The sequence below is a fragment of the Pteropus medius genome, unplaced genomic scaffold (genome assembly GCF_902729225.1).
Source record: "Pteropus medius unplaced genomic scaffold, Ma_sr-lr_union100, whole genome shotgun sequence".
Taxonomy (NCBI): domain Eukaryota; kingdom Metazoa; phylum Chordata; class Mammalia; order Chiroptera; family Pteropodidae; genus Pteropus; species Pteropus medius.
In genome coordinates, this window is record NW_024340701.1 from 15052794 (window position 1) to 15124882 (window position 72089).

At 34.3% G+C, this 72089-nt stretch overlaps 1 protein-coding gene and 1 pseudogene across 1 annotated transcript; both read left to right on the forward strand.

The window, feature by feature from the left end:
* The first annotated feature begins 24289 nt into the window (after positions 1–24289).
* On the forward strand, positions 24290–24408 carry LOC120623047 (uncharacterized; annotated as a pseudogene).
* An 8539-nt stretch (positions 24409–32947) lies between these two features.
* On the forward strand, positions 32948–35441 carry LOC120618791 (ATP synthase subunit g, mitochondrial-like). Its single transcript, XM_039882877.1, is given in 2 exon segments — positions 32948–32957; positions 35095–35441. Coding segments are annotated over 2 exon segments (324 nt in total). The 3' UTR covers positions 35409–35441.
* The last annotated feature ends 36648 nt before the right edge of the window (positions 35442–72089 follow it).

Below are 72089 nucleotides of genomic sequence, written 5' to 3' on the forward strand. Positions count from 1 at the left end.
CAAAACTTGCCAAAAAAATCTGATGATTATCTAGTAAGAAGAGCCAGAAAAGAAGATGTGGTTAATTCATCCTTGAAACTAACGGGTATATTCTCATTTTGACGTTCAGCAATTTATACATGCAACTCCCATTAATGCTAATGGGAATTGTGCACATAAATTCTCACAAACGGAGATGAGAACACATCCCTAAACGTGCAAAGCAAGAATACACGCAGATACTATAATTCCAAAGCCTAAGAAACTAAGCCCATAATTAAAACATGTGAATCTCTTGGTGGCAGCAGATTGAGTTGCTAACACGCTTACAGGCCCAATTCATCACAATACATCTAATGCCTTCCAACCTCTCCCAGTCCTGGAAGGCAACAGATGCTGGTAAACGGCAGACTGCCTTGTCCAGGGGAAAGGTCAGTCTGCTGCAGAAATCTCACAGGGGCAAAGGGAAAAGGCAATGACAAGGTAGAGCACTGTCTGAGGAATGTGAAAACTTCCCAAAGATCCTTTCGTTTCTGGCTCCTACTGCTTTGGTCCTTTCACTTGACAGTGATATCTGGTTAGAAGAGAATTTCTGAATCTAAAACCTTTGAATGAAAGCCAGGTAATCTGCTCTGCAAGAGGCTATTTATAAATCTGGTTTACTCAGAGCATACCATACAATGTTCTGCGTGGGAGAATTGACTGGTATTTCTGAAAATCCAAATCAACTCCAAGAGAAATACAAATACATGATTTCACATAATGTCGGATCATAATCACTAAGTCTTTACAGACTCATTAAAATTTCAACAAGTTATTCTTAATACTGCTGTAATAAATTTACTTTCAAGTTTAATCCCACCAAAAGCAGTAAGAGTCTATACTGAGTAAAGCCCAGTGAAAAGCACATTGAACTTGGAATTCAAAGATATGGATTCAAGTTCCACTTACGAGATCAGAACACAAAATCTCTCTGAGCCACAATTTCTTCTGCTGGAAAATGAGAGGTGACAATCCTTGTCCTACCCATCATTTAGGGTCATTATGAAGCTCAAATTAGAAATGTAAATGAAATAATCTAAAAATACAAACAAGTTCCTGTGCTCAATAATAAACTTTTTTATAATTATATGTATGTGTTATCCCCTAAAAACTGCAGAAATGGCCTCTTCTACTAAAAAACAAGCTAATGCCCAACAGAAAATATTTTTCATAATTCCATTCTCTCTGTCTTTACCCTGCCATCCCCAATCTGGCCCTCACCTCTGACCATCCACCAACCCCAATAATAGGTACTTTTTTCACTACAGTGTCCTAAAAACCACAAAAGTGTGAAACTACAACAGCAAAGGAAGGACAGTAAATCTCAATGGGAGTCATGTGACTTAGTTCTAGTCCCACTTATTTTGGAGGTACCTCATATGTGCCAAATACTGTGCTAGGAGCCAGATACTTCACTGAACAAGATTCAGCTTAAGCTTTGAGGAAGTCAGCCTTGACACATCCTCTTCATTACTGCCCACATTCAAACCACCCCTAAATCCTGTCATATTTATCTTGAATTCATCCACGTGTCTCCATCTCCATTGCCACTACCCTGGTCCAAGATGGCATCATTTCATCGCCTCTTGCACAGACTACTACCATAACCTGCCGTCTTGATTACCCACATTCCACTCTTGGCCCTTGCAGTAACTGTTTTTTTTTTTCAAAACCCAAATCTAGTCTTGTCACTCCTCATGCTTCAAATACTTCAATGACTTTTAACACTTGTAAAGATAAAGACCGAACTCTTTCATATGGACTACAAGAGCCTACATGATCTGGCCCTACCTGCTTCTCAAGCCTCATCGATCCCTTTTCTCTCTGTGCTCAGCCACATCACCTTCTTCTAGCTTTTTGTAAGTGCCATGGTCCCTACTACAACCACAGAGCTTTTACCGTGCTGTTCCTTCTGCCTTTTCGAGTAGTTAATTCCTACTCATCTTGCTCAATCAGCACTTCCTAAGGAAAGTCTTCCTTGTCTTCCTTTATTTGATGAAACCCTCCTTTTTATGATCTCATAGCACCATGAACATCTCCTTAGAACTGGCACTTATTATTTAAATATTGCCTATCTATCTCCTCCAATGACCCATAAGCTCCATAACAGCAAGGTCTGTGCCTGTTTTTGCTCACCACTATTTTTTCTTAGCACCTATCATCACAGTGCCTGGCACATAGTAACTGCTCAATTAATAGTTATTGACTAAATTAGTGCATTAATCAACTAGTAGTGAATAAAGTAATGAATAAAGCAAATTAGCAGCCAATTACATCTTAGTAAACAATAGCATAGTAAACAATAGGGATTTTGAATAGAGAAGGCAGGGATTTTGTCTCCTTTATTCACTGATGTTCTCAGTGCCCAGAATAGTGCTTGGCAAATAATAGGCACTTCATAAATATTTCTTGAATGAATGAAGAGATAAAATATGCATAAGCTCAAGGAATGATAATAACACATAGCAAGGCTTGATGGCTTGCTGCATGCTACATGTTCTTCAATTTCATTTATTTGATATTTACTTTATTAGGAGAATTCACAGAAGTCCTAAACACAACTGTTATTCCTAGCTGAGTGACCTTGGGAAGTTACATAATCTCTTTGACATTCTGTTCCTCATCCCAAAAGTGAAAATAATACCACCTGTTCCGGCTTCCTCACAGGGTTAGTGTAAGATTAAAAAGAGATCATGCAAACTATAAAGGGCCATATAGATGAGTAGACCCAACCTAGTATTTTTTGAACACCTACTGTATGATAGGTACTAGGCCAGGCATTGTGTTTAAGAAATGGTAAAATAGTTAAGTCCCCCTATGCTGGTCACCACAATAAAAACCCCTAAAAACTCATGATTTTTCCTCTTTATTCTTTACCACCTCTCTATTTATGTTCATCAATTACGACATGTTGTGCTGCACTTTAAAATACAGGAATGCTGACTACAAGTCACAGCAAGAAACAGCCAACACTAGGTAAAGTAGGACTTAGAACGTGAACAAGAGATTCAGTAAAAAGTCTAAATGTAGAGTAAGGGCATGTAAAGACACATCTGAGATTATTCGCAGGCTAAAGGACTAAGGGTAAAACTGTTTGAGTAGGGCTTCCGGATATTTGGGGTAAAAATAAGTATTGCAAGTTTCATAAACATTCTTTCCTGAATAAAATTACTCAGGAGACATCAATTATTTGGCAGAAAAAAGCATGGACAAGGGTGATGGATAGCGGCACTACAGTTGCCTTTTTTTTATTCTACAAAATACTTCTGGGTTGTGATAGTGGTGTGCTAGCATGCTGAGAACAATTGAAACATTTTATTTTGTCCACCCCAGAAAAAGAGAAATCCTGTTCTTACTCTTCCCATCACAATCCACATGCAATTATCTACCATCTCTTCTTCTCTATTCGTAATTATACTACTCGTTAAGGGCCAAAGCAAAGTTCTCCAGACAGACTGTTGATACAAGCACTGTATTCACTGTTTTCCATGCAAACATAGGTCTGTTTGCTGGAGTGCACTTACATGATGTAATAAGACAAGCCAAGGGGACAAGGCATGACTAAGGATGCTCTCATTTTCATAATTCTAGTTTTCAGAATTTTACTCACTACTTGAAGAGAAGTACACACATTTAAATACACACTCACACTAAGAGACTCTCACTCACCTAGGTTTATTGATTAATCTTTTAAAGGGAAAACATGAAAATGTCTCCCTTTTAGAAACGTTTTGTGGCATATTACATTGACTCTAATAAGTAGAGCTCAAGTTAACAATTTCAGTAGCCTCCAAAACAATGGCAAACTCATTTTCCCAAAAAACTAGAACTAGAATGAGATTTTCACCAGATCTCTGAACCTAAGGACTTTTAGGAATACTTATGAAAAGAATGATACATAGTTTTCACAAGAAATGGAGGCTTTCTTCTCCTGTATTTGATGTGTATTTTTCCTTACGTACAGCTTCTTTTCTGATATTATGTAATGTTTGCATTCTTATGAAACTGATGTTATTTAAGAAATGATTTTAAAAATTAATGGTGTCAGCGGGGGAAGAAAGGGTTTGCAAAGTTTCAGGCTCCTAGCAACAAAGTGGAATAAAATAATTTAAAATATGTACATATGTTTTAGTTTTGAAAGTAAAAATTGTATTTGTTGACCAAATAATCATTAAGCAAATCCTAAACAACATATTAGAATAGATAGAAGCAAATGAGAATTTAGACCTATTATTCTCAAATGAGAAATAAGACATAATATTTTAATAAGTTGGTATTTTTTAAAGCATAAAATACACAGTGGCACAGTTCATAGCTACCAAAAAGAACCACAAGAATAAATTATTGAATGAACAGCCAGACATTCAAAACAAACATGCGTGTGCTTCTAATGCTGTATGAATAACAACTTTTCTCCTGCAACTGATGTCCCAACAACAGCTGCATGTAATACAAATCATGTTATCTAATTACTCTACCTCCATATATCCTATTTGTACTGTGAAAACTCTTACTGTAAAAGAAATGCCTGTTCATTATACCTGCCAGTCTCTATACAAAATTCAACCAGGAAACTCTATCACATGAAAACTACAGTATCTCTTTGCCCTTCAAGAAACCTTAAATATAATGCATAAGTTTAGTGGTCATTAGAATTGTGGCTTTGTCACTTACTAGCTAAGTGACCTTAAGATATTTATTGAATCTCCCTGAGTCTTGGTTTCTTTCGTGGGGATAATGATACTCCTCCAAGATGCTTATGAGAATTAATTGAGATGTTATTAACCTGTAAGCACAAATGCTAAGAATCCAATGAATGGTAAATATTAGACGAGTGATTTCATGCAACCAAAAAAAAAAAAAAAGCTGGATTATCCAGGAAAACAGTACGGAGTTTCATTCAAGCAATTCCAATGATCCAGCAATTCCACTTCTGGGTATAAGGAACAAAATCACTATCTTGAAGAAATGTTTTCATTCTCACATTCACTGCAGCATTATTCACAATAGCCAAAGTATTAAAACAATCTAAGTGAGCTCTTCACAAATGAATACATAAAGAAAATGTGATATATATATAAACATTATGTTTATATATATATATACATATAATTCATTATGTCTAATATATATAATTTATATATATATATATATATAATTTACATATATAAACATAATGAATATTATTCAGCCTTAAAGCAGAAGAAAATCCTGGCATTTGTGTCAACATGGATAAACCTGGAGGGTATTATGTTAAGTCAAATAAACCAAACAAAGAAAGATAAATACTGCAAGGTATCACATATGTGGAATTTAAAAAAATTTTAACTCATAGAAACAGAGAATAGAATGGTGGTTCCCAAGAGCTAGAGGGTAGAGAAATGGATAGAGGTTGGTAAAAGGATACAAACTTTCAGGTGTAAGATGAATAAGGTCTGAGGATTTAATGTATAACACGATGACTACAGTTGATAATACTGTATTGTATAATTGAAATTTGCTTAGAGAGTAGAACTTAAATGTTCTCACCAAAGGGGGGAGAAAAAGATAAATATGTGAAGTGATGGATATGTTAATTAACTTGATTGTGAGAATCCTTTCACAAAGTATATGTATATCAAATCATGACTCTGTACACTTTAAATATCTTACAACTTTATTTTTCAATTACACTTCAATAGAGATATGGGGGGTAGTGCTGAATTATCTGAAGGAGGTGGAGATAGAAGACACAAATAAACTAAAATAAAAAATGAAAGTGGAAACATTCCTACTGACCTTAAAAAAATAAAAAGGATTATGAGAATATTATAATACAACAAATTAGATAACCTGAATGAAATGAGCAAACTTCTAGAAACACAAATTACCTAAACTCAAGAAGAAATAATTTCAATAGACCAATAACAAATAAAGAGATTGAATTAGTAATCAAAAACTTTTCAATAAGAAAATAGTCTAACATCAGATGGTGTTACTAATAAATTAATACCAATCATCTAAAACTTTAAAAGTAGAAGAGGAACAAACACTTCCTAACTCATTCTCTGAGACTAGCATTATTCTGATACCAAAGCCAGATAAAGATATCAAAAAAAATGAAAGAAAATTATAGACCAATATCCCTCATGAATATACGTTCAAAGCTCCTCAATATACTTGCAAACTGAATCAATCCAACAGCACATTAAAGAGCCATACATTTATTCACTGCAACCAAGCAGAATTTATCCCAGGGTTGAAAGGGTGGTTTAACATAGGAAAATCAAGTAATGTAATACATCACATTAATAGAAAAAAAGAAAGCAAAAACAAATAATCATATCAATTGACACGAAAAAGGGACCTGACAAAATTCAGCACTCTTTCATGGATTTAAGAAAAAAAAAAAACACCATTAAGAAAAGTAGAAAAAGAGAACTTCCTCAAAATAATAAAGGACATTTATAAAAAAAACCCGCAGCGAACATCATACTCAATGGCGAAAGATTGAAAGTTAAGATTAGGAACACAACAAGGATGCCCGCTTTTACTACAGCTATTCAACATTTAACTGGAAGTCCTAGCCAGAGCAATAGACAATAATAGAAATAAGCGAGACATCCAAATTATAAAGAAAGAAGTAAAACTGTCTCTTATTCACAGATGACATAATCTTAGAGAGAAAAAATCTCAAAGATTCCACAAGAAAACTACTAGATCTAATAAATAAATTCAGCAAATTTGCAGGATACAAGATCGATATGCAAAAATCATTTGTGTTTCTATACATCATTAAACAACCCAAAAAAGAGAAGATAAAAGCAATTTCCATAGCATCTAAAAGAACAAAATATCTAGGAATAAATTTAACCAAAGCGTTGAAAGACTTGTATACCAAAAACTACAAAACATTGCTGAAAGAAATTAAAGAAGACCCACATAAACGGAAAGAAGTACTAAGTTCATAGATAGGAAGACTTAATATCGTTAAGGTATCAATACTACCCAAAGTGATCTGTGGATTCGACACAATCCCTATCAAATTCTAATAGCCTTTTTAAAGAAATGGACACACTAATCCTCCAATTCACATGAAATTACAATGGATCCTGGATAGCCAAAACAATCTTGAAAAAGTACAAGGTTAAAGGACTCACACTTGTCAATTTCAAAACTTATTACAAAGTTAGTAATTAAAACAGTATAGTACTGGCATAAGGATAGACATGTACGCCAATGGAATAGAATTATATTCTTCATGACCTTGAATTTGGCAATGGATGCTTAGATAAGACACCAAAAACACAAGCAAGCAACAAGTGAAAAATAGATGTTAAATTTCATCAAAATTTAAAACTTTTGCACATCAAAGGATGTTAACAAAGAAGTGAAAACACAACCCATAAAATAGGAAAAAATATTTGTAAATCACATATCTGAAGAGTTTAATACCCAGAATATATAAAGAACTTCTACAACTCAACAACAACAACAAAAAAGAAACGACCCAATAAAAAAGTGGGCAAAGAATTTAAATAGACATTTCTTCAAAGAAGATAAACAAATTGCTGATAGGCACATGAAAAGATGCTCAACATCAAGGACAAAGACTTCATGATTGATTCCATTTATATGAAGTATCTAAAGAAGTTAAACTCAAAAGTTTTATCACACACAAAAAATGTATAACTATGTATGGGATGGATGTTAACTAGACTTATTGTGGTGACCATTTCACAATAGCTACAAATATCAAACCATCATATTGTACCCCTGTTATGTGTCAATTATACCTAAATAAAAAATAAAAATAAAGCAGTCAAACTCATAAAAAGATAAAGTAGAAAGATGGATGCCAGGGGCTGCAGAGAAGAGGAAATGAGTTGCTGTTCAATGAGTATAGAATGTCAGTCACACAAGATGAAACATTCTGGAGATCTGCCACACAACATTATGCTTGTGGTTAACAATACTATACTGTACACTAAAAAATTTGTTAAGAGGGTATAACTAATGTTATATATGCACTTTTTATCATGTTTTTAAAAAGATGTTCAACATCCTTAATCATTAGAAAAATGTAAATCAAAACTACAATGAGATATCACTTCGCTAGCACTAAAGTGGGTATAACCAAAGAAAGGAAAATAAAATATTAATGAGGATGTAGAGAAATTCATATCTTGGTACATTGCTGTACATAAAATAGTATGGCCACAGTGGAAAACAGTTCCTCAAAAACCTAAACATAGAATTACCATCTGACCCAGTCATAGCATTTGTAGCTATACACTCCAAAAAATTTAATATGGGGCTCAGATATTGTGTACCAATGTTCATTGCAACATTATTCACAATAGCCAAAAAATGGAAACAACCCAGGTGACCATCAACAGATGAATGAATAAACAAAATACGATACATATACACAATAGGATATTATGTAGCCATAAAAAGAAATGAAGTTATGGTAGCTACAGACACATGGATAAACCTTGAAAACATTGTGATAAGTGAAATAAGCCAGACATAAAAGATCAACTATTGTATGATTCTACTTACATGAAATACCTAGAATAGATAAATTAAGAGAGACAGAAAGTAGATTAGCAGTTACCAAGGACTGGAAGAAGTGGAGAATGGGGGGTTATTTTTTAATATTTACAGTTTTTGTTTGAGGTGATGAGAAAAATTTAGAAATATATAGTGGTAATGGTTGCATAACATTGTATATGCAATTAATGCCACCAACTGTATACTTACAATGGATAAAATGGCAAACTTCATGTTATAACTACAATAAAAATTTTTTTAATGAAATTCATTTTCTTTCTCCTCCCTCCACCCTAAAAAAGCTGAGCCATCTACAGTTTAAGGTTGTCATACAATTACTTGTTTTCTCCTTGACATTTATCTGAGCTCATACAGGCTAAAGTAGAATTTAAAAGAGATATGGGCAATGATGGAAGAGAAATTAACTTTATAGCGTGGCACCAGAAAGTTCATCTATGATAGCTTCAGAATATCTATACTGGGAGAAGTTTAAGGTTGGCAGTCTAGTTGGAAGAAGAGGCAGCTCTAGGAAATTTGCTTTGAAGTTGCATTTGTAGAGCAAGTACATTGTTTTCATTAGAATGCACTTATTTGGAGAAGGTTCTGGGGGTTGATTAATAGAAATTAAGAAGAAAGGGTTTTAATGCCACTGCAAGCAACCCTTTTGGTGATGCCACTGAAATCCATCAAATTATTATTGTCAAATGGCTTCTTTTACAGCCCTTCCATTCTCACAGAAATTATGGCACTTTCACCGCCAGTGCCCTGTAAAATGATGTGTTTTATATTGAAACTTTTAACTCAATTTAGTATTTATTATGTACCAACTATGTGCCAGATACTGAGAGAGACTCTTGCAACAGGAATTTCAAAGTCCAATAATTCATTAAGATGTCAATGTTGCATCAGTGACTGTTATCTAGATTCTGGATTCTGTCATGAAGGGCTATAATAGAAACTGATTTTCTAGGTCAAAATGACAAATAATCTTTCATTCACCAAAGGAAAATTTAGACAGGAATTTCACTAAAACTTAAGTAGTCATTTTAATAATAATAAAAAAATTATTTCTTTCAAGAAAGCTAGGCATTGTCTTAGCACCAACTTTCTGATTTGAGTTTATAATATAAGTAGTATATTAGCAATCTGTTGCTGCATAAAATATTACCCCAAAACTAGGTGACTTAAAACAACAATAATCACATATCACCTCTAACAACTTCAATGGGTCCGAAATGTAGATAGGGTGTAGTAGAGGCAGCATCTGCTCCGTGATTTCTGTGACTTCAGCTAGAAGGCTTGAAATTTGGAATCAGCTGAAGGCTTACTTACTCTCAGCTGATGCTGGCTGTTGGCTGGGCATCCATCTGAGACTATCAGCCAGAACACCCATCGATGGTGTCATCTTGTGGTCTGGGCTTCCTCACAACATGATGGCTGGGCTCCAAGATCAAGCATCCCAATAGAGAGAGCTCAGTGGAAACTGTCTCTTGTGACCAGTCTCAGAAGTCATGCAATCATTTGTGCTGCATTTTATTGGTCAAAGCAATTACAAATTTCTGTGCAGGTTCAACACACAGATCTCACCTCCTAATGAAAAAAAAGTCATCATTACATGGTAAGAACATGTGGTATGGGGAATGTATTGCTGCAACTATCCATCTATATAAAATATGCTACAAGAAAGGAGATACAGAGTGTTTCCTGTTGTCAAAAACTTTATGGCATGACTCTCTCTTCTAAACTTGCTGTTAATTGGGGCTGACATTTATTTGCAGTCTTGTGTAAAGCACCTTTTTTTAAAGAATTTTATTCAACTATTTTTAAATAAAAGAGAAAAAATGATTTAGAAAGAAAGTCTATATAACATGACAAGATTTACTTAGAGCCAGCTTGATGAAAATTACAACTGAGATTGATTGATAGGGGGGTAGGTGGTGAATTGGTTGGTTGGTTGGTTCGTTGATTCATACCTCACTTCCCTTCCACCATGGATCTGAGGTGACTTATTTCTACAATTTTAACTTTCATTGCCACTATGGTTATGGTTTCTCATTATGGTTTCTCATTATGGCTTCTCCTCGGTTAAAATGGATTTTAATTCTCAGCTCTATGGTTTTATTATGCTAGTCTCTTCACCTAAGATAATACAACCATATTTGTCAAACTCTTTTATTTCAAAGGAATAGATATTTACTAAATCTAGTTCAATTAATGAATGCTTTCTTACAAGGTTTGAAAAGGGAAATTTTTCTGACCCAGATATTGATAGAGCCAGACTTCATGAAAACAAGAGCTGGAAAGAAAGCTTATAAAAATCAAAATGTTCTTCTCTCTCTTATAGCCCGTATTGTCTTTCTCACTTCTGTTTCTTTCTGATTTCCTTCTCTTCCCTTCCCTTCCTTTCCCCTCTCCTCCTTTCTCCTCTTCCCTCCCCTCTACTCTCCAACCATATCTTTTCTCAACAAGCTTCCTCTGGGTGCACAAAGCCCTGCATGGCTGCCAGCCTTAAGTCTATATCTTAAAGGTCCACCACCTACCAACAGACAATCTCTATCTCCTAGGACAAATTCTTGAGAGAAAAAAATCTAAGTGATCACCCCACCCCCACTAATCATCTGTGGCCAGGAAAAGTAGGGTTACATGATATAAACAGGGCTGCTAAATCCTGGACTATGAGCAGGGCAGGCACCCCCAAACATTATTCTGCACCAATTTCTTTCACAAAGGTTGCAGAGTACTATTGGAGAAAATCTCTTAACCATGAATATTCGTGCTATTATTTCCTTTTCTAGCTAGTATACTTTCTTCCTTGTTCTCTTCCTCTCTCACACTCTCCTTTCCTTCACAATAAATTTACATGAAGGAATTATCTGTACTCAATGTTTCTAATTCTTCCCGACTTATTCATTTTAAAACAAATGAGTGAAGCTTCTGACCTTACCATTCTGCTGAGACTGCCCTTGCCATTCCATACTTCTTGTTCATTCAAAAAGACACCTGACAGTCCTTATCTTACTAGACATCTCTGAACTGATTGACTCAATAAGCCATTCTCTTCTTTGTCATTCCTGTTATCCTTTTTCTCTTATTAAATTTCTCATTGCTCCTTTCAAAGGACCATCTTTCACTTTGTGGATTTCCTCTATTTTTATTATTTAATTAAGTTTCTTTGTATCATTATCATTTTTTCCTTCTCCTTTTTGGAAGTTTATTCAGTTAGAAGTTATTCTAACTTCTTGAAATGAATCTTTAGTTCACTAAATTTTTTAGAAAATGTTTTATTGTGGTAAAATATATATAACACGAAATTTACCGTTTTAATCACTTTAAGTGTACAGTTCAGGAGCATTGAGTACATTCACATTGTTGTATAACCATCATCATCATCCATCTCCAGAACTTACTGCATCTTCCCAAACTAAAATTCTATACCCATTAAACAATAACTCTCCATTCTCTTTGGCCCTGGCAACCATATTTTACTGTCTCTAATTCACTGATTTTTAATATTTCTTATTTGCTAATATATTCACTTAAGCTATAAACTTTCCTCTAAGTATGTTTTTATTGCTGTATATTTTGATATATAGTGCTTTTATTGCTATCTAAATTTTCCATAGTTTCTATCACAAGTTATTCTTAGATCTATGAATTTAGAAGTATGTTTTTAAGATTCCAAAATGTAAGGATTTTTAAACTAGCGTATGATATCAATTTTGACAATATAATATAACCTACATATTAATTATATTATATTATATTTATTATATTATGTTATATTTATTATATTATATATTATATTATATTATATTATATTATATTATATTATATTATATTATATTATATTACATTACATTATATTATATTATATTATATTTCTAGAAAGTGTGTTCTGCATGGCATTAGTTCTTCAGAATATGTTAAATTCCTTTTGGCCCAGTATGGGCACATTTTTAAAAATATTACATGTATGCTTGGAAACAATATGAAGTATCAGGAAGTCCCATTAATGGTGACTTAAGCAGTAAAGTCCTTTAATTATACTACATTACTAGAAGTCTAAATGAAAGTCGGACACTGCAGAGTTGAAAGCTGAGAGCAGTAGCTCAATGGTGTCATCAAGGACACAGGCTCTATTTTTCTGTTTCTCACTGTCTTTGGTCCTCATACTTGGTCACAAGATAGAGATGTGACAGTTCCAAACATAACATCCTCACATCATTGTTCCAAGTAGGAAAAAAGGGAATAAAAGGATTTCTCCTCATCAAGCTCTTTTATTTTACCTCAGAAGAAAAACTTTCCCAGAAGCTCTACATCAGGCATTCCCTTACGTCTCATTGTTCAAAACAAGTCTCATGGCCATCCCAAGCAGCAAGGTAATCAGGAAACGAGAATATGGAAAGAGAACACAAGGTAGGTATAATGTATCTCCTTACGTGACGAAACTTCACTACCTCAAATAAGTGGCTTCCTTGGTCAACAAACGGAAAACAAGAACTGGCATTTCTTATATCTTCAGTTAAATACTTTGAACCTAAAAGTGGCTTCCCCTCAGAACTGATTGGCCAGAACTAGTTACATGGTGCTGCCCAATTGCAAGGGGGCTGAGAAGTACAGCTTTCCATATGCCCAGAAAACAATGTTGGTGAATATGGTAATGGCTACCACACCATTCATGCAGCTTTTTATTTCTATAAATTCTATAATATTCTTTTATAGAATACTTTTTTTAATATACTATTTTTTAGAGCACTTTTAGGTTCACAGCAAACTTGACAACCTCTTTCAAATTATTTCACTATTTCTGGTTCTTAGGGTGATAATTCTGTTGATTGTACCTGCTGGTTTTCCCTCACGGAGGTTTTATCTTTATGTGGTTTGTAATTTTGTTCTATTCCATTTTCAAAATTTATTCATTCTATAGCAGTCATAGATGCCCTGGGTTGTGAAAGTATGGAAGATACACAGTATTTTCAAGCTCATTTCTGCAAATATGTTTCTCCCAGTGGTATCCATGGTCCTGGACAATTTCTTGGATTATGACTCCTACATTACACAAGTAGAATAAATCTGAGCATCACACTTACACATACACATAGCACAAGCTTGGGATTTTAATTTCACGGACAGATGGCAAGCTTCTTTACCACATATCTGGGCCAGAGAGAGAGTTTTTCCAGCCTGTGACTATAAGAACTTTTAAGTTCTAGGCTCCGTCCAGGATCATCAGATCCAGCTTTCTTACCTCAAGTAGGCATCTTAGCCAAATCTCTTATCTCCGTTTGGGTATTAAGAACCCAAAACCCTGCTCTTAGGTCCAATAAGCCTCCTCAAGTCAACTTCCTCCATACAAGCAATGGTGTCCAAGCAGAGCAGCTGATGCGCTAATCATTGCCCTTTCAGAGCAGCTGAAACCTAATCATTGCCCTTTCATCTACACAGAGTCACCTGTGTGGTCTGATTTGAAGTCTTCAGAGTAGCAGCTCAGCCCAAAGCATTTTCCCCAATCAGGGGCCTAAAATTCCTGTGGGATTAATTCCTATGGGATAAGCATTGCCCTCTTCTCTTTACATAGACAATATTCTAAATAGACTTGTCTTGGCAACAGCACCTCTGGGAACATTTTTTATAATAGCAGTGGCACACATCTACTCAAATATATTGTCCCCATCTGTACTCATTTGTTTGGTAAGATCAATAAATTCACATATCAGTATAAATGACAAGAGAGGAAATGAGCAGGAAGAAGAAAGAAAAAGAGGCATTTTACACGTTATAAAAACATGAGCACAAAAAAAAAATTAAACAAAATTAAAATAAGCATTATTCCTAAGAGGGAGCTAGTATACATTTCTTGGTTTTGCCTATGCAGCAACCCTTCATCCTATAATTTTTGGTTACAGAACACTTTTTAACTGGTGCATCTCACTCGTGTAGTTTGGGTAGAAATGATACTGGAGGGGCAAATGACTCAGGCCTGGCTAACTAGTCTGATCCATTTCACTACCTTCAGTTGGCTCATGGATGGGGTCTTTCGCTGTAGCTTTTAAAAAAAAAAAAAGGAAAATTTTAGCCTGCAGCCATTTTTGCTCCCACATGGAGAGATGAAAGAACCAACAAATAGAAAGAAAGTGCAATAGAGACTGCCATGCGCTTACAAAAACCTGTTCTTCCCTCTGGTCACACAGTGAGATTATATTTCTGTCTTCCTTGCAGAAAATTGTAGCTAAATGACTGAACTCTGACCAGTGGCAGTGATCCTCCAGGTTCTCCCCTGCTCCCATTTCTATCTGTTGGCTAGATGGAGAGAGTCTGGCAGAGGACTCTGAAGCCCTAGAAATAGAAAGCCAGAAGTGAAACGGGTTTGAAGCCTTGTATCACATGAAAGGCCACCTACTGAACATTCGCATTAAACTATAATGTGTACAGAAATAAACTTCTATTGTGCCGAGCTACTGAGATTTGGGATTATTTATAACAGCATTTAGCCTACCCCAATAAATAGGGAAATGCAGAGTCCTAATGACCACTTTTGAGTCCATAGAGCCATCTAGGCTTGAAGCTAGCAACTCCCCTAGGAATTCCTTTTGCTTACGTTAATTTGAACTGGGTTTCAATTTCTTGTAATGAGAAGAGTTCTAACACAAGAGGAAATATGTAAAAAAGTTTCTTAAAAAATCAATAATACCATAGTGTAAACTGTTACAAAATCATTTTGTTTTCTAAGAAGAACTAGAACAATATTAAAGTACTGAGCACCTGAGAGGCACTATCAATGTGAGTATTTCTTAAATTCTATAGGCCAGAAAAATTTTTAATCCAACTCAAATAATTTTAAATAACACATTGTTAATTGTTGAAATAATATGTAAGTCTTTTTCACCTCCATCATTAATATATAATATTCCTATAATAATTTATCACTAAGACAGGTAGATCAATATGTGAGAATACATAGAGAAGCCCCAGCCTCATGAATTTATACCTTCAGATCAAAAAGTAAGAGACAAAAAGGAGTTGAGATATCATCTAGTCCAAATCTTTTTACGGCCCAGAGAAGTGAAAGTATTTGCCCAAGTTCACACAGTAAGCGGGTGGCAAAACCAAAGTTAGAACTCAGATATTTTAGGAACAGAAAAGAATGAAAGTTCAGGAGAGAGAGGACATCACTGTTAAAGCAAGGAACGTGTGGTAGGAGGAATTAATGAGATCTAGATCACAAATAGAGGAATCAGCTTTAGATTTAAGGATGGATACCCCTTACATTTACACTAGAAGAGTGGATGTGAATACATATTAGTTTTTAGAGGTGTAAGGAAGTTGCATTCATCATAAATATTATAGTTTATTGATTTATCATACTATCTCCCTGATCTCCATTATGACAGGGAATGTATAAATATGGTATATCGTCTCTTAAAAGGGAGAGAGTATCAGGGAATCAAAGAATTAGGGCACACAGAAAGAGTTCCAGAGTTGTGGACAATTAACTCTGCTAACTTTACAGCTTAGCTGAAGCCCAGTCCCAATAATAGAAAGTCCAGAAATTAAAACTAAGCCAAGAAAACTTTGGAACTATTCAAGTGGACAGACTGACCCAGCACATGAATATAGGGTTTGTGGAGTAAATGTTTAAGACACACATTTACAGATGAAATGGGGAAGGTACTATAAACAGAGACAAGTCCTACCAACAGCCAAGCCACTGGTAACAAGGACCAGGTCTTTCTGGCTGCCTTTTTACAAAAGAGCAAGAAAACCATACATCTCTGTTGGGTGTGAGAGTGATGTGGCTGCAATATCTGTCATTCCATTGATTACCAGGTTGGCTTCATTAGTTCTGGATGGCTAGGCTATGGCCTCCTTTCTTCTTTACTTCTCCACATGCATCCCTTCTCAAGCTGCGCGCTCTGTCAAAGAAAGCACGCTTCTCTAATAGGGTACACCATCTTTGGAGAAAAGTATATTTATTGTCAGGGAATAACCCAATTTGATTCAAGAGCTCCTAAATAATCTCTTAGTTCTGACATAATTTTTCCACCGTAAAGGATTATCTTTAATGCCAACAGCACCCAGAGAGGCTGAGGCCTCACAGGGAAAGAGGTTAAAGCTCTGGAATTAAAGATTTAACAAGAAGCGTCCAAAGATTGTCACACTTACATCTAGAATAGAAAGCCTCCAAACTTAAGAGGAACGGTGCTATGAGGACAGAGTAAGATGTCCTGACCTTTGTGCTTCCTTTGCATATATGTTGGGGTGGCAACATGGCTTTAAAATCATTACAGTGCACCCCAAGTCCTCTTGTCCTCATATTTCCCTGCCTTCAGTCACATCTGTGCGGTAATAATTTCCTGTCTAGATCTCATTTTAGAACTCCTGACTCTCATACCCACCTACCTACAATACTATTCTACTTTTGTGCCCCATAGACTCGAAAATATTTATTTAGCATGTACTATGTGCCAAGTAATGTCTCAATCTTAACTTATTATTTTCACTCTCCTTAAAGAAAAACTGGATAAAACCTGGGGCCTACACCAGAGTTTCAGATTGAACTAAGGTTGGAAGCATCCATAGTATCAGGTACTATCCCAAGCATTTCCACCAATGTATTTCATTTAATCTTCACACTAATCCAATGAAATAAGAATCATTATCTCCATTTAACAGGTGAGAAAACAGGTATATAAAAATAGATGCTTCCAAGATTTTTAGACTTCAAAGACATTTCAAAAATATTTGAGGGAGTCACATAGGATTACTATTTATTTCGACAAATAGGAACATTAGAAAAATCAATGGTAATTTCAGAAAAAATAGGCTGTATTACATGGAGGAAACTTATATTACTAAGTGAAAGGAGCCAGTCTGAAAAAGCTAAATACCCTATATGCACATTCTGGAAACAGCAAAACTATGGAGACAGTAAAAAGATTAGTGGTTGCCGGGGAAGGGTGAGAAGGAAGGATGAATAGGCGGATGAATAAGAGGATTTTTAGGGCAGTGAAACTACTATATATGATACTATCAGGGTGGATATATGTCACCCTTATAGTATATACTATATAGTAGAATATACAAGACCAAGAGTGAACCCTAATGTAAACTATAAACTTTGGATGATAATGACATGTCAACGTAAGTTTATCAATTATAACAAATATATCACTCTGGTGGCGATGTTAATAATGAGGGAAGCTATGCGTGCTGGGGGCAGAGAACATATGGGAAATCTGTTGTACCTTCTTAATTTTGCTGTGAACCGAAAGCTGCTCTAAATAAGTTTTCTTTAAAAAGAAAAGATAAGCTATATTTAAATATATATGTACGTGTATATGTATACATGTTCATATATGTACGTGTATATGTATACACGTACATATATGAACATAAGCAGTTCTTTCAATGTAATAAATATAGCTTTCTGGAAAATTTATACTGTCCTTATTTTTCTCATTTTGCTGCCAATGAAAGCTTTTTCACAGGCCTCGGATTTGGGGACCACTCATTTGAGTTACCTGCTCAGGGCTCCTATATTAACTAAGTAGCTACAAGGGCTTCATGGTATTTGCATAAAAAGCCAGGTTATATCTCTCTTTTCCAGATGCCCTATGTTAGGCAAATTAAATTATGTTCCTTTCCTTAAAAGATGTGAACTACAGAGCAGCTTGGGATTTACCTTAGGGGAGCTTTAGCTCATTCAGTGGGGTTGCTTTATATTTAAAAAAGAAAAAAAATGATCATCTGTGGCCTTTTCAGAAAAAGATAACTTTTAGAATATAACAGTTTCTTCAGAGATAAAATATAATTTCTGGAGAAAACTTTATTTTGTCATGACTATATTTTGTGAAGATTATAAGTTTATTCACAGTATTATCTGAATAAGTCAGAAATTACTGGACCAGGGCTTAAAATTTTAGTTTTCAGAGTAAACACAGTAATAGTTTTCAAATTATAGACTAATGAAACTTTCCAATTTGTCAGAAACAGTAAAAATTAGTTTTATATGTATTTTCTAACATTGAAAGAAACTGGTATTTTAAAAATTATAACTAAATTTGCAAATTAAATATACCCACTATCCCCTGATACCTAAAAGTCCTTAAAGAAGTCAAATAATACTGTTTGCTAGACCTAGTCTATTGGACTCTAGGCTCATTAACATTAAAAAATATATAATTTAATATTTGGAGTGACAGGTATATTATGTAATTAATTTTTGTAATAAAATATCATTCAGTGAAGAAAGCAAGGCCAAAATCAGCAATCAAGGTGAACTATATAGAAAGATAGAAAGAAAACTATAAGCAGTGATATAATTAACATATTTAAACTTGTAATTATTTTGATAATTATATTTTTGTTCAAGTTAAGAAAAAATATTAAGTTGAATCAGATGAAATTTTAATTTTTGTAGGTCAAAAATGATCATATATCACAATTCCATATAATTCAATAACATCTCATAATCCTCAGTATATTTTAATCAGGTTTTGGAAAGCATAGTGTTCATTTTTATATAGGAAAATTAAGGGGTCCTGTGACTTGGTTTTATGCCAGATTATAGAGAGGAATCAACAATAGAACTAGGAGTATGACTTAATAAAATAACAAATATTAATTATACTAATTCAGTAGCAACCAATTGAGCACCTACCATGTACCAAGCAAAATTATGGAAGTGTGTGTATGCGGGGCAGGATGGGGGTTTTGGGGGGTGCAACGTTACACACTGTACAGAGATTTAGACATTTGAAGCTTGCCAAGCAGAATTTAACCTTGCAAAGACACAGAGAAAGATGTAAGACTGCCTCTTTTTCGTTTTTACTTCTATTATTAAAGTATTTGCTTCTGTTATCTGCCCAGCAAAGCCAGGCTTAGGCAGTAGTTTCATATGCTAATATCAACAACCAATGCACTTTTGTCAGAGACTTCAGCTGAGTGAAATGCCTCATGAACTAACATTCTGGCAAAATATTAGCTTTAATAATGAATCTGCTAATTCTTCTTCACTGCCTGTCTTCTTCAACGTTACATTCCTATTCAGGCAAATAATAAGCCCTCAATAAATAGTTGTTGAATAAATAAATTAGCTTGTGTTTGCTCCTCGATTAAAGCATAATTCCTGCCAATAAAATAAGTTCACCAAGCTTATTTATTATATATAAACTTTTAAACAAATAATGCAAGTCACCATAAAATCATCATTTCTAACATCTTCCCTATCAGATAACACCATTATCTCTGAGTTTTTCAAAAAAATTTCAATCTATGTTAACAAAATATTAGCAAATTATTGAAACCTCCTAATTTGTGTGTTAAACTTGGCATATATATCTTTTATATGATATATACTAGAAATGTAATCAGAGCTACATGCATACAAAAATTCTGTTTCCTTTTATTGCCTACAACGCAGTATTATATGGCTACTTCATAAAACTGCTGTAAGAATTAATGAATTATACAAGAAGGAAATTTTAATTATAAAAAAAGCCTATTATAAGTGAACATATGATTATAATAATTTTACATCCTTATCCAGTTATAATACACAAGGATCATTTTACTTATATCAACTTCCAAATAGTCTAATTAAAAAAATGTTTTACCCTATATTTTAGGCAAAAGAGAAAATCTAATTTTAACATATTATTAAATGATTGAAAATAAAAGCACTGTCAATTTAAGCATTTCAACTTCCACAGTTCTATAGACTGGATAATAATTTTAAATAATAGTTACATTGTTAATTGTTGAAATAATATGTAATAGTCTTTTTTTCTCCTCATTCATTAAAATCTTATATAATATTCCAATAATAATTTATCACTAAGACAGGTATTTTTCTAAGTAATGTATCACCAAACCACATTTTGTTTCTGGTGTCATCTGCTAAAATCGATCCATGTTATAAAATGACACATTGGCTAAAAACTTGATAAACTTTGGAATGAAGTTCACTGACGTGCTACTAAAAATAGACCCTTTTTAATTTTTTCAACAAACTTAATAAGAACATGGTGATAGAAATACATTAGGATAATAGAAATTCACCCTACATTAGTTTTTAATGAATCTTAGAAATTACAATTTTTTCATATTCCAAATTTTAATTAGTCTTCAAAAATAATAACTACTCTCTCTTTAGCAGTTACAACATGCACAAAACTGTACTATGTGCTTTACATGCTTTATTTCACAAAATCCTCACAACAAAGTTACGCAGTACTATACATATTAAATAGTATTCCCATTACATAGAAATGGAAACAGACTCAGAAGATTAAGAAACTTGTTGTAAATAGAAGAACCAAAATTTGAATGCCTCAGGTTATCTGAGTTCAAAGCCTATAGTCATTAACGACCATCCAATTTTAAGAAAACACAATCCTAAACACAGAGAAGTGGAGAGTCGACAAAGTTGAAATACAAAGAAAGTTTAGATATGAAAAAATAAATATTGCTAATTTTTAAAGAGAGAAAGAACTATAAACTATAGTGAGTCTCAAAGATATATTTACAAAATAAATGAGATAAATAAATTTTCATTTTAAGAAATTGATTTTTCTTGGCAATATTTTAAATATGATTAAAGAGAATAATTCTTTTCAGAGTTCTTTGATGAACATGTTTTTTATTCTAGACTAAAAATTCAAGGTCTTTTAATAATCAAGTTTTTCACACTTGTATAGTGGTTTCACTAAATAATGTACATACTTTTTTAAGTATTTGATAACAAGTTATTAAACATTCATGTGGAAATGAATTATATGTATTTGAGCTTTACACTGTCATTTCCCCTCCATGTAAAATTATTTTCAAATGATCAAAAAATTCATGACACAATTAAAAAACAACAAACAAGAGTCACATTTTATAAGGCAGCAATTATGTTCATGTGGCACCAGTATAATTGAAAGACAGAAGACATTTCATTCATTAGTAACACAGAATTTCTTCTAGTGAGTTTCCTAGAGCTCATTAGATATTCCCTGGCTGATTCTCCTAAGTAATTAGATTTTAACAGGATTTTCAACAGATCAGAGCAATCTCTGTGGGTGCCAATAGAAGAGTCTCCCTCTGGCCTTACCAGCAGAACAGAGCAGATAACATCCAGACTGGGAGTTAATAGGACAATTACTGGCCTCTTTTAAATGAGTTACATTAATGCACTTAAGCTAAATGGCTCTGCATATGATTAAATATTAACATCTGCGAAATATGAAATCATGATATGCAATCAAGTTTTGTTGTTTTAATTTCCCCAAAGAAAGATTTCAATTGTTTATATAAATGCCTTTAAATACTGTCTATTAAACATTTTTAGGGTGTACTAATAGAAAGTTGGAAACCATTCTCACTTAAGAGTCCTAAAATATACTGACTTTTAGGGTGCCATTTCTGGCTGTAATGGAGTAACTAAAAACACAGGCAAATATAAGAAATAATAGTTTTCAGACACTGGATAATAGGCAGTGCAGGACAATGATCCCTGAGAGAAATTAAATAATTGAGGTGGTCTCCCTGATTTGAGAGTACGAAGTTGAGAATATGGGGAAGCCGAAGTGGCTAGAATTCACCGGACAGAGTACCAGGGAGGAAAGGGTACCGGAGTACCAAGGAGGAAAGAGTACCAGAGTACCAGGGAGGAAAGAGCACCAGAGTACCAAAGAAAAGAGCTCTGAAGATCTTTAGAGGTCATGCTGAGTGTTGATCAGCATATGCATGTAAGGAAACTACCAAAGGGTAGAAAAAGAACCACTGGAAAGGAGCAAGTGGAACAATTTTCAGAGCTCACACAGTGCTGGGAATAGTTCATATTCCCAACAGCCAGAGTTAAAAATAAATAAACAAACAAACAAACAAACAAATAAATAAATAAAATGAAAAAGCTAATAATAAATAAGGCAACAAGTAGAGAACTCAGGAGATATTGTGTCAGTAATAGGGGTAAATTAGCCCTAGACTAAAAGTTGCTCTGGTCCTACCTAACAAGACTTAAAAGCGAATCTCAAAAAAAAATCAACCTATTTCCAAGTTACTTGAATGTCCCAGAACACAGCTCAAAAATATTGATAGGAATTAAAAAGAATCCAACACTGGGCAACATAAAATTCACAATTTCTAGCACCCAAATACACTAAGTCATGAAAGAAGTGGGAAAATATGACCCATGATGAGGTGGAAAATATCAATGAACAGAAACAGACTCAAAAATTAAACATCAGAAATTAAGAGAAAAGAACATTAAAACAGCTATTATAAATTTACTGCACAAGTTCCAGAAGACAGAGGAAAGCATGAACATGGTAAGAAGAGACATGGAAGATATAAAAATGACCTAAATCAGACTTGGATGATGAAAAAGACACTACGATGAAAAATACACTGGGTAGAATTAACAGTAGTTTGACTCTACAGACTGAAAAAAAAAAAAATAGAGCATCAGCGAGCTGTGGGACAACTTCAAGTAACCTAATATATGAATAATTGGAGTCTTAAAAGGAACAGAGAAGAAGGAAAAGATTTTTTGAAGAAATAATGGCCAAAACTTTTCCAATTTTGATGAAAATGATATACCCAAGAAACATGAAGCTGCAGCAAGGCACATCATAAATCAAATAGCCTAAAATATGCTAACTTTTAAATGAATTTTAGATACATTTTGAATGTCTCCAGCAAAAAACAAAATATATTTGATACAGACCTGATTCAAAGTCAGTCTTGTACCTGATTCCTATGATATTAGCCCATAACATTTCTAAGAATAATTTGCAACCTTATGCATAGTCGATTTTGCCTTTAAGTATGAGAGACATTTCAGAAGTTTTATAATAAATCCTATGCTTTATTTATGGATTTTATAAAGAGATGTTTCCTATTCTTATTATCATTTTAAGGTTATGTAGCCTTATACTCCAAAACATTATTATAAAATATCAAATCAGGTCCCAGCAAGTACAGAGGCAGGGGCCTGAACCAGATGAATAAAGTGCTAACAAGCACTACCTCTATCCCTTAATTGGCTTTTATTCACTTTGATAAAATAGGGTATAAGATCAGTAAGAGAATCCTCCCACTTACAGGTCCTCACAAAATCATCATGAACTTAGTGGCAAGTCAACTCTTCACAGTCCAAAGACGTGAACCCTGTGTGCATGGTGGGTCCTTACGAAGAGATGCTGACCAGCTGTAACTTTTTCTTCCATGAGAAACAAGCTAAAGGTTTAGGGTTAGATCGTAAGGAAAACTTCCTGATGTTGGAATGGATTAAAAAACAAAAACAGTAGTATTTTCTTAAAGTTTTAAATTCAGGTTCTATTCTGACTAGATGATATAGATATAATCCTAGTAAGATCTGCCATACACTTGACCTGTCTTTTCTATAAGTCTGTGAACATTTGATTGGTTGAAATAATACTTAAACTTTTTAGTCTGAGCCAGAAGTTCCACCACCTCTCAAAACAGCGAAGCTTAGAGCATGTCTATAGCCCCTCAAAGGTGATATTCAGATAACCTTTTTGTGTTGAATTTCTCCTTCCTACTTTTATTTGTTCGCCTACTAGTTTAGTCCTGTGATTCTACTATCTCGCATGGAATTTTCGAATGTCCGAACCTCAATTTATGTACTTTAATTTATTGCAGAGATCTTGGGTTGAAAGAACTTTTTAATCTAATTACTTTTTAAGGGCATTTGGGGAACTAGTTATTAAAAATAATTCTTTGAGTCTATGGCCATGCTACCCTGAACAAGCCTGATCCCATATGATTTCGGAAGCTAACCAGGGTCGGGCCTGTTTAGTACTTGGATGGGAGACCACCTAGGAAGACCAGGTGCTGTAAGCATAAAAAAAAATTTAGAAATAAGGGATTGTAAACTGACAAGGTCCTTGCAATCTGTAAGGTCAACCAAGGGGTGCCTTGCCTAAAAAATTTGTAAATAAATAAATAATAATAATAATAATAATTCTTTGAATGAATAATTTTATGAAATTTTTGGTCTAAATCTGATTTTTATATATCAAATTTGCTTAAAATAAAGTACACAAAACTAAATTGTTAATAAAATATATTTGCAGACCTCAGTGGAAGGGAATACCTTGCATTATTTACTGAATACTATTTGTGGCTACTGGAAAATGTTAGTATCACAAAGATACATAGAGATAACAAGTCAGAGTTTAGAAAATGAGTTAAATTGACCTGGCCAAATAGATTATATTGGTCATACTGAGACTCACATGAAAACTAGCATTCACAAAGACCTAGAGGAAATCAAATTGGCCTAAATAATTTATAATGGACTCTAGTTTCCCTTTCCTTACCCCTTTTTGAAATTTTTCAGGCCTATTTTACACAATGAATTTGAAATACTTTGGTAGTAAGCTTATTTATGGATTTGATTGGTCCTACTATGGATTTAAGTATGTCCTACTAAAACACAGTGTTGACACTAAGACAAGGGCAATACACATGAAAGAGGGTAAAAGATAAAACTCCCATGGCTAACTGCATGAGTGTTGAATCGCCAAAAAGCAGAACTAAAACCTATCGGTTGAAGCTGCAGAAGGACAAATTAGGCCCAATATAAGACTAAGTGTTCTAACAATCTGAGCTAAACAAAGATCAAAGATCTAGTGTCCTGTCACTCCAAGTGTGTAAATATCGACTGACAATTTGGCATGGATTTTGTAGATTTGGATTCCAGTGTTTTATAGGAGATTAGATTAGACGGCATTTAAAGATCTAATCTTTAGGTCTTAACATTCAGGAGATGAGATTCTATGATTCTAAATGCTTTGGTGGCAATCCAAGGAACTCCTTTGCTAAATTTCTCCATAGAATGACTATAATACTTGTACTTTTATTGTATTTAGGAAATATTGGGCTGGAAGAAGACCAAGAGTAGTTCTGGTTCTATCACTAATTTGTTGGATGACTTTGAACAAATCATTTAATATTTCTTGGTTTTGGTTTTTCATCTAAAAGTGTGGCCTTGTCTCAAAAGTTCACTCCACAAAGACATGGCTCAAGAGTCCATTTCACTTTACAGGCTTTGATTCTCCAAGAATGTCAGTTCATCACCTTGCTAGAAAAATGTATTCAGAAAAATGTAAGATCCCTGACATCACAACAGAAATGTTATTGATGTGGGAAATCCTACAGTCATAACTGACTTGTACCTGTTTGCCCCACTAATACCCATTCATAGTGGCCAATCACAAAAAAAGGTCCTGGACTCCTCCCTCTAGTTATCAGTGACCTTCACACACCAGCTCAAACAATCAACTTGCAGATCGTGTTACCAAACAGTTTTACATTTCTGATAAGAGTCATATTTGCCCTGCCTGAAAGAGAAAATAGATGAGCTCCATGTTCAATTTTTAAAAATTGCCATTACACTATTTTAAAATATTAATTGTATCATTTACTGCTGCTTCTTAAATAAATATTGAGACAATATTACCAAGAGACATGTTAAATGAATCACTCACTCTCAGAACAGCACAGAAAAATAACTAAAACTAATTCTTACGGCAATACATCAAAATTGACTATCTACTTGTTTTCATACACCTAACTCTAAGTTGCTAAATTCAGAAGCAATCTCTTTAAAATAAGAACACTGCTTAATGTTCTCTGTCTAGTGTCTACATTATAATATTCTTTTGTACTGCAATTAGAGATGGGCTTTTATAGATTTCTTCCCTTAACTTTTCATGCATTTAGTCCAAGAACTCTACTTCAAAAACAGAATCAAAATAAAACTGAAATCTTATTTCTTGCCAGAAGATTGGCTGATTGTGAAATCTAGTTGCTGAATGTTTGAAATCATTATGGAAACTTCAACATTTCTTGTTGTGCAATGCCCACTTCATGCTATTTTTACTTCCAAAAGCTGTTTTCTTAAGGGGATGAGACTACGATCAGACATTACTCAACTTTCCTATCTGCCATTCAAAAATAGTCAGGTAAGAAAAACGATCTAAGGATGGCTAGATGACAAGAAAAGCCTACCCTCAATAATGATTAGATATAGAAATGAATAAAAATAATAATGGCATATGCATGGTACTTTAAACATTCAATATATAAACGTCCATGATTTCATTTGATGTACTGGTACCTTATGAGGTGACATAAGGCATGAACTCCCATTCATAGCTAGGAAAAATGAGATAGCAGTCATTTGCCTGGTCAAACAATGAGCTTGTTTGGACTGAATTGTCTCTCCCTCCCCCTCCTCAATTCCTATGTTGAAGCCCTGACCCCAAATGTGAGTGCTTAGAGAAAGGGTTTATAAGGAGATAATTAAAGTTAAGTGAAGTCACAAGGGTGGGGCCCAGATATAATAGGATTAGTGTCCTTATAAGAGAAAATGCACTCTCTCTGAGTGCACACAAAGAAGAGGTCATGTGAGCACACAGCAAGATGGCAGCTGCCCACATCCAGGAAGAAAGTCCTCAGCAGAACCCAACCATGCTGGCACTCTAATCTTGGACTTCTAGCCTTCAGAACTGTGAGAAAATAAATGTTTGTTGTTTTTAAGCCACTCAGTCAACGGTATTTTCTTATGGCAGCCAAGCTGATTAAGACAGAGCTAATAATCATGAAACTTCTCCTAGAACCAGTCTCTTGATTCTTAGTTTTATGCTATACCAGCATAGTATAGTGGTCAGCATTGAAGTACTGAGTATAATCGCTTAAATTTCAAATTTCAAGCAATTTTTTCTGAACTTATAATTGTAGCTGCCTCAAAAGCTGCTGTCTCTTCATTTTCCACCTAGTAACAAAAGTATTGTTATCATAAAGATACCTCTCAGAAGGGAGAAATAAAAAGCATCATAAATGTGTAACAAATTCTGTGGATCTCTCTCTAGCAATAAATGTTTGAACTGATTCCTTTGTTTAAAATTTCCACATGTTATTGGGCAATGATTTTTATTTCTTATGCTTCATGTTTCTTTCTATGAAGAGAGCTAAGGCATCTCCCTATTCCTTACTCATTGGGACCTAACTGGTAAATTTTGTAAAGAATAACTAGGCAATGCTCCAATAACTAATGCTCCAATTAGCTCAACTCTTCTCTCTCTTGAGATGAGCCTGTCCACAGAAAGCACAGGATTTTTGTTCTTCCATATTACAAATCTTACCTAGGCAGTCCTTGCATATAGAAAGCCCAGGAGCTGGTCTGTAAGTGTACCAAACATCAGAATTTGTTAGAAAGCCCATTTAGCTCCCACACTAAGACAGCTTAGCCTATATCAGTAATAAAGGTGGTATTTTGGCTTCAGTATTTACTTTTTTTTTTTTAATTTCTCAAATTATTCAGAAAAAGGAAAAGCAGGATATTATTTAATGCAGTCCTTTCAGAGGCCACAAGCTTAACAGCAGGATAAACCTTTGTATTCAATTATCACTATTTGAGAGGCCAGGAGAAAGCATGAACCTTAATGGAGGTAGAATTATCCTTGCAATGACTGCAGTAAATGTTTGTTGAAGGGGAAAAAAATGGAAAGAGAAGACATACCGTATATACCCAGTTTTAATGGAAAGCCTATTTCTGCCATATACATTAGAGAAATTGTTCAAGAACAGTTCATCCATGTGAAAATATTAGCACTGTAATTCTGCCAAGGTCAGTAAGACCTAGTGATTTGCTGAGATATCACCTTCATTTCACCAGGTAAATAAAAGCTCCTTTTTCAGTATGTCCTATCCAAGAAGGCACTCCATAGCAACAGTTAAATTATGAATACAGCACATATGTTCCATACCATATCATTTACAGCACAATTTAGCATAGACATAATGCTTTGTAACAAACTACAATACCATTCACAAAATGCATTTAAATAGCATAATTTAGTTCATTAAATTCAGTCATTTACAGTAAATCAAAATCATCATAGGAATTGAAGAGAGTACACAGTTGTTTGTTTGAATAGTTAAGCTAGGTAAGTCAATTTCTTTTTGAAGGTCAAGGACAGAGTTGTTTCCATTTTCTGTTATAAAAAAGATACAGCTTGTGACAAAAGATAATTTAATATCACCCTTAAAATGATCCACCCTCTTTTTTTCCTCCCCTTTCTCTCTCCTGGTTGCATATCATATCACTGCCACTCCTGAAATAGACCCAACTCCCCCAAAACATTTTACATTCTAGTTGACTACCATGTGTCTATGGACTTTATGAAATTTCAAATGTACAATTTCTTCAAATTTTTTTATCAAAATAAAAAAAAATCGGGCCTGAAAAAAGTTCAAACACTAGATCACAGTACATATAATCATCTGTTTATGTCTATTTTTCATCTCCTATTGTAAGCCCCTTGTGGGTAGGAGTCTAATCAAACATATTTAGATTGCTACAACCTACATTAGTGTTCGTTGATTATAAATTCCTTGAAAGCAAGGATTGGTTCCTTTATTTATTTATTTTTATTATTCATAGGCCCTACCATAATGCTTCACACATACTCAGTAAAATATCTGTTGATTTAAAAACCTTGTCAGAGAGGCTTACCTTGGGGTATACTTTATAAACAGGCAAATTCAGTGTATTTCTTATTGTCTTAGTAAACCAATGCCTAGAAAACAAAAATGAAGTAAGAAAAGAAAAGAGAGATTTCAGGATTTAAAACAAATTATTTGACCTGATATCATTGTTTTACTGTCGTGTACTTTGCACAGAACTGTACTCCAGGTGGACAAAACCATGTCTTCAACCTACACAAGTCTTCCTCTTAGCCTTCGCCTGAAATGCTTTCACCACAGACTTAGCAATAATCAACAGCACAAGGATTTAAGCTCTAGTAAAGCTGCTTTAACGCAACCTAGCCAGCATTTGTATGCTCAGCATTCATCCAGACATTTGGTAGCTTTATGTATGCCTTGCATTAAGCCCTGTGTTAACTGCTGAGGATATAGATTCAAGTAAGACCTAAACTCTGTCCTCAAGCTGCTTAGAATCTACCGGAGCACACCATCAACAATGCAGTGTCTGGGGTAAATGCAAAGTGCTCAAAGAGCACATTATCTTAATAATAAAATACCAATTCCCTATATTCAGCACTACCTACCCCATTAGAAGAACTGATTTTCATTCTCGGCACATTTTGTGAGGGCCAATGACACATTGGAGGAAGGCTACAGGAGAGCTGCCAGGTGGAAGGGTTGCCTTCTCACATTTCCTCCCCTCAGGTTATCTTTTTCCTTCCTTAAAGAAGAAGGAGAGTGGAAGGAATGTTGGAAGATTAAGGGGAAATTTTTTTTAACTGGGAGTAACTGTTCTTGAAAGTATCTGAGTATTGCTGCTTTGAGGAACAGTTCTACAGAGCTCAAGCAAGACTGCATTAAAGACCTCTGTGACCTGGCTTCAGTCTTGTTTCTCTTTGTAACAGAGACTGCTAATTTCCTCCAATATCCATTTCCCACCTCTTCTATTAGTAATACAGATTTTAGCTAGAAACAAGTCCACCTAGAAAGAAGATTATGTTTCCCAGTTTCCCCTGAAGTTAGATGTGACCGTGTAACTAAATTCAATAGGATGCAAGTAGAAATGTCAGGTGGCAACTTCTGGGAACCTTAAGAAACAAAGGATCATCTTCCTGACTGGGACATGAATGTCATGACTGAAGTTCCACCCTGAACCATAAGACAAGGGCCACACCCTAGGGAAGGCAAAGCAGAAAGCTAGAAGGAACTGGGTCTCTGAGGACTTTGTGGAACAGGAGCCACCATACCAGTCTTGGATTGCCTACCTCTAGATTTTTAGCTGAAAAGGAAATTATTTTCTATCTTATTTCAGCCACTATTTGGAGACCCTGTTATTTGCAACTTCCCTTTCCCCCAGATCCTCCCCTAGTGGCCTGAAATGAACCAGGCACTGTGCTAAGTCTCCAAATACATCGTCATTTAATCCTCACAGATACCCTGTTAGGTAGCTACTACGATGAGCTCCATTTTACAGATGAAGAAACTGAGACTTAGAAAGATTAATTTACTTGCTAACAAGAAACAAAGCCAGTTTTTTAAGCCCAGGTAGTTTGTCCCGTGTCTATGCTATTAATCTCTATGCTAAATTACCTGCCTTGGACTGAGCTAGTTTCCCCGTTTTTACTCACATCATTCCCTTGGCACCGAAAATGACTTTCTGTCTTTCTGTTGTCTTTTCCTATCTAGATGCCACCTTCTGAATAAAGGCCCTGGTGCAGAGTAGAAATGAGTCCACTGTACCTTGCATATGCCTCTATTACGTCACTTCGCATATCCTGCTTTGCAATCTCAGTTGTGTCATATGCCAGTTTTCCTCAATGTATATTAAGTTCCTTGAGGACAAGAAACATGTTTTGTTGTCCTTGTGTTTCCCATAGTAAAATTCAATAAATGTTATTTCATTTGCTACCAAAAAAAAAAATTCAATAAATATCGTTTCATTTGCTACAAAAAAAAAAAAGTCAATGAAAGATAGAAGTTTTTGACGACCTTGTAAATGGAAGACACTGTCCAATAGGACTTTCTACAATGATGGAAACATTCAATATCTGAGCTAATACAGTAGACACCAGGCACTTGTGGCTATGGAGCACTTGAAATATGTTTAGTACAACTAAGGAAATGAAATCTTTATTTCATTTAATTTTAATTAATTTAAACAGCCACAGGCAGATAATAGCAACGATATTGGATGCTACAGCTCTGAAGTCTCTATGTTGAAGTTTTAGAAAACAGTTCCAGCATGCTTTGTATAAAATAGATGCTCAATAAATGTAGTACTTTGAATTGGATTGAGGTGAATATCAACCTTAGTAGACATAATTTATGTAGATTAAAAAAAAACAGACTGAGAAAGAGAGAAACTTCAAGAAATTCAGGGACAACATGGAAAAAGATGAAACAACAACAACCAAAAAAAAAAAAAAACAAAACACAACACCAAAATCAGCATTTGCAGCAGAAGAGAACCCTCAATTAATTTTGTCCTTGCTCAAGCAGCGTCAGGAAGAGGTATGTCAAGATGGGCAATTATATGACGTAGAAACCGAGTTTTTAAAAGGCTGAGCTAACAACCATTTACAAAAACCTCCAGAGCACACTGAGGTTTCTCACACTGTCTTTAAAGAAACTGTCTATAAAAAGTTGGGATGGGTCTCACTAGGCTGTAAAGAATAAGTCCAGATCACTCAATTTAAAAACCATTCATCATAAATTCCATTTTTTTTATTCAGTGGGGAAATGACAGAAATTCGCTCCTGGTTACAGCAAATCAGAGCAAAAATTCTTCCAGTTAAACTATCAGGCCAAAATCTCAATTTTAGGCCCCTTTGGAATGTTTCACTCTTGTTTTTACCCCACAGAGATGGAGCACTAAGGAATGCAGTTAGGGACCCATGCTGTTAAATGAGCTCCTCTCAGCCTGGTCACTCTGGATGTGACCTTTCACCAGGTTCCTGGCATACGGCAGTGTATCATCTCCTGGGGCAAAGCCAGAATGTAGATGAAAAGCCACATGCGGAGGATGACGCAAGGGAAACAATCATGACTCTCATACTGAGAGCCAGAAAGAAATCCGAGGTCTTACAGTTCCTAAGCCTGGGTCTCACTAGGCTGGGCATTTTATTCAGCATAATACCTCCCTCAACATTTTATTTTTCAGGATTCCCAGCCACCGAAGAGTAAGCATACTAGCAAACATGTTTGGGTGTACCTCTCTGCATTATCCAGGAAGGAGTCCATATGGCACTGTCCTGGGTTCCCATAATAACTTAAAGGGAAACTTTCATGATGTTCAGAGCCCTGAATGTCCTACAGAGGAAGGAGGAGGATGTCCTCAAATTCCTTGCAGCAGGAACCCACTTAGGTGACACCAATCTTGACTTTCAAATGGAACAATACATTTCCTTTCCACAAAAGGGAAAGTGATGGCATCTAGAGCATAAACCTGAAGGGGACCTAGGAGAAGCTTCTCCTGGTGGCTTGTGCCACTGTTACCATTGAAAACCTGGCTGATGTCAGTGTCATATCCTCCAGTAATATTGGCCAGGGAGCTGTGCTGAAGTTTGCTGCTGCCACTGGAGCCACTCCTATTGCGGGACACTTCACTCCCAGAACCTGCACTAACCAGATCCAGACAGCCTCTGGGAGCCCCATCTTCTAGTGGTTACTGATCCCAGTACTGACCACACAGGCGTCTTCTCTTAACCTGCCTACCAGCACCCTGTGTAACACAGACTCTCCTCGGAGCTCACTCAGTGAGTTTGATGTGGTAGATCCTGGTCCGGGAAGTTCTGCGTATGCATGGTACCGTCCCTTGTGAACACCCATGGGAAGTCATGCCTGAGCTCTGCTTCTACAAGGATCCTTGGTCACTGATGAAAGGGCTATGATCAAGGGTGAGTGGACTGCTCCAGGTCCCAAGTTTACTGCTACTCAACCTGAGGTCGCGGACTGGCCTGAAGATGTGCAGGTGCCCTCAATGCTTGTTGAGTAGTTCCTTACTGAGAGCTGGAGCACTCAGCCTGCCACTGGAACCTGGTCTGCAGCTCCCACTGCTCAGGCCACTGAATGGGTAGGAGTAACACTGAGCGGTCTTAAGTTGTTCTCCCATAGAAAACAGAAATAGGACAGATGAAAAATAAATATCAATTTCTTAAAAAACAAAAAAAAACAAAAAAAAACTTTGGCTGTAAAGTGTTTGTACCATTCAACTCAAGAGCCCATTCAATTCAACAAATATTTTTTTTTAGTTGCTACTATGTGATGGCAGCACTAAGAGCTGAGAGCACAAAGAGGAATACAATGACACATATAGCAAATACTGGGATGTTCTGAACAATGTCTTATGGAGAACAAATATTTTAAAACTCACTGCCATGCTTTACATATGCTATTTCAGTTAAGCCTAAAGAGTCTCTATGAAATTGGTATTATATTTCTTGTTTTTCAACTGAAAAGGTTAAAACTCGAAGTGGCACGAATAAAACACAAACTTGGCTCCAGGGTATAAGCAGATCAGACTCTACAGATTAAAACAAGAAACAGGCTGAGATGGAGGAATAGGGGCCAAAGAAAACACATTTTCTGACAATGGTCATTTTAAAAATTCCTGATTTAGGGCAAACATTCCTATGCACTTGTGAATGTACAGAATGTACAGGAATTTTTGTTTTGTAAAACAAGGGAGTCTTTGGGGAAAAGCAGAAAGATGCCTGGGTAGAAAAATCAAGATTCTGTGGATAGGCAATCAGAGCCCACAAAGCAAAGTGACTGCTTTTTGTCTAATAAAATAAATATCCATGAGACCTCAGGTGAGTCATTTAATTTCTCCTCAGTTTCTCTGTCATTTGCAGTATCTCTTCAAAGAAGGCAGTTGTTGTAGACTTAGGGTTCCCCAAATTGTATTTAGCAAAATTCTTGGGGGTAGGGTGGGGGAAGTTCCACTGGTACCTGTGTTTGGAAAACCTTGCATTCTCTACCCACCATCTTGGAGAGTCAAGGCACACATGGAAAGGGCAGTTTTTCTTTTTGAGCACCCAGCATCTATTCATCTTATTTCCAGCAACTTCCTCTGTATTCATTTGGGAACTCACCTTTCTTCTCTCTCAGTCCATGTAGATCCAGTGGGGTTGACTCCCACCCACCTCCCCTGCCCCCAGTACTAAGCATGGCACATGATACAGGAAGCAAAAGTAGGATACCCTCCCAGATGATGGTGGTTGATTGGGGGGAAAAGAAAGCATACGACCTAAAGTCAGAGTGAAGCTCAGGACTTTTGCTGAGAATTCTGGGATAAAGTTGCTTATTCTTTTCCACTGGATTCATATTTGGGAAGAATGTAGCCCTAGAAGCTACTGGCAGCCTTTCTGTCTAAAAGGAGAGCTTGTCCAAGAATAAAGCCACACAATGGAAGGCAGAGTCAAAGAACAGAGCTATGACAAGTTCTAATGATATCATTTTAGGCTTTGAAACTTAAAAAATTCTGATATTAATATTCTGCAGAAGGGGTATAATAAAAAACACTTTAGGAAACACTAGCCTAGGTGATGACTGGCATTCTTTCCTGATCTTGAGTTCCATGACCCTCAGACAAAAGTATCTTCAACACTAACTGACACCCTGAAAGGTGAAACACAGAGGTTAATTTAGACAACTGTGAAAGCACATTAAACAGCTATATAGACCAAACCAGTGTCCTATATATTTCTCACCAAAGGAGCGAATTCAGAGTGAACTGAAGATATTTACTCCACCCTGAATGGTGGGCTTTATTTAGGGATAAAAGTTGAAGTAAAGAATCCAAGTATCTTCTTTCTAACATCTCTAGATTTTTGTCTTTTTTAAAAAATCATGCTTCAAAAATATTTTATTCTAAATGATATTAAGTGTATCAGTCAGTGTCCAATAAGGTTATAATCTTACTCTACTAAGCAAAATTTTTCCTAAAAAAAAAATGTTCTTTAAAAATAGAACTACCACTTCCTAGGGGTAACATTCAATCAGCTGTCTGAGGCCAAGGACTTTCCGTCCTAGAACTATGGCAGTTTGTCCGTAACCTCGAGGAGAAGCCCCGAGAGCTGATAAACGTTGCTATGACTTACTAGAAGACTCTATAGGACACATTTTGACACTATGCCAAGGTTGAGCTGGTTCCTCCAACTCCTGCTGAGATCCTTACAGCTATTCAGAGCTTGAAAAAAATAGTCAATAGCACACAAACTGGTAGCTTCAAACAGCTCACAGTTAAGGAAGCTCTGCTGAATGGTTTGGTGGCCACCGAGGTGTGGATGTGGTTCTATGTTGGCAAGATCATAGGGAAGCATGGCATCATTGGCTATAATGTTTGAAGGTTTATCTTTAACATCTGTTTCTTTTTGGTTTATTATCTGCATGTTCTTGAACCATGTGTGATCAAACTGGTATTTGAATAAAATAAGATATGTCACACACACACACACAAAAATAGAACTACCTTATGACCCAGCAATTCCACTTCTGGATATTTATCCAAAGAAAACTAGAATACTAATTTGAAAAGATATATGCACCCTTATGCAGTGATATTTACAAGAGCCAAAATATAAAAGAAACCTAAGTGTCCATCAATAGATGATTGGATAAAGAAGAGGTGGTACACATATACAAGAGAATATTACTCAGCCATAAAAAAATGAAATTTTACCATTTGCAATGGTCCTAGAAGATATTATACTAAGTAAAATAACTCAGAGAAAAATAAATACCATGTGATTTCACTTATATATGGAATCTAAAGAACAAAATAAACAATCAAAATAAAAACAGACTCATAGATACAGAGAACAAACTGGTGATTGCCAGATGGGAGCGGGGTTAGGGAGCTGGGTGAAAAAGGTGAAGGGATTAAGAGATACAGATTGGTAGTTACAAAATAGTCATGGTGATGTGAAGGACAGCACAGGGAATACAGTCGATAACATTGTAATAATCGTGTATAGTGCCAGGTGGGTACTAGACTAATTGGAGAGATCACTTCATAAATTATATAAATGTCTAACCACTATGTGCTTTACACCTGAAACTAATATAAAATAGTACTGAGTGTCAACTCTAATTGAAAAATAAAAACTTTTAAAAATATAAATAGATAGATAGATAGATAGATAGATAGATAATTTTCTTGGCCAGATCACATGAATTACTTTCTTAATATTAACTTAGTCTGAAAATAGTATGACATTTGGTCCTATCAGGCCTAACCTACTTCATGATTCATTAGACAGCTACTAAGTTTTGGGCATAGCAGCACAGTGCTTGGAGAAAATAAACAGATATTAGAGATCTGGAGATATTTAAATGTATAAAAAACTTTGAAATATATAAAACATATTACATAAAACAATGAAGTAATAATTCATAGCACCGATTCTGCATATCTTCAAGCATCTAATTTCTACTACTTGGTAAAACAGTGGCAGAGAGGATAAAAGGTGACTTTTGGAATCAGGCAGATCTAAATATAAATCTCTACTATTTAACAGCTATCTAGACTGGACAATTAAGTTCTCTGGAATTCTTTTAACTCCTCTGTAAAGTAAAAGGATAATAATGCCTCTCGAGAACCGTCATGAGGCTTGAGATCATGCATGTATCTAGTTCAATAACTTGCACATAAAAAGTGCTCAAAAAAAGAGCATTATTAATATTACTTAAATTTTTTGTAAAAATTAGGGCTAAGAGAAAAAGATGTATATCCAATAGTGACCAAAAACCCAACTCAAACCATATCAAGCAAAAAAGTAAAATTTATTAGCTCACGCAAATGAAAAATCCAGTAGATTTTTCTGGCTTCATCTAAAGTTGATCTAGAGACACTATCTACCTTTATTTCTCAGCTTTACTCTCTTTCATACTCTTATGCCACAAAGAGGCAAGGTGCCATTCAGCAACTCCATGCCTATATCCTCCCAGGTTTCAGCCCAGCAAAAAAAAGAGAGTGGCTCTTCCTGTGGCTCCCATATGAGTTTTGGGCATTGGAACGACTTAAGTCATGGGTCCACCCACAACTCAACAATGTTACTAGGAATGGTAACTGTAGGAGGTGATGGATGTGATGTATTAATTAACTTGATTGTGGTAATCATTTCATAATGTATGTATATATCAAATTATCACTTGTACTTTAAATATGTATGTTTATTTGTCAATTATACCTCAATAAACCTGGAAAAATAATAAAGGCATTAAAAAATGTTATTAAGAGTATTTGATACTCAGATCGGCCAGGACTAAGCCACCTGTTCTATTTCTGGTGGAGCCCCCCCAACTACATGGGAAAGAGATGGTTCTGCAAAGGACATGTGGATAGTTTCCAGAAATAATGAGAAGCAGAAAAAATAAATATCTATTAGAAGATAAAATAAAATAAATTTTAAACAAACTAATAACAAAACACCAAATAAGAAAACAGACATCCCCATACATTATTTTGAGTGGTCGGTTTGGCAATATCTACCTAAAACTTAAATGTACATTCTTTTTGCCAAATTTCACTTCAAGAAATTTATTCCACAGGTAAAACACACTAGTGTGCAAAGATGTTATTTAAAGGATGATAATTGAAGTATTGATCATAACAGCAAACATTGTCCATTAATACAAAAGTTGTTAAAGTACGATATTCATAGATAAGAATATTGCAAGATTATTTTTAATGATATAGCTCTATATGCTCTGATATGGAAGGAAGTCTATGATATATTATAAAGGGAATGAAGAAAATAGCAAAAAAAAATAAGTAACTATGGTCTTGCTTGTGTAATACATAAAAAATATTGAAGAATATCCAAAAAAAATGTATAACACTATTTATCGTTGGAGAAGAAGTACTAGGGAGTTAGGAATGGCAGGAAAAAGACATTTACTTTTCAATTTATATCCTATGATGTTTTGTTTACCTGTGTATGTGTGATTTTTATTAGTTTAAAAAATTAGTCTAAAAAAAATCTGTTCATTTGACTATTAGTATGACTCACAATTAGCATCACTGGCTCTAAAGAAAGAAAAATACTTTATTTATTTGTGCTAAAGAAATTTATTAAATTACTAAAACACAAGTAAATGGAATGTCACCATAAGACTCTACATAATTCCAAAAAGTATGTAAATTTTCCTGTTAAGAAGAAATATAATATTTCCATGTTAATCTAGCAAATTATCTGGGCTACTAAATCAACTTGGTTCATTTATTTACTTTGTTTATCGGTCAGACCAGCCCATCACAGGATTTTGCCACTATAAATTGGCCCCTGGACTGACTTGTTCAGGCAGGCAGCGACTCCATCAAACCCAATAATTAATCAGGCAGTCCTCCTCCATATGTCACAATGACTATTCATTAAAGCGATGCATATGGTTCTTACCTACATGTGCTAGCTTTTTGCTTTTATTCATGGTTCAACAAATTTATGAACCTTAGATCCAGCGGAACAAAGAAAAATTAGTCAGAAGATATTATAATTGGGCTGACAGTTTAAAATTAGAAAAGAAAAAATTGAAAGATGTTGCCATTAACAGTAGAATTCATGACATAGCAAACATCTGTTGATTGTTTTCAATGTGCAAGGCACAAGGCTAGATTCTAGAAACATGAAAAGATATATATGACATTGTTTATATCCATAGTCTTACTTTTTGTTTGAGAAGATAGCACATATATTAAGAAGAATAAGTGATAGTATTAGGTTATCATTGGCAAGTGCCATATATTTCTATAAAGATTCCCATTTAAGATGTAAAAGGCAGGAGTAAGTGAAATATATCATACTGTATATATTATATATACTGTAAAATGATCATTAGAGTATCATTATGAATTAAATGTGTTCCCCCCCTAAAATTCGTATGTTGAAATCCCAACCCCCAATATGATGGTATTAGGAGGTGGGGCTTTTGGGTAGTAATAAGGTTATGAGGGTGGACCCTTTGTGATTAGAATTAGTGTCCTTTTAAGAAGAGACACAAGAGCTTGTTCCAGTAATCTGCTCTTTCCTCCATGTGAAGTACAATAAGAAGTTGGCAGTCTGCAACTCAGAAGAGAGTCCTCACCAGACCTGACAATGCTGGCACCCTGATCTTAGACTTCCAGCCTCCAGAACTGTGAGAAGTAAATTTCTGTTGTTTATAAACTACTCAGTCTATAGTATTTTGTTATAGCAGCCCAAACTGACTGAGACAAGTATATATAGAAGTTAAACATGCCATTTCTAAAATAAGAAATGAAGATTATCAAACTGAATTAACTATGCTTTGATAATTTAGGTATTCAGAATATAATTTCCATATGATTTGTTTAACAATATATAAGAAGTACAAAACCAAAACACTAATTTAAAAGAGACTCTTGAATTGTCACTGTGAATAATGAGAATCATAATAATCATAATAGTTAAGATTTACCTAGTACTATGTGCCAGATTATATATACATATATATAATGTGTGTATATACATACAGTATATGTACACATATATATATACAAATATATGTATAATATCTAGCACATATATAAATTATAAGTTTTATATATAAATATATATTTCATCCTCACAACAATTCTGTGATGCAGGTAATTTATGTTTCTCACTTTATGATGAGAAAACAGAGGCACTGAGAAGTTAAGTAATTTGCCCAAGGCAAGTATCTGGGCCACTTCAAAACTAGGCAGTCTGACTCCGAAGTCCCTGCCCGAAACCACTGCAGTGAATGTATGATATGTGTTTTTTAAATTACCACCTTGTTCATATTTTTAAGGAGAAAATATATGGCAAAGAATAGTAAAAATATGATTTCTTCCTCTATTCTGGAATTCTGTACTTCTCTTGTACCCTCTTGTACCCTCACACATAATAATGGGTGGTCAATAAATACCTGTCCTTGGTTAAGCACTAGGACTAGGAGAATGGTATTAGTGACTCATATTCTCCACTTGTCTTCACAACCCCTGACTGCATTGTTTTTCCCTAGTGTTCTAGTGCAGAGAGTGGCTCTCCTCCCAGAATTCCAAGCAAGAAACAGAAAGAACGTCTGAGGTAGAAAGTACATAATAGAGCAGAGCACTGGTTTGGGAATCAGCCCTAACCATTCAGTTACATGACCTTGAATAAGTTGGCTCACTTCTCTTGGAAATGAATGTTCATATTTGTCAAATGAAAGAGTTGGATTAGATGAGTGATTCTCAAACTGTGCTCAGAAGGAAGGAAGAAGGGGAAGCATATGAACAGGTGTGACCTCTTTGGCTTCAAGGAGAATAGTTTCCCTTAAGCCTGCTTTACATATTAAGTATATAAGATTTTGTTTGAATAAGGGAACTTGAGGCTCTATGAAATTTGAAGACCACTGGATTCGATCAAATTCTTAAGCACTGTATCATTTCAAATATTCTACCCCTCTTGACTGCACAGGCACACTCCAATACATCAGACTATTTGTTCTGATCTGTTCAAGAGACATTTTAACTGAATCTTAGAATTCTTTCCATCATTACAATTCTAGATCTATTCTTTCAAGAAGAGAAATTGATTTTTTTCCCCTCCACTCACATTTATCAGTCCATTTTTGGGAAGCACTTCTTGCCACATCCTTAAATAAGTAAATAGGATAACTGTGGTAATTGCCTGACCTGCAAAGTGTATAGAACTTCAAGGTTAATGCTCTTGGCACAAGATTTTCGCTACAAACAGCAGAATTCCTCTAACCCTTTGCTGAGGCATCGGTTCAATAATAAGAGAAAATCATGCTGTGTATTGAATTACTCAAAAGAGAATTATCGGAAAGTCCTCTGATAGTCTAACTATGGCTAAGCTATATTCCAAAAAGAACTGGTCTTAAAGAACTTCAGAAAAGACCTTCACCAGAGATATAGTAGAAGAGCCAAATATTTATCAACATAGCAACTTACACATCCAAGAATTGGTACAATCCTACCTCAAATGTTGTGCTAATTCCTGTTTCATTTCATAATTCTGAACTTCCTTCCACATGAATGAAAAGAATTGTTACTATTAAGCCTATCCATTCTCTGAAATTCCCTTCATCAGTTTTCATTAAGGACTGTCAAATACATACATCATTTAGGGACTTTTAAATCTAAATTTTATTGAAGATATATTACATATGGTTTCATATTTCAGTTCAGCAATGGTCATCAGCAATAAGCATTATCCAAGAGTGGGATTAATTAAATATTCTAGTAAACACGGTGATCCAAATAGCAAAGAAAATATCCTGGGCATTGAGCCCAGATTCCCCACCCTCTCTTATGGTGTGGCTCATCTCTCTCAGATAAACTAAACAACCAACAAATCTTTCATCATTATTAGTGAATGTGCAAATGTGCAATAAATGATCAAACTCCTCCACTAGACCTTCTATTAAATTTTTAAGTAGAAAAAATTGCACAAAATCAAATTGCCCCATAAAAGGGTATTTTTAAAACCAAGGAGAAATATAGTGGTTGGAAATAAATAGTAATTCTGCATGGTAATCAGAAGTTTTCCTCTAACTTGACTATACCATTCCTCCACTGACAAACTAAGAGATAGTGTTAGACTATACTTATAAACCTATCTTTGTTATGTTATGAAGCTTTAATGTATTTCAACTTTGTATATTACAGTGAATATAAATCTCATCTCCACAGAAAACAAGAAATTCAAAGCAAATTCATGGTCTTGGTCCCACAAAGATTACTGGTTTTACACTCACCAGTTAAGACTCATGATACTCCAACCTTGAATCTTAGCTTTAGATCTGAACTTCTTGGTTTTCGTGATCTTAATCTATTTTAATGGTGAGGTGGAAGGAGGAACTGCAGGTAGAATATTTACAAAGGGTCTCATTCATCAAACATTCATGGTTACTCTTCATTCCTTGTCTCAGCTCTCAGCAACAGCTTCTTGGTGATATAACAGATGCATCTAGCCCAATCAAAAATGACCTAGGTACAACTATTTCCTGTCATCACCGAATCTGCATTTCTGAGACACAATGTACCTTAAAATTTCTATCAAAGCACCCTCTCAGAAAAGAGATTCGTTGTTGGGGGAGGAGGATTGGATGAAGGTGGTCAAAAAATACAAACTCAATTATAAGATAAATAAGTACAAGATGTAATATACAATATAATGACTACAGTTAACACCACTGTATGGGATATATGAAAGAGAGTAAATCCTAAAAGTTCCCAACGCAAGGAGAATAAATTTTTTTCCTTTTTTTTTTTTTTGTATCTATATGAGATGACTGGCACCAAAAGCAAAAGCAACGAAAGCAAAAATAAACAGGTAGTTATTCTCCTCAAACTCTTCCAAAAAATTGAAGAGGAGGCAGTACTTTCCAATGCATTTTATGAGGTCAATATTACTCTGATACCAAAACCTGGTAAAGATAACACACAAAAAAAGAAAACTACAGACCAATATCTCTCATTAACACAGAGGCAAAAAATCCTAAATAAGATTCTAGCGAACCGAATACAGCAACATATTAAAAAGATTATACACCATGATCAAGGGGGCTTCATCCCAGAGGCACAGGACCATTCAACATACGCAAACCAATTAATGTGATACATCATATAAACAAATTAAAAAATTAAAATCATATGATCATATCAATAGATGCAGAAAAAGCCTTCGACAAGATACAGCATCCATTTATGATCAAAACACTTAACAAAATCAGTATAGAAGGAAAGTACCTTAACATAATAAAGGCCATCTATGACAAGCCCTCAACCAACATTATACTTAATGGTGAAAAACTAAAAACCTTCCCTCTAAGATCAGAAACAAGGCAAGGATGTCCACTATCGCCACTGTTATTCAATATAACATTGAAGGTCCTAGCGAGTGCAATCAGGCAAGAGAAAGATTTAAAAGGCATTCAAATAGGAAACAAAGAAGTCAAATTGTCACTATTTGCGGATTGCATGATTATCTAGAAAACCCTAAAGACTCCACAAGAACACTACTAGAAACAACAAGCAAATACAGCAAAGTCTCTGGATACAAAATCAACGTTCAAAAATCTATAGCATTCCTATACTCTAATAATGAAGTGTCAGAAAAAGTAGTGGAAAAAATAATTCCTTTTGCAATTGTAATAAAAAGAATAAAATACCAAGGAATAAATTTAACAAAACAAATGAAGGACCTATACAATGAAAACTACAACACTCTATTAAAAGAAATCAAAGAAGATACAAAGAAATGGAAAGATATTTCATGTTCTTGGATTGGAAGAATCAACATAGTTAAAATGACCTTATTACCTAAAGCATTATACAGATTTAATGCAATCCCCATTAAAATCCCATTGACATTTTTTAAAGAAATAGAACAAAAAATCATCAGATTTGTATGGAAGCACAAAAGATCCCAAATTGCCAAAGCCATCCTGAGAAAAAAGAATGAAGCTGGAGGCATCACTCGGCCTGACTTCAAATTATACTACAAAGCAACAGTAATCAAAACGGCATGGTATTGGCAGAAAAACAGACACATGGACCAGTGGAACAGAATTGAAAGTCCAGAAATAAACTCATATTTATATGGGCAAATAATTTTTGACAAAAAAAGCCAAAAACATACAGTGGAGGAAGAAAAGCCTCTTCAATAAGTGGTGCTGGGAAAACTGGAAAGCCACCTGCAAAAGAATGAAACTAGACTATTGTCTATCACCACATACCAAAATTTACTCAAAATGGATTAAAGACCAAAATATAAGACCTAAAATAATAAAATGCATAGAAGAAAACATAGGAACTAAACTCCAGGACCTTAGACTTAAAGAGGATTTTATGAATTTGACCTTAAAGGCAAGAGAAATAAAAGCTAAAATAAATAAATGAATGGGACTACATCAAACTTAAAATTTTTTGCTCAGTGAAAGAAATCGTCAACAAGGTCAAGAGACAACCTTCCAAATGGAAAAATGTATCTGCAAGCAACACCTCTGATAAGGGCCTAATATTCGAAATATACAAAGAACTCATACAACTCAATAACAACAGAAAAACAAATGACCCAATCAAAAAATGGGCAAAGGACCTGAATAGACACTTTTTTCTAGAGGACATACAAATGGCCAACAAATATATGAAAAGATGCTCAGCATCACTAGCTATTAGGGAAATGCAAATCAAAACCACAATGAGATACGATCTCACACCTGTTAGAATGGCTATACTCAACAGGACAAGTAATAACAAATGTTGGAGAGAATGCAGAGAAAAAAGAACCTTCATACACTGCTGGTGGGACTGCGAATTGGTACAGCCACTATGGAAAACAGTATAGAGATTCTTCAAAAAACTAAGAATTGATCTACCATATGATCCAGTAATCTCTCTACTGAATATTTATCCCCAAAGACTTGAAAACCCATATCCAAAAAGATATTTGCACACCGATGTTCATAGCTGCATTATTCACAATGGCCAGGACATGGAAGCAACCAAAGTGTCCTACAATAGATGATTGGCTAAAGAAGGTGTGGTACATATATACAATGGAATATTACTCAGCAATAAGAAGAGATGAAATACTGTCATTTGTGACAACATGGGTGGACCTCGAGATAGTCACGCTAAGCAAAATAAGCCAGACAGAAAAAGTTGAAAATCACATGATATCACTTGTATGTGGAATATAAACCTAAAAGCAACAAATGAGCAGGACAAACAGAGACTCATGGACATGGAATACAGGCTAGTGGTTACCAGAGGACTATAGACTAGTGGTTACTAGTGGGGTGGGGAGTTGGGGGAGGTAGACAGAGTAAAGGGAGTCAAATATAGGGTTTAGGAAGAGGGTGAAGTGGGTAAAAGGGATCAAATATATGGTAGCTGAAGGAAACTGGACTTTGGGTGGTAAACACACAATAGACTATACAGATGTCAAGTGATAATGTACATCTGAAAATTATATAATTGTATTAACTAATGTTACCCCAATAAACAATTAAAAATTTAAAAAATAAAATAAAAAGTAAAAAAATAAATAAAAATTTAAAAAAATGAACAGGTGGGACTATATCAAACTAAAAATCTTCTGCACAGCAAAGGAAACCATCGACAAAATGAAAAGGCCCTCTACTGAATGGGAGAAAACATTTGCATATCATATATCTGATAAGGGGTTAATATATGAGACAATGATGTTAACTAAACTTCTGGTGGTAATCATTTCATAATATACACATATAAGTCGAATGATTATGCTGTACATCTTAAACTTATACAGTGCTATATGTCAAGTATATCTTAATAAACTGGGCGGGGATCAAGGGGAAAGCACCCTCTTGCTTCAATGGGTGGCTGTTAATAAAGTAAAATCTTTGAAGCTAGAGCAACTGACAAAAGCAACAGAAAGTAAAATGACAGCAGCAGCATTGCAACTACATAGCCTTAATAGATTTCAAAGCACAATCAAATACATTACATAATTTTCTCTTTTTAGTAAATTTGTAAGGCGGTTATGATCTTAAGTTACTCATTTTCTGTGAACTTTAGAATTCTCACTTTTAAAATGGGAATAGTATTTCACAGTGTTGTGAGGCTAGAACAAACAATATGCAAAGGACTTGGTAGAGAGTTCTCTAACTCACCCAGTTTTTTAATTATTATTCCTACAAATAGAAGAAACATCACTTAGAGAAAGTAACCAGCCCAAGAGTATTCAATGAATAAACTTTACTGAGTACCTACATACAGCTGTGAATATAAAAATGTGTAAGAATCCATCTCTGCCTTCAATCTAGAAACTCAGTTTCATCCTTAGGAAGAACAAATTCTAGAACCAAATACTCTTTTTACTCCATTCTGATGCAAATCCAAAAAGGAAGAGGTAAACTGAGACCCATGTCAACTATTTCTTAGATGAAGAACCTTCTTACTATGCATTAGAGTTTTTTTTTTTCACTATAGTTAAGGGGACTCTAACCCAATTCCCTCCTCAACCTGCATCGCCTCAAAATCACGAAATCTTCAACAGTGGGATTTTCTCTTTTGAATGGAGAATTCCTTGCTTTTTTGTAATGCAGTACAATTGACTAAAAATACTTGCACCCATACTAACTAATCTAATCTAACAAGATAACTTAATCTTCTCCAAATCCTGTGAGGTATGAACTACTAAAATCATTTTAGAGAGAAGGAAATTGAGACATAGCTGTAAGTGTCATAATCCAGACTAGAACTAGATCAATAGCTTCATATTAGTTTAATTACTAGCTTAAAGCTTACCCACTGAACTACACTGAACCCACTGAACTACATTGAACCTATATTAAAATATTTTTGTACTCTTACCTAGATGTCCTATTTTCTCTGAGTCTCTGTGACATACTCTAAATCTCCTAGGGGTCTAATACTGAACCTTGTATTTGAGAGATTCCCTTAGGTAATATATTTTTTCAATAACCCATGCAACATAATATAATATCACCTTTTCAAGTACGACTATGACTTTTACATAGACTAGATCCATAAAGAGAGATGGAGAATGATACTTTGCATTTGTTTAGCAGTCTTCCAAAGTGCTCTCATATATATTATTCAGACAGAGAGAATGGAATTTGAATTTAAGAGTAGAAAGGTTCTTAGAGATTCTCAAATCCACTGTTTCTTAACCTTCTTTGGGTCACTTGCCCATTTGAGAATTTGACAAAAGCTATAGACCTCATATGCAGAAAGATGTACATATGAACACATAAACATGAATTTCCATAGTCTCAAAGGGATTCTTGGATCACCTCAGATTAAGAACTGCTCTAAATTGCAACTCCCATTTTACAGATAAGGAAGCTACTATTTATCATGACACGATCACTAGTAGAAAGCAGAGTAAGGATTATTACCCACATTTTCCAGATCTGGAAATTAAGGTCCAGAAAGATTTCAAGAGTTGTCCAAAGTCTTACAGCTAGTTAACAGAAGTACCAGAAACCAGGACTCTGAACAATATTGTTCTCATTTTTCTAGATCATATCACCCTCACATTGTGCTATGCTTGAATTCCTTCACCATAAGACAGCCTCCTTCTACAGCCAACAATATAGTTTACCCTCCATAACACACATAATTCTTGACCTCCAGTGAAAAACTCCAAATACGAAAATTGTTCTATTCACAATAACTTATTTCTTAGAGATCTTGAAAAGGTTGTAGTCATTTCTGACACATTGATATCAAAATCATGTGGAAATATAGAAATTCGAATTGTAAACAACTCTGTAACTTCTACAGAGTTGGTAGTTAAAGACCAATCTGGTGAGCTTCTTTTACCAGCAAATGAGTATACCTAAATCCAAGCAAAGAAGGCAAAAATGTTAGCACTTCTCTTGGAAAGGCGTCAGAAAGTAGAATTAGCACATTTAGAATTATTAATAAATAAATTAATTGTTAATAAATATTTGCTGAATGAATAAATGCATTTACCAATAATTAACATTGAGTTTTTCAAATATTTTGTTTCTATTTTCAAAAATTACATTTTAAACTAAGAATAGACGCAAATACAGTACTTTTCACTTAAGGTTTAAGTTAAACAAGCCACAGCCTATTCAATACTAAACTATACATAAAAACAAATATACTTTTAAAAATATTTGCTTGGATTTTATCAAAACTGTCTGTGTTGTTAACATCGTGGTTCTGATGAATTTTATTATAGTTTAGTTTATACATTCTCCCCTAGTAATAAATATATGTAAAAGATTTATTGGGAAGAAAATATCTTATAGGTATATAAAATATTTAGATATGCCAAGGATACTATAACATTTATGATGAATGTTAAATTTTTGCAAGAAAATGGCTATTATTAACATTTAATTTAACTTCATTTAATAGCAGGCTATCTTGCTACACTCGAGATTTCCATTCCTGAAGAGTAGTCTTTATTTGTAAGCCAAAAGTTTCCAGAATCTATGCTAGGGTGCTGAGCATTTTGGTATTTAGGAAGAATCAATGATGCTGTGTTTTAGCTTTGTTTATTTCTGTTTTAGTAGACTTCAAGTCTGAATTTTAATGTTTCATTATCATAGTTTTTCTGTGATAACTGGACAAAGAATTTTCTACAAAACAAATGCTTCACAAAACAATAAACCTGTTGAAGGAATAAATTAGCAGGCAGGTTATGTTTTTAGGATGTCTACACTACAGAAAAGGTATTGTGCCCACTCTATCTAGTGATTAGGTTTATATTATAATGTGACTCATAAGACTCAGTGTACTGAATAAAAATTTAGGCAATTAGTGATCTTATTTCTTAGGAAGAACTGCTTACTATCGTATATTAACACAGATCTCACTCAATTAAAATTGCTCACAGTCAGCAAAAATAATTTCTGCACTGTAATGAAATAATGAAATAATTATATGCAAGGGAGGACTTGTGATCTTTTTAATTATTCTATTTTTCATTTTTAAAAGGGCTATTTGAAAACGTACTCTTATAATTGATTGCTATAAATCAGTCAAACGCATTCTAAGGATCATAAATATTCTAACTTTTAAAAGACAAAGAAATGCTAAATATTCAATGGAATACTTCAATATTCAGAAAATTTAATCTGGGGGGAAAGGAGAGACTGCTCTTTGGAAAATAAAAAAGTAAATTTGTTGTCCCGTGAAAAATGAAATATCTTGAATGTCAGTAATAGAAATGGAATTAACAAGAGATCTTTTTATTGTTTTTTAAGGTCATTAGGCTGTGAATTCTATAATTATGGAAATTGTCAGTCCAGTTCTGTAAGAATGTTTGCTCCCATCCATAAGGTAGTAGAATGTTCAATCAGTCTCTCTCGTGGGAAAGCTAGGTCATAACTGTGAGTGTACCAGCAAAATTGAATTAAGCAAAGAGATTTCATTAGTATTTATAGCCAGAAGGCATCTGTAAAAGTACAGGGCAAAGAAGTTATGTGGAAGTCAAAGGAGAAAAAAAAATGGGTTTCTAGTGACAAAGGCGAATCTGAAAGAGATATAAGTGTATAATGAATAAGAGCTATTGAACGCTACTGCAAAGAGGGAGTTGCAAAGATGTCAAATATTGATTTTCTTGTGTATGCCTTTGGACTACATATGTAATTGTTTGGATTTGCTGTCTTCATGGTACAACAATATTTGTTGTCGAAGGTTAAAAAGCTTGATGTGAAATAAACTAAAAACTGAGAAACATGCTGTAGAATTATAATAATCCTCCATCCGGTATCTCATTAAGAGGTTTCTGTATTTTCTTGCAAAAGAACATTTTTAATGAAGAAAAATGTCATATATTTTTTCAAACAAAACGCAAGATCCTTATGTTATTGAAAATTATTTGATTGACTTTGAGAATCATTTTAAATTAAACAAGGTTCTCTACTTCTTTATTTTCTTGAATGGATATTCTTAAACCATATATCTAATTTTGAAGGTACAATTAAATCATACTTTATTTTTTCCATGTGATTATAATAAATCCAATTAAAGCTAATTTGATAATTAAAATCTGATGGTATGCCTTCAAAAGAAATACCTCCTATAGTATTTTCTTTTTCACTACTAAAACTCCAGAAAGAAAACGTCTGCATTTTAAAGTCTATATAAGCATATATATTTAATAACAAATTGCAAACTCAAGTAATTGAATTAATGATCAAGTTTATATGGTCACTAGATAAAATGCCTTTTCTAATGATTTCAGAGGTTATTGTCTCTGAATATTCAAGTCTCAACAAAGAGTTTTAACTACTATCACAATTTTTTTTTAAATAACAGATTCATTTGTTTCTTTTATCTAATTTTATTTTACTTGTTAGGATCATGAGTCGTATTTAATATTACCTTCTTTTCCATCTGATCTCAGAAGCTAAGCAGGGTCAGGCCTGGTTAGTACTTGAATGAGAGACCACCTAGGAAGATCAGGTGCTGTAGGTGTAAAAAAATAAAGAAAAAAAAATTATCTTGTTTTCTTTCCTACCTCAGGAAGTTTAAAAACAATAGTGAAACTCTCCAAGTGAATTTGTTGCCCTTAAAACCACAGTGACCACAAACTGAAGAGAAAGAAAAAAAAAGTATGAGATGTTTTAAGCATTAGAGGCAGACGGGGGTACAAATAAAGGAACAGTATAATATATGTCAGAAGCCTATCAGTTTACCAACGCAGAAAATACTAGATAGGAAAACTGTAGAGAAGACAATTTCTGCAGCACTAAGTTTCAGATTTTATTTTCAATATCTCACTTTTAACATTATTAGATATTTAATAGCAAAGTAAAAACAGTGACAATGGTGAGTCTATATGAGATCTAAAATATTTCTTTGTCAGTGTTTTGGAAGTATGTAGGACGCAAAGAATATAATCCGGCAGTAATGGCAGCTCCTCTCCGGGGTAAATACTTGTCAGGAGCAAAACATAATTCAATTGCACTCTTCTTTTCTGAAAAGGTTGCTTGTGGAATATCCATCATAAAGTCATTTCTATTTCTTAAGAGCTATTAGTGCCTGGCTCCTTGGCTTCATTAAGACACTCTTTTTCAATACATTCTTTTATTTTAGACTTCATCCCACTTCCCAGCTACACAGTGCACTTGCAATTTCTCAGCTCCCGAGGGAGAAGTCAGCCACGCCCCCCAATGACTGGCATGCAAGGACACAGTAGCAGTGGAGAGGAAGGCGGATTTGTTGGCTCTAAGTCAGAAACATTTCTTAAACCCTAGAGGTTAAAAGAGAGTTGGGCCAAGCCTCAGAGATAGAGTGCTATATCATTGAGCTGACACTAACGTTACCATGCTCCCCATTAGGAGGGCATTGGTCTCCTGGCCTGTTAATCTCACCCAACGTTGGTGAGCTTTAAGCTCTCTGGTGTGGCTAAAGAAGTTAGAAGTTTTGAGAATCCCTGTCACCAGAGTTGGCTAAGCAAGCATTAAAAGATTATGGTAATAATAGGTGTGCTTACACCAAATAAAAGGTTTCATTAATCAAGCCATATTGAGATAAACCTGTCACTAGACAGAGGAGACCAGAAATCAAATGCTGTGAAAGTTCTGACAGATTGTTAAATAGAAACCCTTTAAAACAGAATTTAATTTACTGTGATATTATAGATATTTATGCATCAATAAGCAAGTGCAGATTGAGTTCAGAGGTCGGCTTTGGTATTTGAAAAATAAAAGCACAGGATGAAACAAAAGGTGACAGTTACCTTTGTCTGAAATTAGGGTTCATTAGGCTAAATGGGAAGGTTCTAACTGATTCATATAGGGTACTGAAGCTCGGCATGTGATGTGGTGTGCAATATTGGATAACAGGCAAATCCAATTAAGGGATCTTCATTCTGTTAGACTTGTCTACAAACTTAAAAAAAAATCCAAGGGCCAGCAGTTGTCTGTGATGGTCATCTCTTACATCACAGTAGGCGGATATATTCCCATTGTGGCAATATGGATAGGAGTGCTGGATTTGGGAGTCAGACTGATCTGAGTTTAATTCACAGCTTTGCTGCTTACTAGCTATATGACTTTTTTTTTTTTTCCACTGTATGACTTCTGTATCTTGACCAGTAAAACAGAGGTACTCCCAGTACTACCTCAGAAGGCTCTTCTGAGGATTGAGATCAAGTTTGCAAAGCTCACCGGATAGCAGTACTTAACAAACCGTAGTTATTAATTCTTACTTTTCCTTCTGTCTCTCCCTCTTTGCTTCTTACAGTCCCTTTCTTTGTGTCTTCTGCCCCATCTTCCTTAAATTTTCTTTCTTCATCTCACAAAACCAACTATCAGCACCTCCAGGCATCGTGTAGCCCCTAGATTGAAGGGCCTGCTGACCTTTGGTTTGCAGGCAGAGTTCAAAATGAAGTTATGAAAGGCCTGTTCATTCATACTGACTCATTTATGAAAGACTGCTAGAAGTTCCCTTGTCTCTATACTGTCTGCGATTCGCTTATTCAAACTGACAGAATCGAGTACCAGAGTCTACCAAACTGATCCACAGGTGCAATCTTTCCTCCCTTCAAAGCAGCTCCTTGCCACAAGTTTCTCATCAACTGGTACCTAGAAATATGCAGGACAAACCACTAAAAAGATTTCTTTATAATTTTTTTAAGAATCCCACACCCCAAATGTTAGAGTCTTACAGTTTGACATTATATAATTCAGTCTCCTAATTCATGTTTCCAATTCATGTATATTCCTAAAATCATTCCGAATTCATGTATACTTCTGTATACTTCCTGGGTTTTGTTTTGTTTTTAATGTTTCTTATTTTTTTCTAGTGTCTGTCCATTCCATTTATCTTGGTTGAGAAAAAAAAGTCCTTAAAAATTATTTTGAATAATATCTCAAAAATTTTTTTGATTAATGGATATTAAAAGGGTCTCTGTAGAAAAACAGAGGGCATCTTACCAATATATGAAAGATAATAGGCAGGTAGCTTACAATTTTGTTCCTACCACTCTCAGGTATCTAGAAAACAGCCAAGACAAATTCTAAATGCTGCAAAGTAGCTCTATGTCTTTGAGAAAGTTATTTGTCTTCCCCGAACTCCTAGCCTGGCTTAGGTGTACATCCTCTATTTTCAACTTGTTCCCTGTGAATATCTGTATCAGTACTCTTAACATAGTATTGAAATTATCTGCTCTATCACTAACTTATAAACTGTGGGCAGAGATATCTTATTTATCTTTGTGTTCCCTAGCCAGCTGTAGTGTTCTTGACAAATGTTTGCAGAATTGATCAAAAATATTCATATCTAGGCCTGAGTTAAATGACCCATTGAAATCTCCTTCACGTTTATTAATTGAAAGTGGCATAATTGAACTGCGTGTAAAGATAAAATGATGCAGACCACTTGAAATGATTTAATAATAAAACAACGGATCTCAGAAAACTTCTCTTTAAATAAAAGTTTCCTCAAACTATAACTCTTTTGAATTTGTTGGTGTCATTTTTGACTCAGTCTTTACCTATATTTTAATAGAGCCATATTTCAAAAAGAAGTGGAAAAAGAAAAGATGTTTCGATTCTTAGCTACCACCACTCCCTCCAATAAATAAATCATTTCACTTTTCTGTTTCTCAGTTTCCTATTTAATAAAATGAAAATGCTGAATACAGGCTGAGTATACAGTGTGTGTTTCCAAGGGCCAAATCTCATAACAAAAACATCTATATTTATTGTTATTATAATTGCTTTTAAATTAACAATGTTTAACTTTTGTCTTGTCAATTGTATTTCTTATCTATTACCCTCCAAATTTAGTAGCTTGAAACAAAAGGCATAATCTCACACAAGAATCTGAGTGTGGCTAAACTGGGTGGTTCTGGCTCAGGGTAACTCCTGAGGTTACAGTCAAGCAATCAGCTGATGCTGCAATCATCTGAAGGTTTGACAAGGCCTAGAGGATTCACTTCCAATATGGCTCACTCACATGGCTACTGGCAGAAGGCCACAGTCCCTCACTGGTTATTGGCAGAAAGCTGCAATTCTTTGCCATGTGGCCCTCTCATAGGTATGAGTGTCCTCATGACCTGGCAACTGGCTTCCCCAGAATGAAGGAAGCAAGTAAGTGCAAAGCAGAAGCCACAATGTTTTCTATGATTTAGCCTCCGAAGTGACGTGCCCTTATTTCTGCCACATTCTATTGGTCACACTGATCGACTCTAATACAATATGGGAAGGGACTATATGAAGTCATAACTACTACAAGGCAAGGATCATTAGGGACCATCTTGGAGCCTGGCTACTACACCAATAAAAATGAATACCCACACCAATGGAGCAAAGAAGAAATGATGTTTAGTTGTTCAGGAGGTGGAAAGCCAGAGTCCAAATGACTTCCTCAGAGCTGAGATTAAACTTTATACTAAGCCACCTCAAATCATAATTAATTAAGTAAGTAAATGTACTTGGGGTTCTGACTCTTTATTCAAGTTCAAACTCCTCTGTCCTGTGGTTTTTATATCCAGAACTCTTCACTTTATCACCTATTCTCTGAATTCACCATAAATAAATTCATCTTCCCCAACTATATCTATAACTGCAGCACTTGGGGTTAGGGGAAAATCATAATAACCAACATCAATAACCAAGATATAAAATTAAACCACACTTATGGATATAGAAGCTAACAGACACAAACTAAATATTCAGTAGGCAACACTTACTTTGACTATATCGGTTCTTTTTAACATCTTAACTGGTTGCATAAAGATCATATGAAATTAGATTCTTTGATTCTCAGCTGAAAATTATGTCTGAATCCTTATGGTTCTGATAAATTCTTCTCTACCAAATGATAATTTCTCTCCACCCTCACCTCAAAAAATAAAAAAAGAAGAAGATAATTTTCCCTATGCCCTATTTCCTATATCCTGCCTGCTGAAAAATGGAAACTGGGAATTGTGAGTTCTAGCCCCAGCTCTGTCATTAACTTGCTGTGTGATCTCTAGCAAGTCACTTGACATCTCTGATCTTCAACTTTTAAAGAGCCAGGATTGGGTCAAAAGAACTCTTCCAGGGCTAAAATAAATCCTATAATTCTGATTCATCTTTGCTTTCAGATGAACCCAGGTTGCTTATCCTTACCTACTGTATTGATTTCTTACTACATTGTGTCAGAAAGCAATAGCACAATGCCCATATCTGAACTGATATTAGGCCCCTTATCCACCCCATCCCTTCACAAAAATACTACAGGAAAATACTCTGTAATATTCACTGTGAGAAGTTCAGCAGAAATGAAAATACTCAGCCAGTAAAACTATTCTGTGACCAATGGAACCAAATTGGAGATAAATTTACATGCGTAGATATAAAAACCAATTTAAAAAAAATGGTTTTAACAAAAAATGATTGCTTGTAGACAGTGACAGGAAGATGTCCTTCCCAAAGGTTTCACTCTTCTCAGTTTGGCAGCACGATGAAAGGCAGAGGAGTAAGATTCCATGGCAGTAGAGGAAATGATATTCTCAGCTGGCAACCAATTTTCTTCAGAGGAGGTACAGACAAAGCTAAGTCAAGCCAAAAGTTATGAATGTCCCTGAATTCCCATGGGAAAAGAGTGTAGTGCAAAGAAAGGGGTCTCATGTACTGAATCTAGACAAGCTTGAAGAAGAAAGAAAAGCCACTTAGCAATTTCCTGATAAAGAAAGGAAAAGAAGAAAATGGGGGAGATATATAAAGGGTAGAGAAAGAAAATGTCAAGAAACTGCAAGAATGAAAGAAGAACAGGGGAAGGAAAGAAAAATGGTTGCCCAGGACTAGAAACTCATCAAGGAAGCCCCGATTGTCTTGTTCAATAAGGTACCCCTATTACCTTCTGCAGTGCCTGGTCTAGAACAGGTGCTCAGTATATGCTGAGTGAATGAAAGAATGAGGATAACAAAAAACAGTTTTGAAAAAGGCAGCACATTCATCTGCTTCCATCTGTGTACTAACTCTAGCCAAAAATCTCACAATTGAATCATAGATGTAAGCTAGGTGAGAGAAGGAAAATGAATCAGTACAAATCTATTGCTCCTCTAGAAAACAAGAATGAAAACAAATGTCCTACCACTACATATCTTGTCACATTTTCAAATTTTTTTCTGCATATTAATGACCTGTAACAGTTAAGCACCTCATAAATATTTTAGGATCTCATGTAGGAAAAATAAAATATAACTTATTTACATACCAGTTCAAAAAAATTCAATTGTTCTTTTTTAAAAAAAGGACTTTATTTGAACATAGTGTAGTCATCTATGTAATTTCTTAGTACTCTACTAATATTTCACTATTAAAATTGTCAAGAAAAAGCAACTGAGAAAAAATACATCATTTAAATGTTTTCTAGGATATTTATCTTTCTGCAGAATAAGTCATTAGTTTACATATTTAGTTCTTTTTGATTAATACTGAAACACAATCAAACTGCACTGCAGTTTGAAACCTCAGATCATTCTCCTTCTACAGATTATTTTAGATCCTGGCCTAACACAACTATCCCTTTAGGACCAGTCAGATTGCCATAGTAATTGCTTGGTGACCACAGTTATTGCAACTTTGACACAGGAATGACTACAGTTCTAGGTCAAGCTTTCATTTCACCAAGAAATGAAGACACATTAACAAAAATGGGACTACACACACACACACACACACACACACACACAGACTGAAACACAAATACAGTATCTGTTATAGAGAAGAAATAAAAATAGCATCCATTTCAATATCACACAAAGACAGATTAAAAATACTTTTATTTTTTTCCTTTACCATTCCTCTTTTAAGAACATGAAAAAGATCACTCCCATGGAGCATTTTAATCAGATGTGCTTCTGTTTAAATAGTATATTCCTAAGTGGAAATAATCAAACCAGATAGCCTGTTAATAATCCATGCAATGTTTTTCAAAGTTCATATCTTCTGGTAAATAAACATTTTAGGATAAGACTGGTAAATTAATTTTTCACAATAAAATGAATTTCAAATGATCTCATTTTATTTCAGTTTAAAATGTCATTATTTTTAAAAGAGAAACTATAAACATGTTAATAACATAAGGTACATTATGAAGAATTGAATTGAAATTTATCTGTAAAATGAACAAAAATACATCAAAATTGAATCAGGCATCAAATATCTAGAAATACTGTTTCAGGTCCATTCACATGCTAAGTAGAATAATAAAGGTAAGATGAAACACTGAAGAATGTAAAATACAAGATAGTATAAACTCAAACACTAAATTTTATGTTTTCACATTCTATCAAAAAGGGAACTAATTTTAAATTACATTCTAAGAGAAGGCTAAAATATTAATTTTAAAATTAACTTTAGTAAGTTATATAGATTTGTATTCTTATCTATAGTTTCTCAATCAGTATTAATAATTACATTGTAACTATGTACGGTGACTGATGTTAACTAGACTTATTGTTGTGATCTTTTAGCAATATATACAAATACCAAATCATTTTGTGGTACACCTGAAACTAATATAATGTCGAATTTCAATTATATCTCAATAAAGTAAATAAACAATGACAACAAATCTTAAAAAATAATTATAATAACTAACATTTCTTGAGCACTTAGATATTGAGCACTATGCTAAGCACTTGATATAAATTATCTCATTTAATCCTAAAAATCTTATGAAGTAAATAAATAATTTTCCCCACATTACTGTTGAGGAAACTGACAATACAGTGTTCTAAGATACCAAAAACAAACTGTCCAGTACAAAGACCTAGAAATGTAGAAAGAAATAAACACTATTGTTAAAGTACAGCTGAGAAAAAAGAAAGGAAGGAATCAGTCAATTATTCCTAGGTGTCCAAAATAAGATGTTGTTGAACTATAAGGTAGAGAGGAGCTTCAATTGCCTTGGTAGAGAATTGGTCCCAGTCACCTTAAAGACTTAGATTTAAGATGAGGCTTTGGATGTGCGTGACGAACTGAGAATCCTTGGAAAAGCCAAGACCCTCAAATGGCTGCTCTTTCTGAGACGGGATGAACTAGAAAAGAAATTTATTTAGCAAGCAGGACAAGATGACAAACAGGCATGTTTTTCTCTTTTGGGTTCTAAATTGGAGGGAAAATCCTTCTCCCAAAATTCAAAATCTCAGGCCTGTGCTTCCCATAAATTTGAGGCTAAAATGAATATACTATGCATGGTTTAGGAGGCCTCAAACTGATAGGTTAACATAATGATTGATTTATGGTGGGCAATCTCCCAGAAGCAATTGGTAGAAGCAAAAGCAAAAAGCCTCAATAAATATAATCTCATAATAAAACATATGAGGAAACAACCCACGATGAGCAAGAGTCCACATCCAAGAACATGAAATTAAACATTCTGAAAGAAAATACTGAGAAAGGAATAAAGCCACAAAAAATTAGATATTATGAAAAAGAATAAGTTGATTGTGGAGAAAAATATTATAAAACATAAAAAAAAACTTTAGCACTTTCAGAAATGAAACATTAAACTCTTGAAAATAAAACTCAAGGAATATGTCAAATAGAAGGGTAAATCCAGCTGAAGAAAGAATTAATGAACTGGAAGACAGAGTGGAGGAATGAAGCACAAAGATCTAAAAAAAGAAAAGAAAAACAGAGAGAGAGAATGTAAAGAAAAGTAAAGAGACAGGGAAGATAGAATCAAAAACTCCAATATTTCTCTGATAGGAACTCCATAAGAAGAGAATAGGTAGAACAGGGGAAAGGCAATATTCAAGAGATAATGGTTGTAAAAATGGTGCAGCCACTTTGGAAAATAATTTGGCAGTTCTTCAAAAAAATTAAACATGGTTATCATATAACTCAGCAATATGTTCTAGGTATATATATGTATATATATATACATATATATATGTATGAATTGAAAATAATATGTTCACACAAAAACTTATACATGGATATTCACAGCAAGAAGATTCATTATAGCCAAAAAGTGGAAACAACCCAAATGCCCATCAACTGACAAATGAATAAACAAAATGAGGTATATTCATACAAGGAAATATTATTTGTTCACATAAAGGAATGAAGTATTGATACATAGAGAACCTTGAAAACGTTATGCAAAGTGAAAGAACCCAGACACAAAATGTCACATATTACATGATTCCATTTACATGAAATGTGTAGAATAGGCAAAATGGTAAATCCACAGAGACAGAAAGTAAACTGGTTGCCAGGATCTGAGGGGAGAGGAGGAGGGCGGGGAATGGAGAGTGATTGCTAATGGTTATGGGGTTTCATCCTCAGGTGATGAAAACCCTCTGGAATTTGCTCTTGTGATGGTTGCACAACTTGTAAACATACCAAAAACCACAGAATTGTATGTATACATTGAAAGGGTGAATTTTATGGTATGTGAATTATACCTCAATTTAAACTTTAAAAAATATAATGGCTGAAATTATTCAGAATTGCTCAATTTAATATACCAGTCTCAAATAAGGTAAACAAAATTAAAGACACAATCAGCACAGTGTAGGATACCATAGAACACCAAATATAAACAAAAATATCTTCAGAATAACCAGAGAGAAAACACAGATTATTCACAAAAGAACAATTAAGCTGAAAATAGACTTCTCAACAGCATAAATAGAAGCCAGGAGAAATTGAATAATATCTTCAAATGATCAAGAAAAAATATCTATGAACACAGAATTCTATAGTCAGTGAAACTATGATTTTAAAATGAGATCATAGTAAAGACATTATCATTAGAAAAAGACTGAGATAATATATTCAAATAGATAATAATCAAATAGATCATCATTTAAAGAATCATTTAATATATATTACAGAAAGTAGAAAATCAAATCCAAAACTTTAAGTGAAATTCACAGAAACAATGATGAACAAAGAAAGTGGCAAATATGTGGGTAATAGTAAACAGGAATTGACTATATGAAACAAAAATAACATTATTATTTTACAATAAAAGAGAAACAAAAATACAGGACAATAACATGTATAATGGAAGAGAATGATTGAAATTAAAGTGTTCTATGGTCATTTTATAATTTGAAAGAGAATTAGAGATATTAATTAATGTTGACATTAGAAGGTCAAATATGCATGTTTAAAGTTTAAGGGTATGACAGAATGAGGAGAAAATCAATCAATCAAAATCAACCCAGAAGTAATGTAGATATTAGAATTATTAGATAAGGACATTAAAAGAGTTATTATAATGGTATTTCATGTATTCAAAAGGCCAGAGGGAATGTTGAACATTTTAGGTAGAGACATTAAAATATATTTAAAAATAAATCAAACTTCTAGAGATTAAAAATCACAATATCTGAAATAAAAAATGTACTAGATAAAACTAACAGCAGCTTAGGTATTGTTGAAGAACACACCAGTGAACTTGTAGAGATAGCAATAGAAACTATCCAAAAATAAAAACAGAGTGAAAAAATACTAGAAAGAAAAGAAAAGAAATAATATCGATAAGCTGTATAACAACTTCAAGTGATCTAGTATATTTGAAACTGGAATTCCCAAAAAGGAAGAGAAAAAATATTTGAAGAAATAATGGCTAAAATTTTTTCAAATTTGATGAAAACTATAAATCCATAGATCCAAGAATTTCAGCAAATTCCAAGCATATAAAAACAAACTATATTAGGGCATATTATAATAAATTACTAAAATATTAATAAAAATAGTAACAATATATGGGATTTATAATGTGTAAAAGTAAAATATAGGATTACAGCACAAAGGCTAAGAAGAAATTGGTATATAGTATAAGGTATATACTATATACCTTATAGTATATAGTAATTGGTATATAGTAATTGGTATATAGTATAAGGTACTTATACTATATATGAAGTAGTACAGTAAAATAATTTTTAAAAGTTACAATAAAGCTTATAAAGGAGATAAAATAAAATCATTAAAAATACTCAATCCAGCCTAATATCCAAAATATACAAAGAACTCATACAACTCAACAAAAAAAAACAAATGATCCAATCAAAAAATGGGCAGAGGACCTGAACAGACACTTCTTCCTAGAGGACATACAAATGGCCAACAAATATATGAAAAGGTGCTCAACATCACTATTAGGGAAATGTAAATCAAAACCACAATGAGATACCATCTCACCCCTGTTAGAATAGCTATAATCAACAGGACAGGTAATAACAAATGTTGGAGAGTTTGCAAAGGAAAAGGAACCCTCATACACTGCTGGTGGGACTGCAAATTGGTACAGCCGGTATTGAAAACAGTATGGAGTTCCCTCAAAAAACTAAGAATTGATCTACCGTATGATCCAGCAATCCCTCTACTGGGTATTCACCCTAAAGACTTGAAAATTCATATCCTAAAAGATATTTGCACACCAATATTCATAGCAGCATTATTCATGGTGGCCAGGACATGGAAGCAACTGAAGTGTCCAATTGATGATTGGCTAAAGAAGCTGCGGTGATGCAAAAAATCCTAAATAAGATACTAGCGAACCGAATACAGCAACATATTACAAAGATTATACACCGTAATCAAGTGGGCTTCATCCCAGGGGCACAGGGATGGTTCAACATACGCAAATCGATTAATGCGATACACCGCATAAACAAATTAAAAAATAAGAATCATATGATCATATTGATAGATGCAGAAAAAGCCTTACATAAGATGCAGCATCCATTTATGAGCAAAACACTTAACAAAATCGATATAGAAAGAAAGTACCTTAACATAATAAAGGCCATCTATGACAAGTCCTCAACCAACATTATACTTAATGGTGAAAAACTAAAAAACTTTCCTCTAAGATCAGGAACAAGGCAAGGATGTCCACTATCGCCACTGTTATGCAATATAACATTACAGGTTCTAGCTAGTGCAATCAGGCAAGAGAAAGATTTAAAAGGCATTCAAATAGGAAACAAAGAAGTCGAACTGTTACTATTTGCAGACGACATGATTCTCTATCTAGAAAACCCTAAAGAATTCACAAGAACACTATTAGAAACAATAAGCAAATACAGTAAAGTCTCTGAATACAAAATCAACGTTCAAAAATCTATAGCATTCCTATACTCTAATAATGAAGTATCAGAAAAAGAAGTGGAAAAAAATAATTCCTTTTGCAATTGCAACAAAAAAAATAAAATGCCTAGGAATAAATCTAATGAAACATGTGAAGGATCTATACAATGAAAACTGTAAGACTCTATTAAAAGAAACTGAAGAAGATACAAAGAAATGGAAAAAATATTCCGTGTTCTTGGATTGGAAGAATCAACATAGTTAAAATGACCTTATTACCTAAAGCGTTATACAGATTTAATGCAATCCCCATTAAAATCCCATTGACATTTTTTAAAGAAATAGAACAAAAAATCATCAGATTTGTATGGAAGCACAAAAGCCCCTGAATTGCCAAAGCCATCCTGAGAAAAAAGAATGAGGCTGGAGGCATCACTCTGCCTGACTTCAAATTATACTATACAGCAACAGTAATCAAAACGGCATAGTATTGGCAGAAAAAGTAGACACATGGACCAGTGGAACAGAATCAAGAGTCCAGAAATAAACTCATATTTATATGGGCAAATAATTTTCGACAAAAACTCCAAAAATATACAATGAAGAAAAGAAAGCCTCTTCAATAAGTGGTGCTGGGAAAACTGAAAAGCCACCTGCAAAAGAATGAAACTAGACTGTTGTCTATCACCACACATCAAAATTTACTCAAAATGGATTAAGGATCTAAATATAAGACCTAAAACAATAAAATGCATAGAAGAAAACGTAGGAACTAAACTCAAGGACCTTGGACTTAAAGAGGATTTTATGAATTTGACCTCAAAGGCAAGGAAAATAAAAGCTAAAATAAATAAATGAATGAGACTACATCAAACTAAAAAGCTTCTGCTCAGCAAAAGAAACCATCAACAAGGTAAAGAGACAACCATCCGAATGGGAAAATATATCTGCAAGCAACACCTCCGATAAGAGCCTAATATCCAAAATACACAAAAAATTTATATGACTCAATAACAACAAAAAACAAAACAAACAATCCAATCAAAAAATGGGCAGAAGACCTGAACAGACACTTCTCCCTAGAGGACATACAAATGGCCAGCAAATGTATGAAAAGGTGCTCAACATCACTATTAGGGAAATGCAAATCAAAACCACAATGAAATACCATCTCATACCTGTTAGAATGGCTATAATCAACAGGACAAGTAATAACAAGTGTTGGAAAGGATGTGGAGAAATAGGAACCCTCATACACTGCTGGTGGGACTACAGATTGGTACAGCCACTATGGAAAGTGGTATGGAGGTTCCTCGAAAAACTAAGAATTGATCTACCATATGATCCAGCAATCCCTCTACTGGGTATTTACCCCAAAGACTTGAAAACTCATATTCGAAAAGATGTTTGCACACCAATGTTCATAGCAGCATTATTCATGGTGGCCAGGACATGGAAGCAACCGAAGTGTACTATAACTGATAATTGGCTAAAGAAGGTGTGGTACATATATACAATGGAATATTACTCAGCCATAAAAAGAGATGAAATACTGCCATTTGCAACAACATGGATGGAACTTGAAATAATCATACTAAGCAAAATAAGCCAAACAAAAAAGGCTGAAAATCACATGATATCACATATGTGAGATATAAACCTAAAAGCAACAAATGAACAGTACGAACAAACAGAGACTCATGGACATGGACAATGGACTAGTGGTTACCAGACGGGAGCGGGGAGGTAGACAGGGGAAAAACAAAATTTAAATCCATTTCTTCAATTAAAAAAAGAATACCCAATCCAAAAGAAGGCAAAAACAGGGAAAAGTGAGAAGAAAGATGGAATAGTAAGATGGCAGCTTTAAACCTAATCATTATTGATAATCACATTAAATGTAAATGATGTAAAAAAAACAGAAGGCAGAGATTATCAAATTGGGTAAAAAAGCAAGGCTCAACTATATGTTGCTTATAAGAAACACACTTTGAATATAAGATACTAACAGGCTAAAGTAGAATAATGGGAAAAGGTTATTCGACGTGCTAATACTAATGAAAAGAAAGGAGGAGCTATATTAATATCGAAGCAGATTTCAACACAAAGGCTATTACCATGGGTAAAGAAAGTCATTTCATTAAGGTAAAGGAGTCAGTTTATTAAGAGGGTCTAACAATCCTAAGTATTTATAAACCTGATAACTAAGCTTCAAAATAGATGAAGAAAAACCCAATTGTAATAAGTAAATAAATCCACAATTATAGTCAAAGATTTCAATATTCCTCTATCAAAATTGGTTAGAAAAAAAAAAGACACAAAATCAGCAAATATACAGAAACTTGAAACCACTATAACTAATTTGACCTAATTAACATTTATAGAACACTCTACCCCACAACAACAGACTACATATTGCTTTCGAGTGTACATAGAACATTATTACAATAGACCATATTCTGAGCAATGTCTCAATATACTTATAAGTATTCAAGTCACAAAAAGTGACCACGGTGTAATTAAATTAGAAATCAGTAACAAAAGAACATATAGAAAATCCCCAAGTATGTAGAAACTAGACTTCCAAATAACCCATGGATCAAAGAAGGCATCAGAAGAAAAATTAGAAAGTATTTTGAAGTATATAAAATTGAAAATACAATAAATCAAAATTTATGGAATGCAGCTAAAGCCATACTCAGAGAGAAATTTATAACACTAAAACATTTATACTAGAAAAAAAATTCGAACCAATAACCTCAGTTATCAATATGAAGCTAGAAAAAGAAGAGCAAAGTAAATATTAAATAAGCAAAAAAGAAAGTAATGAAATTCTGAGCAAAAATTAAATAGGAAACAATGGAGGAAATCAATGAAATCAAAAGATGGTTGAGATCTTTTCTAAAAACAATTTCTATGCATCTAAAAACATGGCCTCAAAACATAGAAAGCAAAAATGCACAGAATGAGTAACTGTCAACTCACAACATTATAATGTAAGAGTGTAAATCAGCAATGAGAGAACAGTATAAAGATACAGATGTTTATAGATACAGATGTTTTGAACCACACAATTTATATGCTTGAGCTAATAACAGAACTCTGAACTCAATTGTTAAATAAACGTTCTTTTCAAGAACACATGAAACATTTAACGACAACGAACACCAGGTACTAGATTAAAGGGTAAAGTCTAATAAATACTAAAGGATCAGATGCTATTGAGATGAGGAAACTGAAATTTAAGATAATTTAAGTAATTTTCCTCAAAACAGAATTAGTAAGTAATGCAGGGTTAACTCCATGGTCTCAAATAATAACCACTACGTTATACCACCTTTAGTAAAAGTTTAATTAAAAATTTAAAAGTTTCAAATATATTGTAGTTATTCCTTCTACATTATCTCTGACATCAATGTCTCTGTGAAGATATTTCTAGTAACAGAAGCATTCTATTTTACTAGGAAGCCGTAATTTGAAATATGGGTGATTTTAATAGGATGCATAAGTATAATAGAGAAAATCACACAAACAAAAAAAGGCAGAGAATTGGGATTATGAGATGGTAGGTGGGGCCACATCAATTACAATTTAGTTATTAGACAGAGGTAGAGTGTGGACGATTATTAGAGAAATGAGGTTTTAGAAAGAATATGATTGATGTAATATGGATCCTTTCAAAATACTGCTCAGAAACATCATTATTTCTAAATCATCTTGTATTTCTCTTTGAGATGTTCATCTCAAGAACTAGCATTGGGCAATATAGAGATAAATATATATATATATATTAGCTGCTACTCCCTACTCTTGTGTTATGACATTGATCAAAGTATTTATTTTTGTTGCATCCTGGATTTGGCCTCAGAATCTTTCTCAACACAATTCTCCTAGCAGCTATGATCAGTTGAAACTTTTTGCAGGGTCTGGCATTGTAAAAGAGAACAAGATTTTTGATTAGATGTCCAGCACTAGCTCTATTCCCTACTTAAGTATGTGACTATAAACAAGGTCCTTGGTATTCCTAAGCTTTGGTTATAAAATGGGACCGATGATATTTACCTTACAGAATTATGCAAAATAATGTAATCAGTACCAGAGCCCAAAGAGCCATTTAATAAATGTTGGCCTTCCTTTTTTCAATATAGCCATTCAAAATAGTACAAAATATGGGTCCAACATTCTCATAATATTATCTTCAATAGCTATAAAGAAATCCCACTTTATAAAGAATACATGGCATGCAGTTATCTTAGGATGGCAGTATACCAAGTATATATCTTCAAGTCTTTGCTCAGATGTCACTATTAAGGCCTACCCTGACAACCCTGTTTAAAATTGTACCACTGTCCCACTCTCAGCCCTTCCAGTACTTTTACTTTGTTCCTCCTCTTTTTTGTCCTTAACAGTTATTGCTAAGGTAATGTATAAATGTTATTATATCTTTTATTGTCTTGATAGAAAGTAAGCTCTACTATAAAAAGCACCTTTATCTGTTTCATTGATGTACCCCCAGCACCTAGAACAGCACCAGATTTATGACAGTGCTCTATAAAGATCTTTTGAATTATTCTCAAAGCATAATACACATTTAAAATGAGGTTTATCATTAACAATAGAGATATAAATCCATATTTCAAAAACCTCTTAATAATTTCAAGTTTGGGGGCTAATTTCTTGTCAGCTCTAATGAGATCACCATTGCATTGTTTTTATTTTGTAATGTGCTGGAGAAGAGATCTAATTATATCATTATTTTTGTTTTGAAATGTGGCTGAGGAAAACCTCCACTAGGAGGGGAAAAAAGTCGGCTCTACCATTTTATCATTAGTAATATATTCAAGCCAAGGTTTCTTTGCAGAAATCATTTCACGCTTAAGCTATACATACAATTTGTAAGGCTATTTTAATTTAACTATATAATAATCTGTAAATTCACTTAACCCAACAAAATACTAGTTGCAACAACCTCAGAGTAAACTGGAAGTAAACAAAAGAAGAAAAGATCCCCTGGAAGCCCCTCTGTATTGTACAATTTCCACTCTTCTCTCAGAATGCTTCATCTGTACCTGCCTCCACTACAATTTTAAGTACTCAAAGCAAAAGAAAGAATAAATTATATATTTTTGTCCTCAATGTTGACAAAAACAGCAAACCTAAGTATTTTCTCCACTCCATATCACAGACTATTATTAGGTTTTTATGCCAGAGTAAAGGTTAATTGCATGAATATCCTGTTTATTCCTGTAGGGGGGGTGGGCTGCATTCCTGAAATAGGTGTGCAAACTAAATCAGTCTATATGTAGATGTTTCGGCATAGCCCCTGTGGAGATGCTTTGTAAGTCAGCAATTGTTCTCTTCAAATCCCCTGATGTCACTACATCCCTTAGGTAACAGTCATCTTCTGCTCTCTTTCTTACTACTATCTGTCAATCCTGCAAGACTTCAGTGATGTTTAGAATGGTGTTCATAATGTCAGAGGGCATTGCCTAAAGGCTTCCTGGCTGTTCTTGACTCTCTTTCCTCCATCATTCCCTTGAAGACACCTCGAGCTGCCTTAAAAACGCATTTTGACACCCAGTATGATATCCTTCCTTAGTAACTTTGTAACAAAGTACTATTCTTGTGTGTCTTTTGTCAGTTATTACAGATTTGCCAGAACATAGGATAAATAGCAGAGAGAGAAAACAGCAGAGTATACCCATTGCAAAACACACTCAACTCAGGACAGTGGGATAAAGAGCTTCAAGGAAAAGAGCAGATGGCCAGGGTTCACATATCCTGCCTGAGGTTCAATGGTCAAGACTGTACAACATAAAGGGGGTCAAATATATGGTGAAAGACGGAGATTTGACTTTGGGTGGTGGACACACAACATAATATACAGATGTTGTATTATTGATTTGTGCACTTGAAACCTGTATAATTTTATTAACCAATGTCACCCCAATAAATGTAATAAAATAAATTTAAAAATAATAAAAAAGAGTGTACAACAGCTCACAGAATATGATTGGAGGGGAAGTGGGGGTAGATATGTAATTAAATTTCATTGACATGCATCATATTTATATGGAAAATATTTCATAGACAGAGATATAGAAAAGTATTGATGCTTAAAGCTGTTCTTATCTTTCTTGAGGAGTGTTGCCTTTCTGACAGATTATCTTGGAGGCTATAAGTTTATTCTAATGTTCAAAACATTTTTAGAACCCTGTTTGGAAAGGCCTTTGCAGATTCTTCTGATCATCCTTAAGCATGAGAAATTGTCATTATGTGAAGCTGACTCTTATTTTAGAAAATAGCCTTCAGAAGTGAGTTGTAGTAAAGTGGATAATCAAGCCAGTACTAATTAGGGCTCAAAAGTTAGATATGAGTGTGAAATAATGGGACTGATTTTCTTCTTATGGCTTTCTATAACATATCTCATCAATGAGATGTTATAATAACATATACTTCATAAACATTTTGGAGTACTTTACAAAAGAACTTGGAAATGATACTTGGCACCACAAAGAAGAGACAGAGGAGAAAGGAAAAAAGATATTTAAATTACAATATTCATTATTTACAATGCTCAAAAAACCGTTATCGATGGCTTTATTATCAGCTATTACCGTAAGGATCTATTTGTTTAGTCCAAAATAATAAGCAAGCTTTAAAATATGTACATACACATACTCATATGTACACCTATATATAAGATAATGATAGTTTTGTTATATGTTAGAAAAATATATTTAAAGTTGTGAAAACATTTCCATAATGTCATTATTGTTCTGTCTTACAGGTGGCCTTAAATACTTAAGTATAATTTTGTTAATGTACAAGACTAACTCTCTTCTTGGTATGCCATCTCCAAAAAAGCTTATTTTCCCATTCCCATAACATCAGTCCACGCTCAACCTGGTTTGATATTGGTAAAACATTGAAACTTTGGTATAAAAGACAAAAGAGAAGTATTTTTAAGTACAAGTACATAAATATTTTGCATATTAGAACACAACCCCTAGAAATCCTAGTTTGGGAATAGGGTTTACTTATAAATTAATATATAAAAGTCAAGGTTTCATTCAAAATATTCTTTGAGAAAGATATCTTGTCATTAAATAATATATAAAACTAACATAGCTGATGTTATTGCTCTAAGTTTGAAAGGTTAAAATGTATTGAGCGTTTTAAATTCTCTAGGAGATAGCTTTATTAATTAACCAGAAGTCCTAGTTTTCTTTTGTCTTCTTCATATTTAAAATCAGAATTGTTTCAAATTAAAATCAGAAAGAATAATCTCCTTCAAATAGTAATCACGATTATTTAAAATATTAAGGTAGAACTGGGGGGTTGGTGGATGTAGTAATTGCTTCACCAAGAATGTACTTTACTATTCTTCAATTTAAGATTTTTCTCGAGATGTATCATACGGTCATGGCATTTAGAATAAAATATATCAGTATTGCACCTTTGCTTTCTAAGAAACCCCTCTTTTTAGCACCTTCAATTTTACTCCAAATATTTTTTGTTTTGACTATAATTGATGTAAGCGCATCCTGAACTTATCATGAATGCTGCTTTTCAAATCGGCGTTGGTTTTACCTTTTCACTTACAGATTTTAAAGGACATCATCATCACCCAGTTAGTAAGGACAGATAACCTTATGATCTGTCTGCACACTCTGCCGTCTGAATTGGCCACACTTAACCATGAATTTAAATACCCTCGGTCTTCTTTTAACTTCCAAGCTGAGATATCTTGTTTAAAAAAAGGAAGAGAGGGAATTTTAAATTACCCCATGGTTCTATACAAAGCCTTCTGCCTAAAAGGGAAGAGTTTAAACAATGTCATTTTACATAATAGTGCTCTCTTAATTGTTGTTTTTATTGTTTTGATTTATGCAACATTTTTCTTCTCAGCCTTTTTCACCACCTTTCATAGTCCTGTGTGCCTTAATAGAAAGGGGATGGAAGGGACAGAATCACTTTCCATTTTACAGACAGAAAAACAAATAGTTTTAGAAATAAGCTCACACATCAAGATAGCAAGAGAAGGAGACTGGATTGTTCGTCTCCCCATTCCATGCTCTTTTAAAACTACCTCTCTAATTCTTTAGGCCTCCATATAATTTGTTAATAAATTTAAGCAGCTGAGAAAATCAAACAAACAGCCCTGGCTGGAACTACAGATAATTTCCTGCAGAGTGCCATGAACTTCAATCCTACTGCATACCACATTCAAACTATTTTAGTCCTGGATGTCTCCCAAGCGTCTAGTGACAATCATATCAAATTGAGCATCCGCAATGCAGTAAGAACCACACTAAACACACACACGCTCATTTATTCTGGAACTTTTAATAGGATTTTTGCCCCTTTCTCAACTTCCTAACGTTTAAATCCCACTTACCCTTTCAAAACCAGAGCAAATGCTACCTCCTTCAGGAAATCTCACTTAATCCTCCCTCCTCCCCTTTCCCTCAACCCCCTAGGGCTAAAAGGAATCTCTTCTGAACTTCCAGAAGTACTTTATTGGTATCTTTTATCCCACTTAACACATTCTACTTTAATATAGTACTTTATGTATCTTAACTCTGCTATCAGTCTGCAAGTTCATTAGGTTAGGATCCATATTACTTAGACTCAGTGCATGCTTTGTAAAAGCCAATCAGTGTATTATAGGACTAGATGATACAGGAATAAAAATAAAACACAGGGTATTTCCAAATGGGAAATTACCGAAACAAACAAACAAACAACACATGCACTCTTGAAAAGGTGTTAGAAGGCTAGGTAATAGTAAAGGGATACACAGCAGTTAACATAATACACGCAAGTTAATTAGCTATTGAAGTTTTATTTGATGCAATGGGTTTACCAAGTATTCCGATTCAGAACCACTGGTTGTTAGTGTTATCAGGACAGATCTGAGAATGGCTATCCCTTTGTACAGGTAACAAAATCCAAATCCCTTTCCGTGGCCTCCAAAACCCTGTGCGATCTGGCCCCAGACCAATCGCTCCAGCTGCATCTCCTTCCCCTCTGCCATGCAAAGCTCCTGTCCAACTAGCCAAGCTCTTTTTTGCCTCTGAGCTTTTGCCTCATCTTTATGCTTCCTGAAACACAGTGCCTCACCCTCTCACCTTCCTCATCACCCACCAAATACCCCATCTTGGAAGACTTAAAAGCTCTTAGAAGACCTTAAGATGTTAAAAGACCAACTAGGCAACTCTATCTTAAAATAAGCCACCCTAGGCTTCTCAGCGATTATTTTCTATCATAACACAGTTTCCTCCTTTATCACATTTTGTACTTTTTAAAAGTTTCTTGTCGACTATCCATCCGCTCCATCAGATTCTATGGTCATGACAGCAGAGACTACATCTGCGTGGTTACCACCGTAGACCTAATATCTGCTGTATCGTAGTATAGTAGGTTCTCAATTCATTTATTCAAATGAATGAATGGAAAAAATGTCTAATACGTGAATTTCAAACTGAAGTGTTTAAGTTGTTATCACTGTCTTAATAAACATCAATCTCAAATATTGTAATGGTTAAAACATTAGACCTGGGTTCAAATTCCAGTTAAATTATTTACCAGCTGTGGAGTCTTGAGCACTAAAGCCCACTAAGCCTCAATTTAAAATAGTATCTACTCATAGATATGAGAACTAAATGACACTATTTCTCCCTCCCTACTTAGCACTCAACAAAATGTTGATATTATAACTCAAATTAGAATATCTTTTGTCTCCCATTAATTATTTGTTCTTTCCCTGACATTATTCGCTTAACTTTAAGCAACACTTTTACATTAATGAGATTATTTTTTATTTCTTTGTTTTGTAAACAGCTTTATTAAGGTATAATTGGCATGTCATGCACTGTACACAGGTTATTTTTCCGATGTGATCTTGGCTCAAAGGGTCTATAGAAAAGGAATGATAAGGAATGCTGATCAGCAACATTGTGTATAACCTTCCATGCTGTGTGAATGCAGGTATATTCCAATTGGGGAAATAGTTAGGAAAAATTATGTTTAGATTTATTGAACAAATATTTAATGGGCACCAGTTTGTGCCAGGTAGTGTTCTAGGGACCAGGGATAGATCAGTGAATAAAATGGACAAAAATCCCTGCCTTCCTGGAGTCGATACTGTAGTATTATTTGCTGTAATACAAAAAGATTTGTGAATTTTAGAAAATTTGTGAATTTTTTTAAAAGGGATTCTTTTAAATAGTCATACACAGTGCTTAAAGAGCAAGGCTATATTCACCGATCATGTGAAGTATGCATATCTATAATGAAAGACCACCTCTACAATAGATTTAAAGTGTACCCAACAAGGATCTAATAGTCATACCCAAGTACAGCCATTTCATTCCTTAATAGGTTATTCTATGAAACACTTCCTGGCTGCAACTTCCTCCACTCCTGAAGCTGGCCGTGATAAAAATTGCCTTTCCATCTTTTAACGTGTAAATCCCAGGTCTGAA